Raw genomic sequence first — 72089 nt, 5'->3', positions numbered from 1 at the left:
AATAATAATAATAATAATTTATTATTTATACCCCGCCTATCTGGCTGGGTTTCCCCAGCTACTCTGGGCAGCTTCCAACAAAATATTAAAATACAGTGGTCTGCTAAACATTAAAAGCTTCCCTAAACAGGGCTGCATTCAGATGTCTTCTAAAAGTCTGGTAGTTGTTCTTCTCTTTGACATCTGGTGGGAGGGCATTCCACAGGGTGGTGCCACTACCGAGAAGGCCCTCTGCCTGGTTCCCTGTAACTTGGCTTCTCGCAGCGAGGGAACTGCCAGAAGGCCCTCGGCGCTGGACCTCAGTGTCCAGGCAGAATGATGGGGGTGGAGACGCTCCTTCAGATATACTGGGCAGAGGCCGTTTAGGGCTTTAAAGGTCAGCACCAACACTTTGAATTGTGCTCGGAAATGTACTGGGAGCCAATGTAGATCTTTCAAGACTGGTGTTATGTGGTCCCAGCAGCTGCTCCCAGTCACCAGTCTACCTGCCGCGTTCTGGATTAGTTGTAGTTTCCGGGTCACCTTCAAAGGTAGCCCCATGTAGAGTACATTGCAGTAATCCAAGCATGAGATAAATAGAGCATGTACCACTCTGGCGAGACAGTCCACAGGCAGATAGAGTCTCAGCCTGTGTACCAGATGGAGCTGGTAAACAGCTGCCCTGGACACAGAATTGACCTGCACCTCCATGGACAGCTGTGAGTCCAAAATGAATCCCAGGCTGCGCACCTGGTCCTTCAGGGGCACAGTTACCCCATTCAGGACCAGGAAGTCCTCCACACCAGCCCACCCCCTGCCCCCCAAGAACAGTGCTTCTGTCTTGACAGGATTCAACCTCTATCTGTTAGCTGCCATCCATCCTCCAACTGCCTCCAGACACTCACACAGGACCTTCACTGCCTTCACTGGTTCTGATTTGAAAGAGAGGTAGAGCTGGGTATCATCCGCATACTGATGAACACCCAGCCCAAATCCCCTGATTATCTCTCCCAGCGGCTGCATGTAGATGTTGAAAAGCATGGGGGAGAGGACAGAACCCTGAGGCACCCCACAAGTGAGAGCCCAGGGGTCTGAACACTCATCCCACACCACCACTTTCTGAACACGGCCCAGGAGGAAGGAGTGGGACCACTGTATAACAGTGCCCCCAGCTCCCAGACCCTCTAGATGGTATCTTATATCCTATCTTAAAGGCCTTCATCAGGTCTACAACAAGGGGTGTTTCTGCTCTTGGCATTTCTCCTGCAGCTGAGGCCGTGAAGAAATCATGTCGACTGTTGACCTCTAGCTCCAAAAACTCACTGTGACCAGCCATTTCTGGAAAGAGATCTTTCAACTTGCTACCACATTGTTTTCAAGTCGCAATAACACCACCCAAGCCTGGATATAGCAACTATGATACTGTAATGCATCAACTGATATTTCTGCATTTCAGACCACATTAATTTATTATTTTGACTATGGTGCCATTCTGTATAATTTGCTTGTCTCAGAAAAAGAACTAAGATTCACATTATGTCACACTTAACTTCCTTAACAGATGATAGGAACAACATCCTCAGTTAAGGTTGCGTGTGTGTGTGTGTGTTTAAAATTGGTGCAACAAAATTACCCACTCATCTCAAATCAACAGTGCTCAAACGGTCTTGCAATTTCATTGGGCAGCCTTGACCCTGTCATTTCACAAGAGGCTCTCAGCCCAACACTTCAATATAGACTTCGTGACCTTGCCAAGCTTCCCACCAACACACTTCCCCATTATATCGCTTAACCAATTTTAACAGAAGCTCTAAGAACATTATGAGCATGCTTGCGATTTCCAGGAAAGCGTATGACTCAGTACAATCTCAACTGCAGCATGGTGGGATTACTTTTGTTTTGTTTTTGTTTTTTAATATTTATTGCATTTTTTAAACACAAAACAAACCAACAAACATATACAATACCATCACCATACAACAAAACAAAAGGAAACAGAAGAGATTTAGAAAGTAAACAAAGAATGAATAGAAAAAAGTCAATTTATCCATAAATCATATTCTCATAACCTTTGGACTTCCTCACATCACCCTTTCCTGCGTTCTCAGTTATATACTTACAAGCAGCAAATTATTACCTTGTTTCAAATCTAACTTTGTAGTTCTCAAATATTATATCCCCAATTTTCAATATTTTTATCATATACTAAACTGGTTAACTTAAGCATAATATTACCTCAAATTCCATCATTTTCTTAAACATCACTTAATCATACATCTTACATCTTACAATGGTGGGACTACTTTTGCTTCCTAGGGCAAGAGCAAGAAGATCTGGCTTTCAGTTCCCCAAAAGGCTAAGCTTGACTTTTCTGCCCTCCAATTTCTTCTCTGATAGCAGAAGGATTCTTGGGTTCTAGCATTGAAGACATAGGCAATTTTTACAGATACTGTAACTTGAAACTGATCTGTACAGAAATTTGTACAGACATGTAAGCAGACATTTTCCTGGTCAGTTTGGTGGGTATAAATTGTCCTCAGGTGACCAGGCATGGAAGCATCACAGGAATTGACTGTCTCCTTTCTATGGCCACAAATGATAAAGATAGGTAGATGGGCTTATTATTACACATAAAGTTATCAGGATGGCATACATGGATGGACTTATTCTCCTATATCCTCAGAATAACCCTGTGAGATAGTTAAGGCTAAGTGAAAATTATTAGTCCTGAGTAACACAGAGGACACTATAACTCAAAGGAGGAATTCAAACCTAGCCCAAGTTGATATATACGATATCTTTATTGTCATTGTCCCATGCAGAACAATGAAATTAAAAAACTACATAAAAACTACCACAAAACTACATAAAAACTACCACAAAACTACATAAAAACTACCACAAAACTACATAAAACTACATAAAACTACATAAAACTACATAAAACTACATAAAAACTAAATAAAACTACATAAAAACTACATAAAACATTCAAAAACCCCTAAAAACTCTAAAACCCCATTTTAAAATACACTATACTATAGAAACCCCTTATGCTGCATTTAGAAGCAGAATTGCATTTGCGTAGAAACTGTTTCTCAGGCAGCTAGTCCTGGCCTTTATAGCCCTATACCTTCTTCCAGAAGGCAGAAGCTGAAAGAGATCATTTCTGGGGTGCATACCAGTGGCGTAGCGTGGGTTGTCAGCACCCGGGGCAAGGCAAGTAATTTGCGCCCCCTAACCCGTGGATTTGCGCCCCCTAACCCTAACCCCCAGATGTTGCACCCGGTGCGGCCGGCCCCCCCTGCACCCTCCACGCTACGCCACTGGTGCATACTATCCTGTGCTATCTCTGCCACTTTCTTATGGCACCTGGCAGCATAGATTTGATCTAAGGTGGGAAGAGTGCACCCAATTATTCTCTCTGCAGTCTTTACAACCCTGGCTAGCATTGTTTTTTCCCTGGCCGTGCAGCTCCCAAACATTCTAGCCACTTTCTTATAGCAAGTACGTAGTGTAGACTGGTAAACATTTTATGGGTAGTAACTTCCGTGCATTTTCTGCAAGTCTGAATTAGCAATCTTTTGCTATAGATCAAGTGATTGTATCACAACTGCCATAAATCAGAAATATAAATATCTCAGCCCTTTCTCACCAAGTGCAACCAAAGGAAGCAGCTGGGGCAGAATTGATTTATCACATTTATATCCCCTATTTCCTTCAATCACCTGCAATGTCGATGGAGTTACCCAGTTTATCCTCAGCTCTGTGAGTGGAGTAGCTTAGACTGAGAGACCATGATATGCCCATGGCCACAAAGTGCAATTCATAGCTGAATGAGAATTTGAATTTGGATCTCTAGCTGCAAGCAGCTTTCAAGTTTGTCACTTGACAGATTTGCATCAGTTATAGGATGCATCGCTCATGCAACAGCTGAGCTATAATCGACATTGCTGCTTATGTTACTGATTACATTTGCATCACCCTCTTCCTCTAAGACTCTCCAAATGAAATCCATCCAGTTTTAGCTTCACAGTAATCTCATGAGGCAGGTAGACTTAGTTATATATTATATTTTAAACACTTATACCTTCCCAGTTTTATAAATGTTCTAGGCAGCTTAGGCAGGGAAAGACTCAGTGGGTACCAGGGCTGAGTTAGGAGCTACTTGGGTTGGGAACATACACAAACTTTGGTTGGCCCATGATGAGCATAGAAGTGCAAATCATCCATAAGATAAAACAAAAAGTTCTTCTGGTAGTGCTCATTCTTGGACTGCATCCCAGAAAAACCAGGTCAAGGGAGAAGGTAGGGTCACAGCCATGTTGTCTTAGCGGGGAAGGTCCCCACAGAATGACTGTATCTTCCACTCCAGCTGTCTAAAGTTATTTACGATTACATCTGTTTGTTTAAATAACTTTCCACCTTTTGTGTTTGTGCTGTGTGAAGAAATACTTTTATCTGGAATGAATCTTCCAGCATACACCTTCATTAGATGTCCATGAATTATAGTATTAGGAGAAAAACCTTCCCCTATCCACTCTCTTAATGTTACGCATAATTTTATAAACTTCTATCATGTCACCTTTCATTCACCTTTTCTCTAAACTAACAAAAAAATCCCCAATTCTTCCATCACGCCAAGCCAAGGCTTACCGTATTTTTTGCACCATAACACTCACTTTTTTCCTCCTAGAAAGTAAGGGGAAATGTCTGTGCGTGTTATGGAGGAAATGCCTACGGGTGGCATGCCTACGGATTTTCCTCCTCTAAAAACTACATGCGTGTTATGGTCGGGTGCGTGTTATAGAGCGAAAAATACGGTATGTCTTGTTGCTCCTGGAGCGCAGTAGGAGCAATTCAGTAGCATGCACAAGCACACTGTTCACAAGGAGCCATAGTTTATGGCTTATCATGACAGGAAATATGCCCAAGGAGTTTCAACATTTAAAATAAATTAAGAGCACGGGGGAACACAGCCTCCCATGCTGAACTAATTTGAAGACATGACATGGTAGGGAGTTGAGCAACCTTTGTGGACCAAAGGCCAAAAAAAGTACACACTTCAAGAGAAATGTTCACACTCTCTTGACAATTACTGGTTTCTTTTTAAAGAGACTTTCTACAGAGATCATATCTACAGTAAAAACCATATTTTGGAGAAGAAAAAGAACACATTCTCCCATTTGAACCCCCTCATTCACTCAGATCTTTGGAGACACTCTTTCTGGTGGTACCACAATCTACACTGGTCCATCTGGTAGCAACCAGGAAAGTAGTGTTCTTCCTGGTTGTGCCAATTCTGAGGAGCCGAGTGCCAGTCCATGACACTGTGGGCTTGGAGATACAGGTGACATGACTCCATCATCAACTCTGGCTATGAATGCCTGGCTTAGGTATCTACTTTCAGCTGTATTATACTCCGTTTTTGAAGAACTACTGCTGTGGCCATGGACAAAATTGTTAAGGTCCTCTCGCTTGTAAACAGATGACATGGCTGCTGCTTCAGAATGAATCAACCTAGAAATAAAGGCACAAATTATTAGGACCTTCTGTGTACTGAAAATGATGCACTTATGCTTAGTTCAAGTAACCTGAAAATAAATAAATAAAACATTTAAAAATTTATAACTCAGGTCTTGCCTTGCTTTTCCTCCGAAGAACAAAGCAACGTTAAGCAAATCTGATTGACAAAATGTTCTTCTCTTCCTTGGGGAAAGCTATGCTTCCTCTGTAAACTGCCCATAGTGCATTAGTAATAACGCTATACCACTTCAAACAAATTACAAAGTAATCTTAGTATTCTTAACAACGTTATACTAAATAATAACTCCCCACAGGCCAATCTGCATACAAAATGTAACATTTAAAGCCAACGTACAATTAGCAGTTTATTATGGAACTCTGCGGATTGTAATTTACTGAAACAAATTTATACTTGCTGCAAGGAATTCTAATTTATGAAAAATTACCTAGTTAGAGCTGTTGTCATAACCAACCAACTCGTGCAAAATTGATGGGCACCTTATGCACAATCTGATACTAACAGTACTAAATGATAGAGGAGGGGAAAGAAAAAGCCTTTTAAAACAACACCAGGCTGGTAATCATGACAAATAATTAGTCACTTTAAGTCGGAATATTTTCCCCAGTGGTGTGATGTGATAACATAACTAAGCATGTCAGCAGCTTATAATTCAAGGATAAGAGAGGAGAACAAGAGAAAGGAGAGAAGCTCAAAACATTAACACAACAAAACTACAAGTACAAAAATGAAGAAGCATATTTAGAAATAGATGGGAGCGAGAGAGATATCACATCTGTATCAGACTCTTCCTTCAAAGAAATTCAAGGAAACACCCACAGACCTTTCTTATAGTATCCTTATAACAACCCTGACATATAACCATTGATCAAAATTGGGATGCTAATTTTTTGGTCCCAAAGCTCTCACAGGGACAGCAGATTCGCATGAGAGAACGAGATCAAAAAACAAGCGTCGGCTGACTAATGCCAGAGCACCAGACCAAATAAAAAACCAGGACATTCCAGGATCCAATCAGAAGCTATGGTGGCTTCTGTCATCTCCCACTCAAATCGGGATAGTTGAGGGGTATGTTGTCAGTAGGGTTGGGCAATAACTGGTTTTCAACATCGCAATATATCACCAGCTAAACAACGTGATATACCAATATAGCATGATGTACAAAATAAGGATGGAACTACGTAGAGGTGAACAGTAGGGCTGGGTGATATCTGGTTTTCAACTTCATGATATATCACTAGCTAAATATTGTAATATACTGAAATAGCACAATGCCTGAAATAAGGGTGGAGCTATGTAGAGGCATTGGCTGGCTTCAGGGTTTTCCCCACATTGTGATTTTTGCAAAGCACACAGACATCATGATTTGCAATATATCACCAGTTCAAAAATTGTGAAACTAATATCATGATATGGACTTGAAACTGGTTTTGCATGTTATATCACACAGCCCTAACATACATCATAATACACAATATATTGCCAAGTCAAAAACTATGAAATGAAATCATATGGACTTCAAACCAGTTTTGGACAATATACCAGCCTTAGCTTTCAGGTGGGCTAAATTCAAAACCTTGACTTATCCAAGACTTGACCATGAGAATTTTACGAACAAACACAGACTTTAACCTAGGCTTCACTGGACTAAACTCTGTACTCTGTCTACAGCACCATACTGCCTCTCAGGAGAAATGGAAGTGTACAGCAACAGATTTGCCTCTGGCATCTACAGCAAATCATATAATGATAGTAATGAAATTCTGAAAATGTACACCATTAATTTTTATTGCTGTTTATCTTCTGATACTTTTTTTTTATAACTATGTCTGTAAAAAACTTTACAGGATTTAAGGAATAGAAGAAGTGACGACAAGGAATGATATTTCCTACTCCAGCTCCTAAACTCTGTCACACAAAATGCGCAGAGAACATTTTCCTTATTGATTAAACTTATGTGCGCACACTCCTCTCTCTAGACATAAGAGCTGAGTCTACCATTAGGCAAACTACAATGGCTGCCTCAGGCAGAAGATGCTGGGGGGGCTGATAGGCAATGACAGTATTTCCTCCCCCCAAACCATTCCTTCATTCCTCTCAGTTGAAGAACAGGGCTGTGTGCCTTCAAAGCTAGCCTGCTGCCCACAGGTTCAGTCAGGGATGCTCTTCAATCACCGGCTTTTACTTACCAAGTAAAATTCAACTGTCAGGTCACCTGATGGGGTGGGTAGGATGCCATCCTGGGCAACAAAATGGCTTGTGTGGCGCTGCCAACACGTCTCAGATCTAAAGGTGTGGCTTCTAGGAAGGATTGATATTAACCTCCATTTTTTATTATTTTTAGAAATAGTCATTAGGGAGGGAACACCCAACACATCACAACACGTCCCTCTCTCTTGAGGACAGTTTGTAAAGATTGTAGACCTTGAACATCACACTCCATAATGATCCCCATGTACAGGCTTTGTAGGTTTAAAAACTGCTTAGGCCTGATGTATGTCTATCCTTATTGACTGGGTGAATTGTACTGAATGCAAGCTCAGATTCAGCTCAGTAAATTTGGAAAGTGCAAGACACCAGCCCTGGCAGCTGTGCAGAATTTGGTAATTGCCACCAGAAGGCATAATAAATTCCCACGCAAAACAGAAGCATACAGTTCACACCTTTGGCACATCTTCCAGTAGGACGGGTGGATGGTACATGTGCAAACCTGTAACCGCAGCTACTGGGCAATCCCAGGCAGGCAACTTCAGCTCTGGGAGAAAAAATGCAGCAGACTGAACTTCTAGCAACTCAAAGAGCGAGCAGAGGCTGTCAAATTGCTACACACAGGCAAACACATTAAGGGTCTCAGGGGACTGTATGGCCTTCCTAAGCAAAAGTCAGGCAGACAGAGAGTTGGCTCAGTTGACTGGGTCTGTATACATGACCACCTTGGGGGCAAGGCAAGTATTCTCTCTCACACATACACACAAACAGACTGAGAAGCAAAAGGAGAACTGTGGATAGAGCAACAGGAACACTGTCTTTTGTCATACTCAACAGCAGATTCTTGTGGAATAAACCGCCAGGTGCAGCTTCCATGCTGGGCCCTCCAAGGTTTAATAGTGCCTCAGTCAAGATAGCTTCTTCCATAACATACAGTGGTGAGTAGGGACTCAAGTGTCAAGTCAAGATTCCTGCATAGCAGGAGCATGCAATTCACCAGGGTCTAAAGGTAAAGGTAAAGGGACCCCTGACCATTAGGTCCAGTCGTGACCAACTCTGGGGTTGCGGCGCTCATCTCGCTTTATTGGCCGAGGGAGCTGGCGTACAGCTTCCGGGTCATGTGGCCAGCATGACTAAGCCACTTCTGGTGAACCAGAGCAGCACACAGAAACGTTGTTTACCTTCCCACTGGAGCGGTACCTATTTATCTACTTGCACTTTGACGTCCTTTCAAACTGCTAGGTTGGCAGGAGCAGGGACCGAACAACGGGAGCTCACCCCATCGCGGGGATTCGAACCGCCGACCTTCTGATCAGCAAATCCTAGGCTCTGTGGTTTAACCCACAGCGCCACAGCAGAGTCTTGTGGAATAAACAGCCAGGTGCAGCTTCCATGCTGGGCCCTCCAAGGTTTAATAGTCCCTCAGTCAAGATAGCTTCTCACACAACATACAGTGGTGAGTAGGGACTCAAGTGTCAAGTCAAGATTCCTGCATAGCAGGAGCATGCAATTCACCAGGGTCTACTTATCCTTAAATGCATATTAGTTTCACAAGTGCTGGAGAAACACAAGGAAAACAATGTGGAATGAATAGTATAATCTTGCTAGGGAAGGAGCCTGTTTCCTTAGACTAAATGAAGTGTTGCATCTAGGTAGCAGGAGTCTCCCTCAGTGAAAGCCCAGCCCAGCCCTGTTCACAGATCTGGAGGGTGTTGGCACTGCAATGGAGTCAAGACAGACGTATGAAATGTGTGAAGTCTAGTCTGACGCTTGGCTTATTAGGCTTTCAGACATGTGTCAGTCCCAGGCTCAGCCATATTGGCTGCTGATGTCAGTTTCCTCATCGTCCCATGGCCACAATGCCCACTCCTTTCAAAAGATTTGTCTTCCTGCCCTGCATTCTGTATCCAATGGGGAAAAGACACAATCTCCTTGTTTGCATGGCTTCTTCAAAATATATGCTCAGGGGAATCCTTATCATTTTTTCCCTCACACAGACTTTGCCCTCGGCATTGTCAGGTTACCTCAGAAAGAGGGCTGGCACTTATGATTATGAAGACTGCACCATCTTCTAGTCCAAACAAGTTGCACAGAAAAGCTGTGCAAGGAAGCTTTGAAAAAGAGCTTGCCATCATCTCTAGCATGTTCCCCTGTCTCCTACTGGCATGTTTGTATTCGCTGATTTTCATCCATTTTCTCATGTGCTATCCTTATTCACACTCTATTCCTCTCAAAATAGACCAGAACTATAAATTCTACTACATCAGATGGAAAAAAGCTGCACAATTCCTCTCATCTATTCTTGTTCCACTATCTTTACTGACCTCTTTATCTTTCTTTTAAAAAATCTGATTATAAGCATGTTACTCCGCTTGCTGGTTTTCACAAAGGGCACCTCTTCAATCTTCCCATTTTAATATGACTTGGAATGTATGTGTGCCCACAGAAAGTTGTTTTCTGAAGTTTTTACAAAGTCCAACCTATGTAACAGATAAACACCTTTTTAATGTAACTCAGCCCAATGGTCCAAGCAAACCATACCTGTCAATGCACGATTTATGAATGCTACCCATTTCCTATCAATATACAGCGTACCTCGGGTTACAGACGCTTCAGGTTACAGATGCTTCAGGTTACAGACTCCGCTAACCCAGAAATAGTACCTCGGGTTAAGAACTTTGCTTCAGGATGAGAACAGAAATCGCGTGGCGGTGGCGCAGTGGCAGCGGGAGGCCCCATTAGCTAAAGTGGTACCTCAGGTTAAGAACAGGTTTGAGGTTAAGAACGGACCTCCAGAACGAATTAAGTACTTAATTCGTTCCAGAGGTCCGTTCTGAAACTGTTAGCATTTCCCATGAAGCAAGTCCTTCCCTTTGCCTTCCCAATTGCTTGGCTTCCTCTGGGATTGCTTAACCTGTTATTAAAATGAACGAATAAATATATTCCACCTATTTCTTTGAAGACATTCAACCGAAACCTCTGTATGTCCTCATAGCTCCATCATATACAAAAGCAGGAGGCTCTCGCCTTACTAGCCATCTTGGGACAAATAGAGCTGTACATTTTACTTAAGATCAGAGGAGACAGCTGCCATGCATGCACCACCTTCAAGGTATTTCGTGTCAGACTTAGATGTATTGCAACAATATTCATTTCATTTCACAAATGCTTCTCATGTCTTTCATATTTTCCATCCAGTAAAGGACATCTCTCTTGTCTGCGGAAAGGACACTCAATAAATGTGTTTTCCTGCAGAAAAGACAAACCCGGAGAGTTTCCAAATTCATGTTTGCATGGGTGCCAGAAACTGATGTCTGCAGGTAGGTGTGGTGCTATTTATTTAAACATTTCCTGCTTGCTTATTTATTTGTACCTTATTTTTCATACCGTGTCCTTCCCACTGAATTGCCTTACAATAATACAAAAACCCTTGCACACACATCTTGCATGCTTGTTAGGGTCTTAGCCAGATCCTAATCACTAGCTGTAATCCACCCAGGGTTATGCACAATTTAATCTAATTTGCTTTAATGGGTTTTAAGCACCTCTAACTATAGGTTGGGTTGCAGCCACTGTATTGTGAAGTCCAAGGCAGAATTTATGGGAGACATTTCTGTTTATATACAGTTATCTCAAATAATGTCCAATGGGAGTAAACAAAAAAAAAAAAAGGCTGTAAATATCAAAGATAAATGTGACATGTTTAAATAATCTTTTATTTAAAGTTTGACCTGGCACAAAAGCTTATCTTTAAATTAATGGTAGCTTTCTCCACCATTTGAGAAATATACTTAAGTTCATACTACACAAACAATGCTGAAACACCTATTAATCTTCTGCTTTAAACTAACTGTCCATTTGAAACTGTGAGCTGTTCTAAAAATACATACCTACTAGGCAGATCCTGAAAAACTATTCAGTTGCATGCTTTGTGTGGAAATGAACGAGCCCCCAAGTAGCAGAGAAAATTCAGATATTTCTGAAAGTACAGCCAGCAGCATTTGCCTGGGATTTGGTGAGGAAAACTTCAAACTTGGCACACATACTTGGGACGGTGGTGCCAAGTGTGTTAGTGACAGTAACACATTTAACTAATTAGGGATTTGGAATGTGAATGATCTAAATTAAGAAATCCATAGTCCATTACAGGACACATGCAAACCATCTCTGAAGTTCTGGTTACACTTCTAATGGGTTAGCAGCCTTCCTTGCTTCTGGACACTGAAACCCTTCAAGCTCAGAAGAAGACTTTCCTCACAGAGTTCATGGGACTTACAGTTTCCTGTGCCCTCCAGGAAGGCATAGGAGACTGGAAGTACCATGTACCCTATGAAGGAAAGCTAATTTATATCTGTCAGTGCAAATTTAGAAATTTAGAAATTATAATTGCTATAATTCAAATAGAAAGACATATCTCCATGGTGGGGAAGACTGTGACCTGTGTTCCTGCCCCATCTGCTGTGTTCCTGCCCCATCTGTTAATGTTTGGGTTCAAGGGTCCTTCTTATGATGCCTCCTCTTTAGGCCAGACTTGGACTGTCCTCTGACATTCTTTCACTAGGAGACTGTAAAGTAGGATATGTGGTCACCCTGGAAGCCAAACCAAAGAACAAAGGACAGACATTTTATGATGGTCACCTTGGCTTGCTTCAGGTGCCTCATTCATCCTGTTGAGCTGACCACATGAAGCATCAACCAAAGGCATTTTGCAATGTTTATTCAGTCAGAGATCCTGTTTATGAACACGTCTGAGAGAGGTTTCTTTCTTGCTTTCTTACATTGCCAGAAAAAAGGACTTTGTGTCTGGATCTAGGCCATATGGACTGACCAAATATACCCAAAACACAGTACACACTGCAACAAACATGCTTTTCCTCCCCTGTTGACTGTAGTCTCAAGTCAAAACCAGGCTGGGGAAATGTTTCTAAAGGCACATTCATAACAAGATCATTGCAAAAAGTGAAACTCTCCTAACTAAAATATTAATCAGATTTCATGCATACATCTCATCTGAAAGAACTACGTCTCACTGGAAACAACTTTAATTACCAATTAAGAAAAAGAAAACACTAGAAGAAGCCGTGGATAGCTTACTATGGCTATTATGTTACAATATTAATTCAACTGCCCTCAAGCAGTGCCTCCGAGTATAGCTGTCTTCTGCGGAGAATTGTACAGGGACAGAATTAATAAACTAGCCATGGGTCAAGGATAAGAGGTCAGGCCTTTGAAACAAATCTTGTTAAAATTCCAATGATAAAAGAACACTTCAGTCATCCCAGGGTTTCTGACAATAATATCAAGTCTCTGTGTATTTGCATATGACACTCTTAAGATGCACATTGGAGGTGACATCTTGCTTGCTGTGTAGCCAAGGGCCGGGCTACCATCGCCCATGAAGAAGACCATGAAGTTCATTTAATGGCCCCACTCCAGCCACAGTTAAGTCACAACTAACTTTTTTTATTTTTAACAAGTTTGCATAGAGGTTCTAATGCAAGGTCTTCCACAGGTGTAGATCAGCAAGAGTCTTTTTATCCGTAGAGGTTCATAGTAGAAAGGAGGTGGAGAAATGGAACAAGGGAAGGGAGAGGAATGGGAGATAGGAGACATGAACCATTAAAAACAAAAGATGAATAAGGAAATGCATTTCTTGCATCCAAGACTCATCATAATGGCCTCTTTACCACAGGGGTAGTCAACCTTTTTATACCTACCGCCCACTAATGCATCTTTCTCGATGGTAAAACTTCCTTACTGCCCACCAGTGCTCAATGGATGGAGGATTCAGCTTGTGCCGTAGAACCCCCTACCGCCCACCTAGAATCCTAAAATGTCCACTAGCGGATGGTAGGGAACAGGTTGACAACCCTGCTTTACCAGAACAAAAAAAAGAAGATCTGTAACAGAGCTCCAAGAGTACCCAAGTTATCCTGCAGCCTAATTTGACAGAGACCACAGGCCTACCAAGACATCTTCCAGTCTCAGGTGGGACAGCAAAAGGCAGACACATACCCTGCCCAGCAAGGTGCATAAAAAAGAGTCAAGTTATTTTGGCATCGGTGGCAATACATAAATAAATCTCCGGAGAACCTGTTGCCCATTCTGGGCAGTTCAAATCAAACGATAATAAACAATTGGTCCTTTTGTGACATCCAAAATGGCTACCTGTGCTGGCTGCCTCACTCAGCCAGAGGAAGAGAAATTGGTGCCTAATACTGCCTTGAGCTCCAGAATTCAAGACACCCCAAGTAAGGAGTCAGAAACTGCTGCTACCCAGGTGTTGATCGTTATGTCTGAGCAAAATCTTCTCTAGTAAGCTTTTAGTATGAAAAAAAAAAATTTAATTCTTGAACAGTGGTGTTCACAGCTTCAGTGGGCTTATACTTTCTAAAAAAATAATATAAGAATAATCTCACCTTTCTAGGAATAGTGATGGCTACATGTTGATGTCAATGAGGGCAAAGCTAATTGAGAGCCAAAGCAAATTCCATCCAGGAAGCATTGCTCTCACTCTGAATTAGTTTTGTTTCCCAGTCTACCCAGATATTAGACACCAGTTTGATTGTAACAGTGTTTGTGTAACCCATCAATCTTGGCTATATGACAACACCCCTTAAAGCAAACAAACATAAATCGGAGTAACAACTGTGGCTCCTGGACGTTGCTCTTACTCTCAATTACCTTTGCTTTTGCTGACATCATCATGAGTGCTTTCCTCATATTTACCTTCCTTTATGTTGCTCATTTTATCTTATGGAATATGAAAAATCTATGCTTACAGTTTTTAATTGTATGTTTTACTTTAACTCTGTTCTTTTTAAGTTGTTGTTTGTTTAAGGTAGTGTACCTCCTTTCCTTTGTGTGATTATCGTGTAATCATACATAATGCTTCTCAGAAGAAGAATTTGGATAGGATCTGTGAACGAGTCTTCCCTGCATTTTACAAAGTGGAAGTCTGAACAGAATGCTGTGTCCCTAATTTGTAGAAACTGTCACCACCATAAGCTGCATCTTTCAGCCAGACAGCAGTGGGTGAATATTATTTAAAGGTTAGGGCTTTGTTTTAGTTTTTGTTTTTCAAAATCCTCAAATGCTTAAATATATTGGCAGCACTTCTTTCTGAACCACAGTTGCTCGTACGCCACATATATTATTCCTAATGATGAGTGCAGATGTTCGTCCACCTGCTGACTTTTTCAAACCAATTGATACAAGAAACACCTGACAACACAGCAGGTATTAAAAAAGAACTGACCGCTGTGTTAAAGATATTGATTCAGTAATCACACCTCTCTCAATTACATTCTTACTTGCTCCCAGGCTGCTGTAAGAGAAGCTTTCGGGAGGTGTTCTGAACCACAGTAGCAAAATAGATCGCGCTTCAAACTGTGTTACTCTTTTGTCTTATAAAAATAGCAAAACAGACTATTGAATTTAATATATCTGAATTAAATCTGGTTCTTCTTTCCTTCCTACTTCGCTTAGTAGCATTTTGAGACATTACCACCAACCCAAAGGCCAAATGGTCAATGGACAGTGTGGTGATCACACAGGGTCCCCGGACGTTTAACGGTCTATTGATCCCTGTGCCACCACTGTGCTCGCTTCCCCGCTGCCACCAACCTGTTACTCTCGGGTTAAACACTGAGTCCAGACAGTTGTTAAAAGTGAACCCAATAAACATTATAAACATTAACAAGTTTATGGTTTCTCAGATAATATTCCTGTCAGTATCTTAACTTTAGTTTCTTTACTGGCCTATACCTTCCTAATACCTTCTGACTGATTATCTCAATTGTTTGACTCCTCTTAACAAATTCTCTCACTCTCTCACATCAGACTAGCCCAACCCACAGTCTTATCCTCTCTGTCTCTTCTAACTCCAGTTTGTCTTCTCAACAACTCTAACTCCTAACCCCTCCCCTTGGGTTCCCATTGGTTAGTCATTTTACAATTAGTTAACCCTTTCCTTATGAACCCAGTATGATGTCACACACCTAGGAGGGCAATCGCCACGGACAGTTTAAAGCAATAGTCTTCTACAGCCATTTGAGACTTGGGACCCATCTTTCATCTTAGCCTGCCACATGTCACATGGAACATGGAGCAAGCTTCACCATGGAAAGAGGCTGAGCGTGAGAGAGGAGGAGCCACCATGTTTGGCTGAGCCCCCGGCTCCTCCTGAAATGTGACACGACATCATACATCGCATACGTGATGTCACACGCGTGGCGTCAGCCCTCTCAATCTTCAGCACAAGTTGGCACCTTTGTCATGAAGTATATGCTTCTGACAAAGGTCAGAAGGGACAGCATGCAAGAACTATTGGGTTGCCTTAAAAGATACCACAGATTTCGCCACTGCATAGCCCTGGTCATTATACTATTGAAGGGTATGCAAGAAAACTTTAATTAGACAGAGGACCAGAAACACCAGTTGCTTCAGGCAATCACTTCAGATAACTGAGGAAAAGGCTAAAGCTTTTTGTGCAAGTGGGGGGAGGAATGTATATAATCACATTGTTTCTGGTGTGTTAACTTATTGGTTAGTTAGCACACTTGAAACTATTTAAGTGAAGCACTGAACTGCCCAGCCCAGGAGAGGTGGGTGCCAGGGTGTCTCGCTCAAAGCCACGTGGGTGGTCTGAAGAGTTACAGCCGCAGAGAGGAACTCGCAAAGCAAGGAGGAACAAAGCATCAAGGTGAACGCATGAGAAGAGAAAGGAAAGCAGGAGCCACCCAAAGAAGCAAGGGAGAGAGGTTGACGACTGTCTGTGTATGAGCACTGAAGTGTAAAGATGTCCGAGATAGGGAAACTCAAAATATTTTGATTAGACAGCTTGAAACTTGGAAGCAGATGATCACGCTCCATATAATACAAGCGAAGAAAGAACCTGAGAAAGAACCTAACTAAAAAGAAAAATGTGATCTAAGCGACGGAGAGACAGGGAGGGAAATCCCTAACCCGAGGAAGAAAAATTCCAAAGTTGATAGTATTGGTAATAAGGACTCTCTGATGTGTAGCTAAAATGATCATTACTCAGGCATATAGAAACCCCTCCAGGAAGAAAGAACACTCGTATGATGTGTCTTCGGAATGGTAAGATCAGTCTCAATAGCCAGAGTGGGCTGATTAGCTCTGCTGGACTACAACTGAGGCCCCATCCGAACTATATATGTAAAGCAGGATCATACCACTTTAAATAGCTGTGGCTTCACCCAAAGAATCCTCATTTGTTAAGGGAGGTGATAGCTATTAGGAGAAACAACAACAACAACAACAACAACAAGCGTAGTCCTTTTGTGACTTTTCTAGGATTACTTGCAAGTGAAGCTTCTTGGACAAGTTTACCTGGCAGAGAAAAATTATTTACAGCCCATCATATTTCATCAACGTGGAATTTTAAACAGAGTTTCTTTGTATTTTTCTCGCCATGAAAGATGTACTGCAGTGAGGGGGAAATACTTTATAAAGACATCATGATTCACTGATTTTAGTAAAATCAATGGAATATTAAACAACTTGCTGGCATCCAGTCAGGATTTCACACTTCACCATTTCCCCTCTGTGCTGTGTTCGGCTGACCTTGTAGGAGCACAAATAGCTAACATCTTTTCATGTGTAAAGTCCTAAGGTGCTGCTGCTGGTGGTGGTTGTTTTAAAAAAGATTAGCATCGGGGGGGGGGGAATATATGTTCAATACATTTTGTACACCCCCCCCCCCACTATCTGAGTCAAATATGAAACTGGACTGGTAAATTATCTAAAACACAATTTTAATCTTCTTTTGCTTTTCTGTTACATATAATTTCCTCCAATATGTTATTCATTTTTTCCCAGTACAATGTAATCAGTTCTGTTGAAAGCATCCTGGATTATGCCAATTAAAACTAACGATTTCCCATTGAATTCTATCTAAGTCACAATTGGAAATCTAATGCAGTTGTTCTCAAAGTAGTCACAGTATATGAATAGTATCCATATATGGAGCATGACAGGAAGACATCTCATACACATCAGTAGACCCAACTAGTGTCTCAGTGTCTGCATCAAAATCTCCTGCAGACAATTGAAGTCCCTTAAAAAAACCACTTTGTAATGAAACAGAAGCATGTGACCATGACCATGGTTTTCTTGTGAACATCATTTTCATCATTAGAAATGTTGCACCCAGTTGTAAATTATTTATCTATATTTGCATCTGGCAAAAGTCTATAGTAACAGCGGCTTCTGTTATCAAAAGGAAATTATAATGTCAACAGGAGAGGCAGATTTGGTAGTAGTGGTTGGAATGGCCTTCTGGAATAGGGGCAGTGCCGGATTTATGTATAAGCTAAACAAGCTATAGCTTAGGACCCCACTCTCTTGGCCCCCCCCCCAAAAAAATCACTATTAATATACTTTTTCTTAATTGTATTTCAGTTCAACAATTATTTGAGCAAATACATATTTTGTTATGTGCAAATGGCTTTAGATGCCTATTAGGTCCATAAATTACCATATAGCATATATTCAACACACCAAAACAGCGACAATTTGTTGTTGACAAAGGACAGCTGAACATATAAAGGGCCCCATTACCTTCAGTAGCTTAGGGCCTCATCAAACCTCAATCCGGCCCTGAATAGGGGTAGGAGAGAAATGTGTTGCAGTCACATTTTAATGTGGACCTACATAATTCATATTCTCTGAAGCAATATGTGAACTAAAAAAACACAGCTATCATTTGAAATTCACATATTTTGAATTTGGCCATGTGGTTCTCCAACAGCCCCACACACACCCCCCAAAAATATTTTTTGCATACACAGAATCTTAGCGGAAAGTGCACACACACGCAAAATGCATATATTCTCGTGAAAATAACATGAACTGATTGCACAATTGTGTATATCGCATACAAAAAATGCATCTATTAGGAAAAACAGACACAGAAATTCAGACCAAGTTTTGTGCTCCACTCCCCCCTGCCCAGAAAAACTGCAAACTGATGCAAAAATGGAATAAACTGAATTTGTGGTTGGAAAAATGTGTAACAGAAAAATTGAAATGATTAATTCATGCCGAGTTTAGTATTACAAAACAAAGAGCAAGTCATTGCATGAAAAGAAATGGCAGAAAAAGAGATTATTAGTTGGCTAGTCGTTGCAGTTAAAATAGGAGGTAACATTATAATGGAACAAAGACTAATGCAGAACTTGGTACTAGAGACTTTGCAGCTTAGCTCTAATGGAAAAATAACTGGGAAAATTTGTATGGACAATACTAATTTTTCCAGATTGTTTCATTGTCCATTGGTTTATCTCTTATGTTAATAGCAATCTTGTAGCATTACGTGACCCACCATAAACGATTTTGAAGTGATCTCATCACTTGCAATACTTGCATTACACCTCTCTTTATCTGGTTTTCATTAAATATATATGGTGCCATATCCTTTCTGTATTTCTTCATTGACACTTAGACTTATCCCAGTTGCTCTCTGTGTAATGGTTCTGCTTTTTCATTTTTGGGGGGGGGCTAGGGTGGGGGGCACTTGTTCACATTGTGTGGAGTGCTCTACTTAGAACCAAAACTCATGGACTGCCTCAGAACTTGAATACTTCACACCAAAGTATATTCCACTCCAACAGGACAGAGGCCTCCCCACAAAGAAAGACAAGAGAACACTTTTTGTAGTGGTTGCTAGGGGTTGTCTGCCATTTGTCATGTTTGTATGTATGTTTCACCCTCGCCTCCTGGGCGGCATCAGTATAGAATCTGGTGACCATTTGTGATTCAGAAGGCCATCTCCAGACCAGGCATAATAATATTGTTAAACCCATTCCTTAAAAAAACAAAAGAAAATGTGCAAGCCATTCTCTTCTGTGTTATGAATAGAAATGATATTTTTGCACCATCCAATATTACGTGGCGTTTATTTTTTGGTTTTTTTTTTTTTTTGCTTCATGGGAAAACTCCAGCTTGTCATTTGTATGATAACAACATGAGAAGGATTTATAACCATGTGGCCTCATGGATTAAATTTAGATATGGCTAGAATTCAGGAGCAGCTCTGTATAGCTGTTTGTTTATTACAGCCTTTGTCCCCTGCTTTTCTTTAGGTAAACATATTGGTTTATAGATGTATGCTTCTTCCCCGTGCTACAATTTTTATCACAGGCACGACTTGCTTGAGCTTTCCTATGAATGCAAATTGTAAAGTGGAAGTGCCTGAGGCGCTAGACCTTCAAAGAAACATCATACCACTTTAAACAGTTACGACTTCCAATGAAGTCTCTTGGGAACTGTAGTTTGTTTAGAGCTCTGATAATTGTTAGGATACCTTTGTCCTCCTCACAGAGCTACAATTCCTAGAGTTCCCTGGGAAGAGAGTTTGGCTATTAAACCATTCTGGGAATTGTAGCCCTGTGAGGTGAATAGGGGCCTCCTAACGCTTCTCAACAAATTCCTAAGAAACTACAGTTCCCAGAATTCTCTGGGGGGGGGAGCCTAACCTGCTTAAATCACTTCACACAAACTCTCTCTGCACCCTAGAACACATCCCAAACTTCCCTGTGCCGATATATTGCAGGGGAAGACCAGTAGCACTGGGAAAACTGCCACACAAGGCGTGTCAGCCGCCATTACGGAGCTTCTCATTGTTGAATCCCTGTCAGGTGTCAGAGAAAGACCAGGGCTCACACAGTCTGAAAGCCAATATATTGCAGTAAACCAAGTCCCCAATAGCATACTTGCAAATAAATTGCTAATAAATAAACAGCTAATTAGAACAGCAATGTATTTTTACGTTCTGTTGACTAATAAATCCTAAATGATTAATTGAAAATACTTGTGAAACAAGGTGATGCCATAGAACTTCCTAATTACTAAGCTTGCCGTGCTCAGCTGCATGGTGAAGGGATTCTCATCTGCTATACAAATGTATCCTCAGCCAGACTGCCTCCCTGCTGCCTCTCTCTCCCTTGCAAGTCTCTCAACCTTCTCCCCTATGAGATCCTTCCCCTTCCAGCTTACCTGGCTGCATCAGAGAGATGGTATTGGAAGCATCTGTGGGAAGCATCTCAGGCCCCTGGAATCCTTGGAAATGCAGCTTTATCATATTGTCGTACTATTTGGACTCCCCTGGGATTTATACTTACCAACAATACCACTCATAAGGTAAAGGTAAAGGGACCCCTGCCCATTAGGTCCAGTCATGGCTGACTCTGGGGTTGCGGCGCTCATCTTGCTTTATTGGCCGAGGAAGCCGGCGTACAGCTTCCGGGTCATGTGGCCAGCATGACTAAGCCACTTCTGGCGAACCAGAGCAGTGCACGGAAATGCCGTTTACCTTCCCGCCGGGGCAGTACCTATTTATCTACTTGCACTTTGACGTGCTTTCACACTGCTAGGTTGGCAGGAGCAGGGACTGAGCAACGGGAGCTCACCCTGTTGCGGGGATTCGAACCGCTGACCTTCTGATCGGCAAGTCCTAGGCTCTGTGGTTTAACCCACAGCGCCACCCGCGTCCCTCGTAATACCACTCATGAGACAGGGTTATTTAAAAGTCAGCCACTACCAAAACAACCACAATGTTGGGAGACAATATGGGAGAGAAAAAAGTCCACACCCCCACCCCATAAAACAGTTGAGAGAACTGGAAGGAACATACCAACAAAAGCAGAAAACTGCTTGTCCGACTCATCACATAATCCACAGCAATCAACATTACAGTAAAAGTAGGCTTAATATTTAAGAACTTCTGCTCAAGTAGCTTCCAATAAATTGGCTTTGGGTGCCTGTGGTCTGCTGAACTCTAACTACTACACATGTGAAGAATCTCATTTTGGAGCCAGAACCTCTGGAGGAAATGCCAGTCAATCAGGAGTCAAACATTAGAAGCTGAGCAAATTCATATTCTGAACCAGGTAATTAGGAACTTTGGCAACAAACATTCCTGTCAGCTAATTAGATCAAAACTACTACTGCAGCAGGCTAGTGGTGGTTTGTTTTGCCGAGATGGCTATTAAACTTTAATATGGTGAACCAATTGTTTTCTATGGGAATAGCAGAAATACTTGAAATGCAGATATTTGTGCTACCTGTTTTCATGAAGCACAGACCTTTTGTCCCGGTGGCTGTCAATCCAGCATTCTTCATAGACACAGATCCGATGAATAATGCACCTATATAGGGCATCCAGGATACAGAAGAAAGCAGATGCTCAGCGAGGCTTTTCATTTCTCTGACATGCGTGACAAAACATTTGAACTCCTATGGCTTTCCTCTAGGGTTCAGTGTCTACAACTGCAGCAAATATGCTGGAACAGTACACCCTGCAACAGTTGGGTGACATGATCTTTGGCCCCTTGTAGGGTGGATTGCTTTAGAAAATCATTCTTGGGGAGGACATTCCTTTTGGCTAGGAGGAGTTTATTTCCCAGGATAACTGCAGCCATCCTGGAGAAAAATCTCTTCCTGGGTTTGAGAGAGAGAGAGAAAAATTAATTCAGGTTCAAACTATTATTGTTTATTTATTTATTTATTTATTTATTGGTATGCACAAGGTCCTGGGTTCAATCCATGGCATAAAGAATTTTTAAGCACTAAGTAGTAATTGATGCAAATACTCTGACCTGGTATAATGTCAGTTCCTGTGTTCCTTTTCCCACCTGGTCTCTCACCCTGACAGCTTACAGTAACCCAGTAACTTTCTTACCTGGTAATTCCCACATTTGATGTGATATTTCACACAACGTAAGAGCCATTTCTAGAAAACTAGTGGAATCTAGCAGAAGGTTAGCACTCATTTCCAAAGAAAAAATATTGGCCCTTACCAGCTTGCTGCTGCCCTCTCTTGCTGTGATTCCCACCTCCTCAGATTCAGAAAGGGCCTCTTTTAAAAGAAATGACCCATTGCAGGGACTCGCCCCAAACAAACACATTTTCAAACAAACGGAAAGTTGTATTTCCTTTTCTGTCCACCTCCGATTTTAGGGTTATTTACAGCTTCCAAACTTCCATTTCAGCCGCATGTGGGATCGCCAAGCTTTGCCTTGTAAAACTTTCTCTTGGTACCCATGCTAATGTTCCATGGTGCCCTGGGCCCTGGCAACCCACACTACGTCACTGGATTCTGACTAACCACAAGTGAAGCCAGCTGGAGTTCTGAAGACAAGCTACATCTTCAAGAAGTTTACAGCAAGTAAATGAGTTAAACCGGTTCCTTGCAGTGACACGGGAAGGTTTTCCAACTGTGGGAATAGGTGTTCTTCTGTTCAACTAGGTAATCAAAACCTGCTTTGTTATTCTGTCCTGAGAAGCTAATTACACAGCAACTGCCTCACTCGTGCAGCCTTACATGTCCCATGCATCTTAATTCTATGATGCTCCTTTTGATTTAAAGCACCCGATCTTCCTTTCCTTTCTTAAAACTGTAGTCTAGGAGCCAAAAAAAAAAGTAATCACTTAGCTTACAGTTCATTTAATATCAGGAAAATGACAGATAATAAAAATTAATTAAATAGCAGCAGCAGGAGCAACTCTTTAAAAAACAGGTCATATACAAAAATTACATTTAAAGCAGTCATGCCTGCAGGCTTACACAATATGATTAGACAATGGGAGGGCTGTTGTTCCTTAATCTCCTAGTTGGAATGGAGCACTAATATGGGGACGGGAGGAGTTTAGCGAGGTAGCTGATTGAATTTCTAAATGGCTTTCCACAGCACACAGCCCCAAAGCAATTTGCAAGAATAAAATGCATTAATTTATTTGTTAATTTACAGGAGTGTTTCTATATCACTGTGTCATCATGGTGGTGTGCACGGCTAAAACATAAAATATAATTTATTTATTTTTTAGAAAACAGATAATCGTCAAGGTGAATGGCTAATCAAAATTAAGCAACTGCGAAGGACCATCAGCACAAATAAAAAGTCTTCAAGGGATTCCTGGAAGTGAAGAAGAAGAAGAGAAGACTTTTGATTTGATATCCCGCTTTATCACTACCCGAAGGAGTCTCAAAGCGGCTAACAATCTCCTTTCCCTTCCTCCCCCACAACAAACACTCTGTGAGGTGAGTGGGGCTGAGAGACTTCAAAAAAGTGTGACTAGCCCAAGGTCACCCAGCAGCTGCATGTGGAGGAGCGGGGAAGCGAACCCGGTTCACCAGATTACGAGTCTACCACTCTTAACCACTATACCACGCTGACTCTCACCATACTGAAAAGTGAAGGATGCCTGATGAATACTTGCTAGACAAGTGTTCCACAGCATGGGACTGGAAACACTAAATGCCTGTCTTCTAGATGAGAGTAGTTGGGCCTTTGTAACACAGATGGAAGCTAACAGCTCTCCTCTGGATGATCTCCGTGATCAAGCTAGGACATAAGGCCTCAGGTGGGCCTTAAGGTATCCTGGCTCCTAGTTATTCAGTGCTTTGTTTATCAACACAATAACCTTGAACCTAGCCCAGTAGCGTAGGGGCAGTTGTTATAGCAGAGATGATACACTAGAAAATATATTTTTTAAAAAAGTATTAAAATACATTATCAGAATAAAAATATCCATTCATTGGTGCTGCTTAGGGGATAATTCCCTGGCACCGGGATGAAGGTTGGCAGGGCTTCCTAGGGAGAGAATTCCATAGACAGGGAGATGCTACAGAAAAAATTCCCTTTCTGCCAATCCCAGAACTTCCTTGGAGGTGACACACAGAGAAGGATCTCAGGTTATAATCTCAGAATCCAGGCAGGTTCATATGGGGAAAGGTGGTTCTTTAGGTGCAGGGGCCCCAAGTCCTTTGAATAAGACCTGGAATTGGTTCAGTCAGGCTAGTACCAATGTTAAATTTTCTTGCCTTCTTCTTCCAGTTAATTCTCAAGCTCCCACATTTTACACTTACTGTGGTTTCCGAGCTGTCTTCAAAGGCAGCTCCACATACAATACATTGCAGTAGTCTAGCATGGAAGTGGCCAGAATATGCCCAACCAAAGCTAATCCACCCCCGTCCAGATAAGGTTGCAGCTGGGCAACCAGCCAAAGTTTAGGAGGAAGGAAGCAACAGACAATTTGCAATATCTCATTCTGTCCCAATATGGTAACAGACTATTCAATAAGCTTCATATTTCTTCCTACCACAGTGAGTGAAGTGATGCTTCAAGTACATTATGTATTGTAATTTCCTTTTTAAAAAATGATGGCCTGGTGTATTCCTGTCCTAAAAAATCATTATTTATTCTCACTAAAATGTTATCACTTCATTAACTCTGTGTGTGTGTGTCCGTGTGCGTGCCTTGAAACACACAAAATATTTGACTTCGGAAATGTGGATCCTCAAAAACAGCAGTAATTAAACTGAAACACCCATTCAGTCTAGTTCCATGATTGCTATTGAATATTTGGCATGTTCCGTCCACATAAATAATTCAGCAGATTTATTAATTTTAGAGACTGCACATATATTTTCCAAAGCAGCATGGCTGTGCATTCAAGTGCACATTATATTTAGATCACAAAACAATTGTGCTCATATGTTGCCAACAGCACAACAAAAGGTTGAAGAAGAGGGAGGGCACCATGGAGCCATGCACCATTAAGATGACATGTTGGATAGAGAAAAACTTGGAACGATAGTTTTGAATTTTAGGGCTAGGAAAGCCGGTGTGGTGTAGTGGTTAGGAGCGGTAGTCTCGTAATCTGGTGAACCGGGTTCGCGTCTCCGCTCCTCCACATGCAGCTGCTGGGTGACCTTGGGCCAGTCACACTTCCTTGAAGTCTCTGAGCCCCACTCACCTCACAGAGTGTTTGTTGTGGGGGAGGAAGGGAAAGGAGATTGTTAGCCACTTTGAGACTCCTTAGGGGAGTGATAAAGTGGGATATCAAATCCAAACTCTTCTTCCTCTCTTCTTATAAAGCACCTCTGGTTTTATGCCCCCCCCCCAAAAAAAAAGTTCAATGAAAATTACTTTGAAAAAGTTGAAATATTCAAGTCAGCTTAAAGTCCCATGAAACTTTGTGGTTGTGATGGAGAGCAGAATAGTACAAGTCCCACTGCCTTTAGCACTGAGCAAACATGCATAACTTTTTATCATTTAAAGGGCAAAATCTGATCCTATATCTTGGATCATTTATCATCTAAAGGGCAAAATCCGATCCTATATTTTCCCACACCTTTGTAAAATGATGTCTTTTATACATTTCCATTATTTAGAATAGCACGAACGAGAAGACTGAAGCTGCAATTTTGTACACGCTGACCTGGGAGAAAGTGTGTACAGAATTTCACCAAAGAAACTTTTCAATGAATTACCTTGAGTAAGAAAAGTGTCAGAAATATCTTTAAAATGCATTGTTTCTTCGTTGAAGTTTTGTTGAAAGACAAAGGGCTAGATTCAACAAAAGAGTCCCAGGAATGGAAGTCAACACAAAGACTTCCACTAGCACTATGAAGTTTCCTCACCACAATTCCCATAACCCCCCCCCCCAAATGGCTTGGAATTCAGGGGACACCCCAAAACAATGAACAGTGAGAGAAGAGGGTAGAGCCAGGGTTATCTTTACCCAGGGGTGCAAGGGGTGTGGGGACCCAGGCACAGAATTCTGGGGGGCACCAGGTACCCGCCACTGAAGCCACATAAGCTCTTAACTATCTACCTGTTATGAAATAGCAAATAATTCTGATCAAGCTAGAAAAACAAAATACAGGTATTACCGAGATGTATACCTACTGTTTCACTAAAGGACTTTCAACTTTACCAAAGACATGCCGTGCCAGCGATGGCGCTTGTCGTTCATAATGGCAGAGCTAGTCAGAGGAGTCAACGACAGCGCTTGTCATTCTCAACGGCGCCTTGCACGCAAAATTAACTCTTACAAAATATTATGTTACGTATTGTATTGAGCTGCTATGTGGCAGCGGGGTCAGCTGCACCTTTGACACGACTGATCTTGCGCTGCCTGCCTGCCAGCTGCATGCAAGCCACATGACATCAGTCGTGTCAAAGCTGCCGCTGACCACGAGTGAAACATTGCAAATTGCGTTATAATTTCATCACTTACAATTCAATTTCGTTTAGAGAAATCGTTAAAAAAGTGTGGTGTCTGACATAAGCATAACAGAAGTTAATTTGGGGGCTAAACTAAATTTGGGGGTGCTGGGCGGATCTTTGTACCCCAGCAGCACATATACTAAAGATGGCCTTGGGTAGAGCATTCCAGCTGGCAAGTTGAAATGCTTCTTCAATCAAATCCAGATTACCAAATAGGCAGCGTAGGCATTGGCCTATGGGCCACACGCCTTTTAGGGGGCTATGACAACGAAATAAATACTGTTTGTTTCTTGTAATAAAATTGGTTTCTTAAAATTGTTGGTTGGTCAAATCAAAAACGTATTAGGAGATAATTTGTGAGGTCCTCCCTGCCAAGTCTGACTGCCCAGGGGCCTCCACAGGATTCAATACAGCACTGTCTTCAATTCCTCCCAATATGTCTCAAGCGTTAAATGTACACCACTAATCTGTACTCATATTACACCAAGAATGAGAAGGGATTCAATGTTGATTTGCTGGTGGAACAGCCACCATATCTAATGTCTGCTCAGCCTGGAAAGGGGAAAGATACAAATGGAGGAAAAATGGCAGATACCTCCACTAGCATCCCTTGAAGCCCCACCTGTTGTACACATCCATCAAGGACTGTGTTGGAGCAGCGCTCACCTGCCTGCACATGGAAGGAGCCAAGGAACTCGTAATGACAGTGAAGGTCCCCTCTGCATGACCCTCCACACAACATGGAAGCCAAAACTCAAACACTTCATCATCCCCGCTGGCAACAACTCCATCACTGCCACTTCCCAGGCAGTTTTGACAATACTGTGCTCGATGGGCCAATACTGGGACAATACTGACCTGACTCTGTACAGGCCAGCTTGCCCACTCCTGTGCTAGGAGACACTGTGTACACAAACAGGTGTCATAGGCACAGTTGCATAAAAAGGCCCCCATCCAGCAGCTAGAGCTCCACCAGAGATGATCATGGTTGTAGTGAGAATCATGGAGTTGGCAGAATTGTCAACTAAAGCATCCATGGCAGAAGGTCGTGAGAGGGAGCAAAAGGCAAGATTCTGGTTTGTACCCAATGTTACTCATACTGAGAATAAACCCACTGAAGTTAACAGACATAACATAGTTAGGTCCCTTCATTTCAATGGGTCTACTCTGTGTCCCCAACTTGCTGCTGGTTCAAGTGCTTTTGAACACAGCATTAACTTATTCTCGGATCTCGGCCAAGTTTAAGAATAGCAACTAGCTTGAGGTTAAAGTTCTGCAAGCTTTACCTTATTTGCTTCAACATGCCCTGATTTACAGATTCAGATTTATGTGGCTTTATTAAGTCTATTCTTATCCTTATTGTAAAATGTCAGTTAATGCAGAGTTGGTTTCCAAAAGCCTTGAGGTAAATATGTTGATTTAAATATAGCTAAATAAAGGTCAGGCCCAAAACAAACAGCTCTCGCAGTTGTTGTTTTTTTCTTGATTACATTTACACACTTCATAAATATAGTGCAATGCAAAAAAAGAGAGGGGAAAAGTGAAAAATAAGGGCTTTCGAGAATGACATAAGGGAAGCAGTAATTTAATATCTTGTTAAGTCATTTTGTATGATACCTGGTAATGCTGCATCACGACGAAGACATGGTGCAAAATATTCCCATATGATTTTAGAAGTCTTAATATGAGAATTCCATATTATATAACATCAACGAACCAGCTGAACCTCATCCACTTACGGCATGGAGCAATGAAAAGAACAAATACCTTCTGAAGAGTGGAAATCAGAACAACATGTGGGAGCTTAAACAGTGGAAATAAGTTGCGGATGTTGTGCAATGATGTAATTATTCCTGCAGCGGAGGTTTCTGCCACTGCCGTATTTCAGAGCAGACAAACCATGCTTTGTTGACACGGCAAGAAAGTTGATGAATGTGTGATATTTGAACATACCATAATGATAGTATATACTTATAATGAAAAATGTGCTCCATCCCATAGTAAATAATAAGCTGATAGCGAGCACAAGGGAGATCCCCTTGTTCCCAATCAGGAAGGTACTAAATATTAGTCAAGAAGTCATGTCATAACATTTTATGGGGCCACATCTGGTGGGCCAAAGGTTTTCCAACCCTGGTTTGGATACGGGACACCCAGACCTTCTTCTAACATCACATATATAATGTGGATAGTATACGCATACATTAAATAGGGATATATCAAGTTTCCACATCATTTATTACATTTTTAGCTGTCTTCCAAGGAGCTGAAGTCACGCACATAGCTTCCCACCCCCTGCCGCCCTTCCAGGTCATCTTATCCTCACAATAAATCTTACAGAGCTATAATTCCCAGTACCCATAACAAACTACAGTTCATGGGGTTGTTTTGGAGGGCATGCCTTGGAAGTGCTTCAAATGTATATTGTGGGGGCAGCCAGTGTCTCTGGTCCCAGCCTGACACTCGAACCACTGCTCTCTGTTGTTTCTCAGGTGTTTGGAAGTAGTAAGGAATCTGCTTCTGCACGCAGAATAACATGGCTTCCTGTGATATACATGACAGAGACACTGTTATTTCAATGTTAAATATAATGTATCATGGGGGTGTGTGTTTTGTAGGCGGAAGCTAAAGCAGACGAAACACATAACACAAAACCAATTTCCAGAAATATAATCCTTCCTTTTAACAGCTTACCCTCTTTCTTTTTTAAAAACCCAGGCAGTTGGTTTATGATACAAACAAACCACTTTCCACCTCTCATTACCATCTTCTAATTTGGGCTGAGATTTTATGTAATTGAAATTGAATCTAAGGCAGGCAGATTTTACATTTTATGAGGGCAAATCAAAGTACAAGTACCTTTTCCTTCCTCTTAATGGCTGGAAAGCTGTTGTGCTCTGAAAAGTACATCCAGAATGAGCAAACAATCCCCAACTAATTATGCTACTAATACTGAAGGAAGGCTGCTTGCTATTCTATGGACTACCTGTATTGCCATGTATTTGTGGACGTAGCCTTTGTTGTGTGGAAGAGGAAACTGAAAACACAAAGACGAAACTGAAAACACAAAGAGGAAAAACACTGGGAGGAAAAGCTACCATGCTAATCTCCTTGTGTCTCACCTGATCAGCGCTGCCCCACTGACCAATACTGAAGAGATGAAAAGAAGAAAGCACCCACCTCAGATTAAGGCAGTGTCCACATATGAAAGCAACTGGGTCCCCAAAAGGACTGTGGAGATGACAATTTGCTAAAGGAAAACTTGCTAAAGGCCATGGGAATTATAGAGCCATAGCTGGCATTCCACTGTTATAGCAAGAAATTGGAGCATAGCAGGTTCTCCTCTTGACATTTCGTTCAGCTGACTGACTTGAAACTTGGCAGTGTAGAAGATGGACATTTGAAGATGGCTTCAACAGACTTTGGAGCAAATTTTTTTTTTAACATTTTTGAATTATTTCGGAAGCTGACAGATGGTGTGCATTCTCCTTCCGTAAACTTTGCTGGGGTGGTTTTAGGGGAAAGATTCTCCGTTTGAGCTGTGTTCCTTGGGGAAATAGTTTGTTTTGTTAGGTAAAGGAGAACATCTAGCAGGTGCCATTACTCATGCGTTGTGTAACGTGCTTCTAGTTTTCATTTCAAAGCCATTTTTGTGGCCAATGATAATCATTGGGAGTTCATAACAGCATCCTTTGCAGATGTTCAGTATGATGCTGTTGTGAAAGTTGAATTCAGTCGGGTAAGAAGAGTTTGGATTTGATATCCCGCTTTATCACTACCTGAAGGAGTCTCAAAGCAGCTAACATTCTCCTTTCCCTTCCTCCCCCTTCTCTATATAGAAGGATCTGGCAACTTCTGTTTCAGTGTATCTGAAAAAGTGTGCATGCACACGAAAGCGCATACCAAGAACTAACTTAGTTGGTCTTTAAGGTGCTACTGGAAGGAATTTTTTTATTTCCCCCCACAACAAACACTCTGTGAGGTGAGTGGGGCTGAGAGACTTCAAAGAAGTGTGACTAGCCCAAGGTCACCCAGCAGCTGCATGTGGAGGAGAGGAGACACAAACCCGGTTCCCCAGATTACGAATCTACCGCTCTTAACACTACACCACACTGGCTCTCTAGGGTAAGGGCTCTCTGGGTAAGGTGGAATGGAATATTCCATGAGAGAGAGTGACAGGCAGAGAGACTTGGCTGCCGCACAAGAGAATGTGGGTCTGTGAGGAACAGAAAATAACTTGGTGAAGGAGGAGACGAGAGAGACATGGACATTCTGGCAGACCAGGCCTTAGCCTTGAAATGTGTATAATTCACACAGGCCAAAGGGTTAGAAGTTAGGTGTGAAAGGAGACAGGGAGAAATAGTCACAGGAGATGAATAAAAAATGTTTCAGGCATGGAGGGAGGGTAAATATATATGAGGTGCACAGTGGATCGATTTCTGATGGACAATATTTGAAGACATAGCACACCTGGTCACAGGTCACAGTCATCCCTGTTATGTTGAAATGTGTTGTGCTTCTGTTTGAATACAACCGTTTCCCCCTGAATTTTGTATCTATACACATGCACTAAACATCTTTTATGCAAATCAGTCTCCAATTTTAGGGCAATGCATTTTCTTTCTTTTTTGGTAACGTTTAAGTAGTATGAAATAACCTAGTTCCAACATCATTTTGTAACAAAATACAATTTAATGGGCAAATGCACTTTTTTTTGCACCCAGCTGATTTCTAACATTATCTCATTCCAGAATGTATCTTTTCTCATACAGTTCTCCTTTACTTTTAGAATAACTCAGCACAATGGAAAAGATGGTAATAGGGTGGGGGGCGGGAATATCTGATCTGATAACGTATCCACAGTCAATATCCTTTGCAGACCTTAGGATTTCTACTATTTGTGAATTTTCAGCTGCTCAGACCCTGGCTCCTCCATTTTAAAGTTGGGGCACCGGAAAGCAATAGTCAAGGAAAGGGTATTGTGTTTGATATTTAAGTTGCCATTTGGCAGACGCTTCCACTGAATTGTGTGGTTTCAAAATTGTGTTTCTTAAAGGGTTTAGATTTCCCAAAGCCCACTCCTAAGTTCACGATGGAGATCACATTCTCTTTCTGGTCTCTCTTAGTTTCACACATATTCCTAAATCCCTTCCTTCCTTGTTTCTACTTCAACAGAGCTTCGCCTCCCTCCACTTCACTGTGCACGATCCAAATCTGCTCTGCGGCAACTTCCAAAGCAGATTTGGGGGTGGGAAGCAGGATGTTCTGTTGCATTCATGGAAGCCATGCCACACACACAATGGTTTAGCTGCATACAACCCAATGTCTGTATTTCTAAATAGGTTTTATCCCAAATGCCAATTGTAATTCATTCTGTGTCCACAAAATTCAGAGAAGTGGAAAATCCAATGGTTAATTGAATTCTGATCCAATTGCACTAGTCCAAGACCTGCAGATCAAGTCAATTCACATAGGACTGTGAAGAAAACATGTCCCTCAAGCATCCCAGCCCCCTATCTTTCCCTGACCATTTGCAGCCACCAGGGTGTGTGGAATTCTTTTTAGGGTGTGGACTCAGTTAATGTTGGGTGTGAAAACAGTTAATGGTGGGGGCAGGAGTGAAGCAATAGACTAGGTCAGTAGCCTTAATTTGAACTGAATGTGTACCTTAAAAGCTGTTGAGCCATCTTCTGCAACATGCATGGTTCCTCCAGCAGGTACAGTGGTACCTCGGGTTAAGTACTTAATTCGTTCCGGAGGTCCGTTCTTAACCTGGAACTGTTCTTAACCTGAAGCACCACTTTAGCTAATGGGGCCTCCTGCTGCCGCCGTGCTGCCAGAGCACAATTTCTGTTCTTATCCTGAAGCAAAGTTCTTAACCTGAAGCACTATTTGTGGGTTAGCGGAGTCTGTAACCTGAAGTGTCTGTAACCTGAAGCGTATGTAACCTGAGGTACCACTGTATAGGTATAAACTTTAAACTTCTCTCCACGTAGCGATCAACTTTAAAAACCAATGGCATCAAAAACTGTAAACTTAAAGAAAGGGCTATCAAGCACAATCTGTTTGTTGATTTTGTCTCCCAACATTACCCATTTTAGTAAACACACACAAACAAACAACTGGCAAACCTTCTAGGAACAAATAGCAATATCGGGTATGAAAACTGCTTACAGTACACTAATGCGTTTGTGGCAGCCTGTACAAATTCATAGGCAGAGACAAAGAAAGTGGAGGATGGGTAGGAGTCAGAAGGAGCTTTGCTGGTTACCCCTCAGCAAACAGCAGTAACATTTTCCTTTTTTCACACATGAGTTCATACATTCTGTCCCTCCTTTTAGGTTGAGAGTCACACGCCTGGACTTCCTTTCCGAGTTGGTTTCTACAACAAAACATGTGCAATTAAAAGTTTTTCAGCTTGCCAATGCAGGAAGTTACTGTCTGGGCTGAATTCCTAAATCTATCTCTGCTTATTTGTCAAGGGTAAAACAAAGCATTTTAACTTTACGTGCCACCTGCAGTGTCCTACTGTACACACAGCTTTCTGCAATGCCAAGAACCATATAAAAACAAGTGGGACCTTCAGTCCTTCTGGCTGAGACCCAGAGAGAACTTCCAATTTTATATTTCAAAACCAAACCCACAATTTATCAAATGTCAAAATGTGAATGTGGTTGGGATGCTGTTGTTTTTAATTCTTGCACTGAGATGAGGCAAGACTGCCCAATTGCACATAATGTTTCTTTTTTGTTACCTTGCATCTCGTGATGGGAAGGTAGGAAAGGAGCGGTGGCTAAGGAAATGAACTTGGGAGTTTTGATAACAAAAGGTCACTTACCATTATTCATCTTCTGCCTGACCTTTGGTGCATGGTTTCCTGTTTCAGTCTCTATTCCCTTCCAACTCTTGATCTTGTCTAGAAGACTATGAGCTCACCTTTCCAAAGAGCTCGCACTGTGTAGAACCCCAGTTGTTTCTGATGAAGAGAAATGAAAAGGATGAGATGAGATGACCCTTCAAAATTTGCCTTAGGAACACACATCCCTCTTTTGTGTCCATAGAGAGGGACGGCAACATCTTGCCTTCTTAGACAGCTTTGGCACCTTCTGTGGTGGCCTGTTATGGAAACTTCAGCCATAACATGTGGGCAAAAGGATAAGCAATCTCTCCTTTTCAATATCACTTTATCTTGTTTTGGATAATGTTGTTAGTGGTTCTTCTTAAAGCATGGAAGGACAGATCCTGAAGCTGAGGCTCCAGTACTTTGGCCACCTCATGAGAAGAGAAGACTCCCTGGAAAAGACCCTGGTGTTGGGAAAGATGGAGGGCACAAGGAGAAGGGGACAACAGAGGACGAGATGGTTGGATACTGTTCTCAAAGCTACCAGCATGAGTTTGACCAAACTGCGGGAGGCAGTGGAAGACAGGAGTGCCTGGCATGCTCTGGTCCATGGAATTATGGAGTTCTCTACTTTCTGCCCATTTCTCCAATTTTCCAAGTCTTGTAATTGATTTAAAAATAGTGATTGACAGATAGTGATAGACTATCAACATTTTTAGCTCATTTTCTTATTACCTGCCCCCACTGATGATTTTGGCTGGTCTTCCTGCTTCTACTCTTCAGGCTCTCTGCTACTGCTACTTCATTGGAATGGAGTGTGGCTCAGTGGCAGAGCATATGCAAAAGATCCAGGGTTCAATCCCCAGCAACTCCATGGGAGAAACCCTTCTGAAATCTCAGATAGTTGCTTCTAGCCAGTGTAGACAATGATGAACCAGATGGACCAATGACCTGACCAGGTAGAAGTCAAATTCCTATGTTCCTATGATATTTTCTGGTCATCGTTCATATTATATGTCTCCTTTGTACCACACCCTTTACAACCTTCCTTTCTTTTCTCATCTTCATTCTAAGCTATGTGTACTTCCTGTCAAAGGTTTTTATGATCTTGCTTTCTCTCACTAGCTCTTCCTCCTCCATCCCTCTGCATGGACCATATTCTTAACTGCCTTCTAGTTCAGCCAAATATTGCTCTCTCTATTGCCTGCTTGCATCCTTCACCCTTGCAGCTCCTATTATTCCACCTGGTGTCAGATTGTATCCTCTTTTTTCACACCTCCTCAATACACTTTTAATCATCCCCACTTTTCCTGGTTGACTGCCTCGCCTTGCCTTTCCTCCCTAACAAATTTTATACTATAAGACTGCAACCTGGAGAAGTTTGTCTTTGATTTCTGTACAACATTTTTAAGTACAACCATCACTTGACCAACATTTATATAATCATAGTGACCTATTTACATAAGTTAAATGTATTTCACAATTTCAGCTATTTTTATATTGTAAAACCTGCAGGCAGGGTTTGTTCTTTTGAATTTAATTATTATACAATATCTAGTGCAGGCATCCCCAAACTCGGCCCTCCAAATGCTTTGGGACTACAGTTCCCATCATCCCTGACCACTGGTCCTGTTAGCTAGGGATGATGGGAGTTGTAGTCCCAAAACATCTGGAGGGCTGAGTTTGGGGATGCGTGATCTAGTGTATGAAAGTTTTTCTTTTATAAAAAAATAAACAATAAATATTGGGTTGGATTCAGGCTCAGTTTGTTGAATTTGTTTCTCTTTGAAATCAGTGGGACTTAGTTGTTTGATTAACATTTCACATTGATTTCAATCGAAACTAATTCAACTAACATAGTTTCAACCAATTATAGTCTTTTAAAACTAAAAATAGGAATAAGTATTAGATCACAAATGCCTTATTGTGTGCGTGTTTTTTAAAAGTTTTCAGAGTGCTTTCAAAAAACAAAATACTACTTTATTAGCACAAAGCATATTAACTTCATCAAAATGTGGCAAGCATTGTCCATAATAAGTTTCATCATTGCTATGGGCAAAGATTCTGAAAATATGAACAATCCTTAAAAATTATAGATCTGTGGGAAAGCAGATGCAGCTGATATTCCTGAGCACCAGAATGGAGAGGGCGAAGGAGAGTTATCAGCTAGTGTGGTCACATGATTCATTAGCTGTTTCTAAAACCCTACTTCAGGTTTTAATACTTGGAAAATCTGCCACCCTGAAATCAACAAGGCTGTGGTGGACAAATATGTTATCAGATCAGGGGCGTAGGAAAGGGGGTGCGGTCTGCCCCAGGTGCCATCATGGATGGGGGTGACAAATTATCAAGGAACAATTACTGCCCTACTAGGGTGGTTCATAAAAAAAAACTTTTTTTTAAAAAAAAAGCCTGCTCCAAAGGTCTTATCTTACTACACTAGGGATTATATAGCTATATATGAAATTTCATGCATATCAGTTAATATCTTCCATGAAAATAGCTGTTTACTTGGCCATTTTCCTATGTCGTGAAGGCTGAAATTTCAATTCAATGGCCACCATCCCAAATAGGATACAATGGGCGGACTTTGGTACTCTTTTGTCCTGTCCTCCCCCCAATGTCTTTCTCTCTATTTGAGCCGGCTCCCTGCCTGTTACTTTACCTGCGGGGAAACCTGTGTGGGGTTCCTCTCTCTGTAAAGTCTTCAAGCTGTTCCTGCACACACCTGACAAATCTGCCCCATTGTCAAAATTTATCTTTCCCCCCACCTCCAGTCACCGTTGCTGTGTGTCCTGGCTGAGGGGGAAAACAGAAGACAGATAGCCATCGGTCAGGGATAGTCTAGTTGAGATTCCTGCATTGCCCCAGGGGTTTGGCTAGATGTCCCTCAGGGGTCTCTTCCAACTCTACAATTCTCTGGTGCAGGCTTGTGCAGAGTTTTAGGTATAAGTTGGATGCAAGGATCCAGCCCATCTTACAGCCCATCTTATGCACCGTCGGCTCGGGAATAAGTCCCACTTCTCATGATGAGACTAGATTGCTGCTGTGCAGTCCTGTTTTTAAATAAATGTTTTCCTGTTCAGATAATACAGAGCATGGTGAAATCACAATAAATAAAACCTCCCCTTCAGTAGTTTCAAGCACTACTACAGGTTCCACATAATATCTGTACTGCATTGTTTACTGTGACAGCACCTGCACGTTGGAACTCCCCGCCTATTGCAACAAAGCACCTGCCTTTGCTAGACTCTTTTTGGGCACCTGCTAAAAGCATTCTTCTTTAGGCAAGCATACCTAGATGCTTAGGAAGTTGAAGTAATTTTAATCTTAATATTTTAGCTTTTGTATGTTTTAAAGTAGGGTTGTTAATTTTTCTTGATTTTACTGCTGTGGTTGTTGTTTTTTGTTTTGGTAAACCACTTTGCATGGTTTTTAAAATAAATGTTATTAAATAAATAAACAGTAAATATAAATAAAATAACACAAGCCAAAACACAATTCATCCTGTAGATTTAAGGATCTGTCCATAGTCGCCTACTTGTTATCAGAGGCCCAGAATCCATATTCCTTTGTAAGAAAATATGAAATAACGTAAAACCATTTTTGCAGGCAAAAAAAATAAATAAAAAATCAATGTGTGGGGAGGGGGTGACAAGAAATTTTCTGCACCACCTGACCTTCCTACACCTCTGTATCAGATAGCGACTCTTACCACTGAATGAGAGTAATAAGTGTGGGCCTGCAGTTGCTTCTGTGACACAAATGCACATCAAAAGTATTTTATGTTGTTGTTGTTTAGTCGTTTAGTCGTGTCCGACTCTTCATGACCCCATGGACCAGAGCATGCCAGGCACTCCTGTCTTCCACTGCCTCCCGCAGTTTGGTCAAACTCATGCTGGTAGCTTCGAGAACAGTATCCATCCATCTCGTCCTCTGTCGTCCCCTTCTCCTTCTGCCCTCCAACTTTCCTAACATCAGGGTCTTTTCCATGGAGTCTTCTCATGATGTGGCCAAAGTATTGGAGCCTCAGCTTCACGATCTGTCCTTCCAGTGAGCACAAAGGGCTGATTTCCTTAAGAATGGATAGGTTTGATCTTCTTGCAGTCCATGGGACTCTCAAGAGTCTCCTCCAGCACCATAATTCAAAAGCATCAATTCTTCGGCGATCAGCCTTCTTTATGGTCCAGCTCTCACTTCCATACATCACTACTGGGAAAACCATAGCTTTAACTATACAGACCTTTGTTGGCAAGGTGATGTAGCAGGACCCTATACATGTCCACTCAGACATGGGCCCCATTGAACTCAATGGGGCTTTAGAGAATGGCAAACCAAATTATTTGAATATATAGACCTAGCAATGATGACACAGAAGATCAGGCATCAGAAAAACTCCAAATTTATTAATGATTGGAATAAATTTATTTTATACATGGAAACGAATTTAGGAAACATTAAAATCACAGTAGGTGTAATATAAAACCAGCGATGTAGAGACAATGGTTGTAAAAGGACACTGCAGAAGATAATAGTGGAATACAGCTCAAACTGTGGTGGGAGGAAGTCAGACTAAAGATATAGTATGTAGTTATTTATGCTATGTGTATTCTTTGTTTGTATGTACTTTGTTGTTCCGTTATGTTTGTGGATTAGTTTTAATACCTGTTGGAAAATAATAATAAAAAGACTTATTAAAAAAAGAAAAAAAAGAACTCAATGGGGCTTACTTTTAAGTGAGTGGGTGTAGTGCATTCTTAATGTACCTAGGGTAGACTACTGAACCACTATCAGGCTAGTGTAGCATGGTTGGGGCTCCCTTTTAACATACTCTCCAACATCCTGCTGATCAAAATTGTGGTCCTTGTTTTTTTGGTCCCAAACTCTCGCAGGAGCCAGGTGACTCTCACGAGAGCTTGAGACCAAATAAATGAGCGTCTTTCGATCTGACATTTTGGCACAAGCCTGCTGACTCGTGCCAGACTGCCAGACCAAAAAAATGGGACATTCTAGGATCTAGTCAGGAGCTGGGGTGGCTTCAGAGAACAGCTTGCAAAATGGCATTTGCAAAGCGCAGAGCATCCAAACACTGCCACCTCTCCCCACCCCCATCCCACTGCAATGTAAGACCCACTTAATATGAATGGGTCTGGCATCAGAAAGATGCTGTACAGGTGGGGGTTAACGCATTCTTCCCAAAAGTACTTTTATTTTTCTTAATATATTAAGAGTCATTAAACTCACCTGCTTCTCCAGCTCAGCCCCATCTAGCTGTGCAGAATTCCATGGCTGTGACTTTATGCTACTTAATTTACAGCCTATAACTATCCCCCCCCCTACCCTTCAGAACGAGTGATTTAGAGCAATAAGCTTCAAATATGTCGCAAATTTGTAGTGGCTCAGCTGAACGACACTTCCCACCTGCTCGGCAGCACTTATAGCAAATGGTAATTAATACTAAGGCTTACCCCGTTCTTTCTTCATACTGTGAAAATCAAATAGGTCTGCAAACATCAGTTAAAGCCAATTGTTTTACACAGATCTCTTTCTTTTGATGTGTGCCAAAACACACTGTGAAAAATGTTCTCATTTTTGGGTGGATTTTCCCATCTTCTCCTTGGAGAGGGCTGCCTCCATATTTGACAATAATAGTCAATCACACAGCATTGCTGTTTTTATCCGTTTCTGTGCCCTAAATGGCCTCAGTCCAGTACAGTGGTACCCCGCAAGACGAATGCCTCGCAAGACGGAAAACCCGCAAGACGAAAGGGTTTTCTGTTTTGGAGGCGCTTCGCAAGACGAATTTCCCTATGGGCTTGCTTCGCAAGACGAAAGCCCATAGGGAAATCTCCGGGGACCTGTTTTAAATTGCTGGCGGTCGGGAGCAAAGAATTTCGCCCACAGCCGGCCTTCAGAAGAGGTCCTGGACCTCTTCTGAAGGCCGGCGGGGGGCAAAAGTCTTTGCTCCCCCCCCCCGCCTGCCTTCCCGGGACAGCGGAGACTTCTCTGCTGTCCCGGGCGATCTTAAACTGCTGGCAGGCGGGAGCGAAGCGTTCGCTGCCGACCCCCAGCATTTTAAAATCTCCCCGGGACAGCGGAGGCTTCGCTCCCGCCCGCCAGCATTTTAAAATCGCCCCGGGACAGCAGGGGCTTTAAAAATGCTGGCGGTCGGCAGCAAAGCCCTCCTGTCCCCGGAGCTTGCGGGGTGGGAGGTGGGAAGAAGGGCTTTTTTCCCACCGCCAGCCTTCAGAACAGCCTTCTGAAGGCTGGCAGTGGGAAGAAAAGCCCTTGTCCCCCCCCCCAGCCTTCAGAAGAGGTCGGGGGACAGACTGTCCCCGGACCTGGTCTGAAGGCGGTTTCCCTAGGAACGCATTAATTGATTTTCAATGCATTCCTATGGGAAACCGTGCTTCGCAAGACGAAAAACTCGCAAGAAGAAAAAACTTGCGGAACGAATTAATTTCGTCTTGCGAGGCACCACTGTATATCCTGTATATTTGAAGGGGCGTCTCCACCCCCATCATTCTGCCCGGACACTGAGGTCCAGCGCCGAGGGCCTTCTGGCAGTTCCCTCACTGCAAGAAGTGAAGTTACAGGGAACCAGACAGAGGGCGTTCTCGGTAGTGGTGCCCTCCCTGTGGAACACCCTCCCACCAGATGTCAAAGAGAACAACAACTACCAGACTTTTAGAAGACATCTAAAGGCAGCCCTGTTTCGGGAAGCTTTTAATGTTTGATGTATTACAAAATAAAAAAATTCCTTCCAGTAGCACCTTAAAGACCAACTAAGTTAGTTCTTGGTATGAGCTTTCGTGTGCATGCACACTTCTTCAGATACACTGAAGCAGAAGTTGCCAGATCCAGTGTATCTGAAGAAGTGTGCATGCACACAAAAGCTCATACCAAGAACTAACTTAGTTGGTCTTTAAGGTGCTACTGGAAGGAATTTTTTTATTTTTACTATGGCAGACCAACACGGCTACCTATCTGTAACTGATGTATTACAGTATTTGAATATTTTTTTGGAAGCCAGCCAGAGTGGCTGGGGAAGCCCAGCCAGATGGGTGGAGTATAAATAATAAATTATTATTATAAAATTATTAATGTAGGTTAGCTATATGGGAGTATAGCTACAGAAGTACACTCTGTGAGAGAGGAGACCCAGCTATCTAATACCGAGTGCCCTCTATCACTAAAATTCACCAAGTTGTCTTTTTTTAAAAAGGGAGGGTGTTGTTATAAGCAACAGTGTGTATTTTACAGTTCAGTTGCCTACCTTGCAGAGCGGTGGGCACACACATAAGCCAAGAGGTGGAATTCAGAAGCAAGATGGAAATCAGGCAATGCTTATGGGGACATTCTTGGAACCATAAAAAGAGTTTCTCTCACTATGTTTTGGTACGCAGCACGAGAGTGTGGAGAAGCAGCTTTGGGAACAGAGGAAGACTCTGCAGTGGAAGATGAGTGCAGCGATTCCTAACGCGGGAAAGCAAATTATCACTTTACAACGATATTTTGCTGCCCAGAGGACAAGATGATGCCCTTTCCCAATTCCACATATATAAGCTAACTGTGCCGGTAGGGGAATCTGACTTCCACACTAGCAGCCAAGTGGACCTGGTGCCAGGATGCTCGCTTATGGAGCGCAGGGCAGGCCATGGTGCAACTCTGTTCTTCAACTTCTGTAGCTGAAACTTGTTTCTCCTTGCTGCCTGCTCAAACAAATAGTTCAAGGCAGCAGCAGTGGAGCCACCATGCATCATGTGATCTGGTATTGCCTCTGCTGAGGTTTTTTTTTTTAATATAAACAAAAGCAAAAATAAGACCTATTTCATCACCACTATCCCACTTCAGAGGTCCTGAGACCCTTCCAAGTTGCGCAGGTGTATGTTGGATGGGATGGGAAAAGGCCCAGTTTTTATGGTCCTGAGGTGATTGACTATATGGAACTGGCAGAAATGACTGGCAGAATCCGAGACCAGGGAGAAGAGTCGGTGGAAGAAGATTGGAAGAAATTTAAAGACTATTTACAGAAATATTGTAAAATTAATGAATATTAGAATGATGTTGGATAGAAACTAAGTGGTTTTTAGCTGCAATACTATAAGGGAATATGAAAAATGGATTACTAATAGGTAAAGATTTAATGTTACAATATTTTAAGATTAAAGATTAGGATAAACAAAGAGGGGAAGGATTTGCTGAACCAACAAACTGAATTGGAATACAAAAAAGGGAGGTGTGAGGGGGTCCGGGAAACAAGCTAATGAAAAATAAGTAATGGAAAGATTGAGTTGTTTTTAATTATTTTTATTTTGTATTTCTATTTTTTCTATTTTTTATTTTGTAATATTTTGAAAATCTTAATAAATATCTTATTAAAAAAAAGTTTTTATGGTCTTGAATATCTTTCTGGGTAAAAGGCAGGATAGAAATAATAAATGCCTAACTTCTCTACTGAAAAACTTAGCCCTGTTTCTCCCGTATACTGCATGCCTTTGGGAGGGTATTGTTTGGTTGGTTGTAAGCCACTCTGAGTTGCCTTGGGTAAGATAAAGCGACTCACAAAATCAATAAATAAGAATAATCTATCTGTTTCCACACATCTAAATTGAGCTTACAGGAATGGGCACAGCAGAGATGCAGTGAGAATACCTAGTCTGCCTTACTGGACTGTTCATAAAGTAAAGGAAAAGCGACCCCTGACCATTAGGTCCAGTCGTGACCGACTCTGGGGTTGCGGTGCTCATCTCGCTTTATTGGCCGAGGGAGCCGGCGTACAGCTTCTGGGTCATGTGGCCAGCATGACTAAGCTGCTTCTGGCGAACCAGAGCAGCACACGGAAACGCCATTTACCTTCCCACCGGAGTGGTACCTATTTATCTACTTGCACTTTGGCGTGCTTTCGAACTGCTAGGTGGGCAGGAGCAGGGACTGAGCAACGGGACCTCACCCTGTCGCAGGGATTCGAACTGCCGACCTTCTGATCAGCAAATCCTAGGCTCTGTGATTTAACCCACATAGCTGTAGATTAATTGTAGTACCATTTTGCTTTTTGCTTTTTATCTTATTTTGGCATGCAACTATCCAATGGTTAAGTCCTCTGCATCCCAAACACAGTGCCTGAGTTTATTAAAAACTAGCGTAGAACAATTAAAAATAGTTGATTTCAGTACATTTTTTTCCTGCCTTTGTTGTAACTGGAAATTCAGATCGTCTTACAGCCCTAAACTATATCAGCTAAATAAAACATTGTCCTTGAATGTAGTCCAAACTGCAGAACAGCTTCAGCAAACAAACAATACTTCCACTTTCAATTGAAAGTGGGTGATTACCATAAGGCTGCCTTAAAGCTAATTCAAACACATCCCTCTGATTGACCCCACTCTATAGTAAGATATTTCGCACAGATGGTTGTCATCTGGATCCAAAGCACATTTACTTGGATGAACTCCTATTGATTGTTAGAGCTTTGTGTCACATAGTTCCCACAAACAATCATGGCCTCTGAAATTGAATTGATTGGATTTATATCCTGCCCTTCCTCCTGAAGGGACTGCATGCACTCATGGACCAAGTGTTCACATACAAGCATTCTGGGCTCGGGGGAAGCAGTGCTGCATTGAGGACTTTAGACTATCTTGCATGCACAATCTTGTTAACGAAAACCGTTGAATACAAGAAATATGCAAAATAACAAAACAGGTATTAGAAGCCACCCCAGAATTAGCCCTATTGAACATTTTCCAAGACAATAACACACACTCACATGACAAAGAACTCATAACTCTCCTACTCTCAGCAGCCAGAAGCATCATAACTAGACACTGGAGAGACACGTCAGGAGTGAAAATGGACCTCTGGTACCAAACTGTATTGAAAACAGCCCTACTAGAAAAACTAATCAGCAAACTGAAACTTCTGAGGTCCAGTGCCGAGGGCCTTCTGGCGGTTCCCTCACTGCAAGAAGCCAAGTTACAGGGAACCAGGCAGAGGGCCTTCTCGGTAGTGGCACCCACATCCTCCCACCAGATGTCAAAGAGAAAAACAACTACCAGACTTTTAGAAGACATCTGAAGGCAGCCCTGTTTAGGGAAGCTTTTAACCCCAAATGGGCAGGGTATAAATAATAAATTTATTAATTATTATTATAATTATTGTTATTATTATTATTATTAACTAGCACAGGGGCAAACAAAAAAGTATGCCTTCACTCCATTGTGGCTCCCCTTCATTACATACACAGCCCAACAAGACAACAACACCTTCCCATCCAATGTCAAGGAGATAAAGAACTACACAACTTTCAGAAAACATCTGAAGGCAGCCCTGTATCTGGAAGTTTTCAATGTTTGACGTTTTTGTATGTGCTGGAAGCCACACACAGTGGCTGGGGAAACCCAGCCAGATAGGCAGAGCATAAATAATAAAATTATTATTATCATTACAGTGGTACTTCTGGATGCGAATGGGATCCGTTCCGGAGCCCCGTTCGCATCCTGAGTAGAACACAACATGCGACTAGGTTAGCGGAGTGTGTAACCTGAAGCGTATGTAACCTGAAGCGTATGTAACCTGAGGTACCACTGTACTACTACAAGAACCCACCAATGGCATACAAATCAATATGGCTAACGTGACCGACCAACCCCTCCACTGCAAAAGCAGTTTGTTGTGTAGCTGCAAACAGAGGGAGAAGATGCAGCTTGAATCTGATGGCTGTTATTGATTGTAAATATGCTACTTTTGAGCAAATAAAGGGATAGTAGGACAGAAGAAACATGTGGGACTTGTTTACTGCCCTTTCAACACGGACACTGTGTAATTCTGCTAATTGCTTTACGATCTACAGAGGATCCCAGGGGAAGCGTGGTTGGGCGCCGAACAATAAAGCAATAAATCTACTGAACATCCACCCTCCACCTCAAACACAAAACTCACAACAGTCAACTGAAGTCAACCAACCATGTTCTGGGCCCCCCAACCTCTCTCACCACCAATGAAAACTAATAAATGAATAGAAAGAGAACCTACCCATGTGACAGTGACACAAAAACCTTGCACATATACTATGTAAAAGAATGAACGGTCTCTCTCCCTTATTCTCTTCCCCTGCCTCTCTTCTTTCCTAACTTTATACGGTCTATATCACTGGTGTGTCTGACATCGAATATAACTGAAATGTAGAAAAGATTCTATGAAAGGAAAGCAGAGACACTGTCTGTACTTTTGTAAGTCAAGAAAATCTTTAATGAAAACATTTTTTAAAAAAACTGAAGCCATTGATTTGAATCCTAAGATAGGTTAGCTTGGGAGGAAGAAAGGTTTCCCATTCCTTCTCCCACCTACCCATGTCTCCTTGAAAGCATCTCTGAAGGGTTGGTAGAACAAAATGGAATGGGCAACAGGAAGTGGAGAATTCTATTTCAGTTTGATTACAACCAGTGTAAACTGGCTGCTCTAGAATAGGTGAAACATAGCACTGCATCCATATATATTGGGTGCATATATACAATTTAGCACTGCTGTTCCCAGTAGTCATGTATGGAAGTGAGAGCTGGGCCACAAAGAAGGCTGATCGCTGCAGAATTGGTGCTTTTGAATTGTGGTGCTGGAGGAGACTCTTGAGAGTCCCATGGACTGCAAGAAGATCAAACGCATCCATTCTGAAGGAAAGCAGCCCTGAGTGCTCACTGGAAGGACAGATTGTGACGCTGTGGCTCCAATACTTTGGCCACCTCATGAGAAGAGAAGACTCCCTGGAAAGACCCTGATGTTGGGAAAGACTGAGGGCACAAGGAGAAGGGGATGACAGAGGATGAGAAGGTTGGACAGTGTTCTTGAAGTTACTAACATGAGTTTGACCAAACTGTGGAAGGCAGTGGAAGACAGGAGTGCCTGGCGTGCTCTGGTCCATGGGGTCATGAAGAGTCAGACATGACTAAGCAATTAAACAACAACAACAATTCATTTTAAAGATGGGGCATAATTATTAACTAACAGCTATGCATTTATATTTTCACCAATTTTCTTCCCCCAAGAAGCCCAGTCTTGAATATTCAGCAAAAACAGGAGAGCTGTTCAAAGAATACTTCATTTGTAACTTAAGCTAGTAAAAACAAGGAAATTTATAGTTAAGGGTGACTTCTAATATCTTGGCACAACAGGGTGTCTCCTTAACCGCTTCCTTATTGGGCTATACATTTAAGGTCAGCCTGAACTGTGAATTTCCTTATTATTAGTAGCTGTCACGTTATTAACTATCTCAATGTATCTTTTTTGGTGAGTACATTTAATTTCCTCTTTTCATACTACTCCCATGACCTCAACAGAATGAATGACTCTGCCCCATCGAGACGCAGTTGTCTCCCAGGCTATTATGGGACTGATCTATTGACACCTTACTCACTGGGGGAACGGCGCTTCCATTTCTGAGCTGTTCAGAGGCCTGATCAGTGTGGCAAACTGAGCAAGGGGGAGAAAGGAGAATTTTAACTTCTAGGAAATTATTTTTAGAAAGAGAGAGGACAACTATCTGTCTTCTGCTTAAGTGGAATAGTAGTTATACTATGTACATAAGCATATACACTATTACATTTGTTTGTTTACTATGCATCTTTTCCTGAAGTGCTTTTTATGGTACATTATTATAAAAACTATAGAAGCACAGTGCTATGTATAAGAACCCAGCAGTGGCTTTATTAAATAAATAAAAAATACATAAAACCCAGCAAAGTTCACAATCTTTATGGCATCCCTTGTAAATATATGGGGCGTGAGGGGGAGTTAATAATTTACCCACAAGGTTGGAATCTCTCTTGGGCAATTAAGTAATTAGGTTGCTCACTGGATTTAGTTCAGATTTTAATGCATAATAATTGGTAGAAAAATTGCACAGCCAATTATTTCACTTTTGCTAGATGGTGTATTTAAGTAGACAAATTCTAAAAAATGTAGATTTAGTTATTTCCTTAGGGGAACAGAACTGTGTGGTTATATTTCACTCAGTTTAGCACAAATGATAGGCCAGATTTCACAAATCAGTAGTGAATTTTAGGTGCTCTCAACTGTAGAAATAGATAAAAGTATTGAGATATTTCCTATATCACACACAATCTTATGATTAAACCAGTGTTTCCCAACCACTGTTCCGCGGCACACTAGTGTGCCGCGAGATGTTGCCGCGGGAAAAATTAAAAAATTCGAAAGATTTTTTTTTAAGTCAAATTTTCGATTGGGGCGCCGTCACTAGATGACCCCTGGGGTTCCCTCCCTCCCTCCCGCTCTGCGCCTCCCTCCTCCTCCTCCTCCGGGGAGGCCCTTCCTGGCTCTCGGCCAAGGCTTGGCGGCTGCCACTCACTCACTCGCTCGCCCACCCGTCCCTCCATCCCTGCACCCGGCCTCTCCCCCTCCGTCCCCGGCGTGGGGGCTGCCGGGATCCGTAGTCCCCTCGCCCTTGGGCTCCGCGCCCGCGCGGGGTGCACAAACTACGTTTCCCAGCGTGGCCTGGCGGGCCGGGCGTTTTGTTTGAAGCGCTCTTCTCCCGGCCATGGAATGAGCGCAGCGGCGGCAGCCGGGCGGGCAGGGGCTCTTCCGCGCAGACCCCGCGCAGCCTGCCTGCACCCCCGCGGAGATCGGGTGGCAGGATGGAGCCCGGGGATCCCCGCGGAGGCGGAGCGGCAGAAGCGGAGGCTGCCCCCCAGGTAGGGCTGCGCCGGGGTTTTTTTATTTTTGCAATGCTGCATCCGCGCCGGAGGGGACGCATCGGACCGCGGGGAGACCCCTTGGCGGGCGTGCAAGGCAATGCATGCGTGCAGGCGTTGCATGGAGTGCAGTGCAATGCAATGGCAACGCGGCGCCCTGCATGCATGCATGCAACTTCCACCGGCGCTCCGGACTTGGCAGGTGAGGGGGGTCCCCAGTGGGTGGCAGAGAGAGCCGGGGGGAGCAGCGCTGCTCCCCGAGCCGAGCCCGGGGGGAAACTTCGGCGTCGTTGCGCCGGGTGTTGGAAGCGGAGGCTGGCGGGGGCCCCTCACCTGCAAAATCTGGTCGCCTCTCAAATATTTCGTGCATTGCATTCATCGCCCGCTTTCTCCTCCAAGGAGCTCCCGGGGGCGCGTGTGGTTCTCCCTGTGTTTTCCTCGCAACAACAGCCCTGCGAGGTGGGTCAGGCGAGTGGCCCAAGGGAGCACCCAGGGATTGTCCTGGCCAGGTGGGGTGATTTGAACCCTGCTCTCTGCCCGGTCTTCGTCCTCATTTAGCCCCCACATGTGCATGACTGTGCATGACTGAGGTTTTCCCCCCTCGTCTTGGCTATGGTGTGAGTCTGTGCTGTTAATTAATGGGGTTCTGCCTTCGGAGAAGATGAGCCAGCCCTCAAGGAGGTGATTATGTAATTTGCTAGCAATTCATGTCCCTCCCGGCGTGACGCTGCGCGCTGACGTCACGGGGCTGTAATGGTGGTGTGCCTCGAGATTTTTTTCATGAAACAAGTGTGCCTTTGCCCAAAAAAGGTTGGGAAACACTGATCTAGTCCAGTGTTTTTCAACCACTGTTCCGCGGCACACTAGTGTGCTGCGAGATGTTGCCTGGTGTGCCGTGGGAAAAATTTAAAAATTCGAAAGATTTTTTTTTTAAAGTCAAATTTTCGATTGGGGCGCCGTCCCCGGAGGGAGGCGGGCGAGTCGGGCGGCGAGATGCGGAGCGGCGGCAGCGAGGAGAGGCCACCCAGAGCGGGGCTCTCGCCGTCTGCCTGCCTGCGAGCTCGGCGGGCAGCGCCTCCGTCCGCAGCGCCTGCCTCGCGGCTCTCATTCCCTGCCCCTGCCAAAGCTCACCCAGCCAAGCCGCACTCTCCTTCCTGCCTCGCTTTGCTGCCTCCTCCCCCCCCACCCCAAAGCTTGGAGGTTCCCCGGCGCCGGCCCGCAGGTTTGACCCCCTTCTCACACCTGTTCGCGCTCCTTGCACGGAAAGGGGCGGATGGGGAGGAACGGGGCTCGCCGCTGCCTCCGCTCGCCCTCCCCCCTCCTTCGTGCATCCCTCCCGGCGTGACGCTGCGCGCTGACGTCACGGGGCTGTAACGTGGTGTGCCTCGAGATTTTTTTCATGAGACAAGTGTGCCTTTGCCCAAAAAAGGTTGGGAAACACTGGATTAAACTGACCCAGTATACCACATCACCCAATCCCTGTGTCCAGAAAGTTCTGAATAAGCAACACCTTAAAAAGCCATGAATCCCTGAAGATATCCGAAAAACTGAAAGAATTCTGGGATACTGCAAGCCTTCAAGTTGTGGGTCATCCAGATAGCATCCAGACCATTTAAATCACTATTACAAACCTTTGTAACAGCCTCAGAGAATCCTAAGAATCGTAGTTTACACCCTTAAAAAAGTACAGTGGCCAGAATTCTTTGAGGAGGGAAATGTGTTTCAAATGTGCTTTGAAAGTATCATGTGTACACAGTCTATTGAAGAAGAATTTGGGTGGAAGTACCACAGAAAGTGACACAATGCAGATGTACTGTATGACATCTATATCCGAAACAACATCCATATACTAATTCTGCCCCAAACATTCATGTGAAACTAAATGCAGATAGAGCTAGCCAGCACAGCATGGCAATACAATTCTGGGCTTAAATAAATGTGCCAAAATGGGTATAAGAAAGCAATGGACACACACACACACTCACACACACACACACATATACATATACATATACACTTTTCAGATATATAGATTTCACCGATTTTACAATCATTTTGACATTTTAAAACTTGATTTCCTTCCCCCTCTTTCTGTGGTTCCTTAAATTTATTTTTAATATCTTCTGCATATTCAAACTAACTTAACTTACTCATTTATTTATCTTCCATATATATATATATATATATATATATATATATATATATATATGCAGGTTTTGGTGTCTTCGGGTGTCTTCCCGTGTAAGAGTCGGGGTGTCTGTGCGACGTTTCGACGAGGTCTCACTCGTCATCTTCAGGCTGGTGCTTTCGGCTTCTTGTTACAGAGTTCCAGTAACAAGAAGCCGAAAGCACCAGCCTGAAGATGACGAGTGAGACCTCGTCGAAACGTCGCACAGACACCCCGACTCTTACACGGGAAGACACCCGAAGACACCAAAACCTGCATATATATATATATATATATATATATATATATATATATATATATATATATGCTCTTATATATATATACTCTTATGTAGCTGCAAGTTATACAATAATCCTGCCAGTGTTTTTATCTGTTTACAATTTATCTGTCAATATTCAATAAGCCATTTCCATTCTTTTATAAAAAGTTTGTTATCTTGATTTCTTACTCTTCCAGTAAGTTTTGCCATTTATGCATATTCCATAAGTTTTTGTATCCATTCTTCCTTTGCTGGAACTTCTTCTTCTTTCCATTTTTGGGCAAGTAACATTCTTGCCGCTGTAGTCACATACATGAATACATTTCTATGCAATTTAGGTAGTTCGGTCTCTAGAATTCCCAAGAGAATTGTGCAGTGGACATTTTTGTGCAGTTTTTCAAAAATCCACAGCACTTTGTACAAGTAGGACAAAATGGACTGATGAATGAACACATGGAAAAATCTTCCGATCTGCATACCCCTGGTTGGTTCCCTAGGAAGCAAGGATGCAGTTTCCTCGGCCTTCAAGTAAATGGCCTCGGTCCAGGATACCTGAAGGAGCGTGTCTACCTCCATCATTCTGCCCGGACGCTAAGGTCCAGCGCCGAGGGCCTTCTGGCGATTCCCTCATTGCGAGAAGCAAAGCTACAGGAAACCAGGCAAAGGGCCTTCTCGGTAGCGGCGCCCACCCTGTGGAACGCCCTCCCATCAGATGTCAAAGTGATAAACAACTACCTGACATTCAGATGACATCTTAAGGCAGCCCTGTTCAGGGAAGTTTTTAATGTGTGACATTTTAGTGTATTTTTGGTCTCTGTGGAAGCCACCCAGAGTGGCTGGGGAAACCCAGCCAGATGGGCGGGGTACATATAAATTATTATTATTATTATTATTATTATTATTATTATTATTATTATCCTTCTTGCTCCAAAGGGGAAGCAGTTCAGGGGAGAGATAGGTGCATATTTACAAGTGTCCCAGCTCCATAATAAAGATACTGCCTTTGAACAACAGCAATGAAAAGTTTGGAGCATGTGAGCTTATGCATAGCTGAGCAATGCATATGAAAACCAAAACACAACACTGGAATTTTTTTTCCTTGTTAAAAAAAAAAAAGACTGCAGAAAAATACTCTGCCACATCTTATCATGTGGCAGGGCAACCGTGGGTGAGATAAGGAAAAGAATCCTTTGGGGTTAGATCATGCTCATAGCCCATCAGTTCATCCATATCCCTGACACAGACCGTGAATGCTCTTGAGAAAAGTTGCTGATTGCTGTACTGAACACACAAAATATTTCTTTCCTGTCCCTCCTGATGTTAAGATTTCATTAGTTCACCCCTAAGGGATGCACACACTAAGTGCTTTCCTCCTATCATTTATTTTCCTTGCAAGAATTGCAGCAGTTACCACAGGAATGTTCCACAGTTCTGAACAGGGAGAAAGATGATCCACGCAGTCTTTTTTACCCTCACCCCACCTCACCGCCCCAAACAAAAAAAAGAGGAGGCAATGAGCCAGACCGGTTGTCATGAAACAGCTCGTTTTCAGTGCTGCGGTTGTAGAAGAAGGCAGCAAAGCTGGCAGCAATGACGACCCCCAGAGAATCCCCCCCCCCTTTACTACAAAGAGGCAGCTTTGAATAATAATAAAAGATATGTCTGGAAATGCATTTCTGGTCAGCACAGGCCCTTGTGGGGTATTTTTTGTTGTTTGCTACGCAAGTGAAGACAGTATGAGTGAAGATTTGTAAGCTCCGGCCTAAACATTACACCAAGGCTATAAAGTTTTCAATATTTCTATAACGATGTTTGAAATGTAGCTTTCCACTTGGGAAATGTTATTCCCTCACCCTGCCTCACCGTAATATTACTTACTGAAGTCACGTCGTCTTGGTTTCACCATTCACGTTGGAGAAAGCTGCCGCAGTCAGTTCCTCGGATGATCTCATCAGGCAGGGACCATTAACGTTCTCTCAGAGGTTGAAGTCTGACATGTAGATAGCTTGTTTCCCTGATAAAAAAAAAGAGAGGAGGAGACGATTCATGGAAAAGTGGGCATCATCCATGTGTTAAGGGAATCCCAAAGGCATGCCCACTACTATTCTCGCATTCTTGAACACAGACAGGCATCAGTAGCACAGTGGTGCTTTGGCAGGATGAAATATACCGTTACATTGTGGACTTCGGTGTTTGAGCGAGGAGTAGTTTGGAGTTACAATAGTAAGATGACTATCTCCATGCCTATGTGAACAGGTTAATAAAGACCTTCACGTGATATCTTAATTTGAGGTCAAAGGACTTCTAATTAAACACATGCAGTTCTTTCTTTTCTGAGGGGATGCTGGGGTACACATATCTCCAAACATTTTGTGAATCTTCATACTTCTGTCCATCTACTGTATTTATTTTCCCCGATTTGAACTATAAAATGGTTATTTTCTTGAGTCAAAATGAGAGTACCCCTAAACATTTTTTTTAGAAAAAAGGCACTGAACACATGAAAGGGAAATTGTTAGAGTGAGAGCTTGGAAAACAAAGAACATGAAATTTGGAGAATAAATAAACTGATTTATATTATCATTCCATAGCATTTTCTTTGTGTGTGTTCCTGTCCGTGTCTCTCTCTCTATTAGAGGATTCCTGCTGCCACCCAGTCTTCATCTGAACACCAGTTTCTGGAGACAAACAGGGGCAGCTCATTGTCTTCACAACCCTGAGAGAGTTTAGAGGCATGTGGTTGGGTTCTATTAGAAACAGAATATTGCACTAGACGGGTCTTCATCTGATCTGAGGGCCATAGCTCAGCGGAAGAGCATTTGCCTTGCTTTTCCTTTCAAGTTAGGTCACCCAATTAAAGGTAGCCCTGTTGGTAGATCTGCAGAAAGTCCCAGGTCTCCTCCACTGATAGAGGATAGGGTAGCTCCCAATGTTCCTATGATTCGGACAAGTAATCCTTGTAGCTCATGGGCACAACACATGTCTTGAAGCATTAAGCAAATGGTTCCAAATTCAAGCTTGGCACCTCTTGTCATTCATTTATTTACAGTATTTACAGTATATACCCGCCAATAACAAAAAGTGCTCTGGGTAGCTTACGAGTAAAAATGTAAATGATATAAAAAGAAACATAAAACCAAGGCAAAAAAGGATATTGGTTTGGGTCCTAACTTTCCTTCCACTGAAGCCACGACATTCATGGTCATGGACTGTTCTTTTCCTCACCCCAGAACGTAATGGTGTCATAAACATTCGACACCTTTCATCCTTACTTATTTATGCATTTTCTATAGCACTGCGTATTCTCCATCAATTAATTATCAAAGGGAACATTTTAAAAAGTTGAAATTATCTTGGGTGATTGCAAGGTTGTTGTCATGCCCGGCTTGCTTTTGAGGTTGCCAAAAAGCATTTGCAAGCGTCTTTTCTTACCTTCTGCAAATCATCTCACCAGAGATCAGCCCAAAGGAAGGCCTCATGAAATAACTCCACTCGCGGGGCTTTTTTAGATCAGGAAGTACAGGAAGCCAGAAAGGCCGCAGGGCTCCAGGAAAAATGTTTAGTAGAAAGAAAGGAAGAAAGCACACACCACTTTCAGCCACTTCACAACAATATGCTGAGCTCAAAACTTCACACTGACTGAAATTCTCAAGTGCTCTGAGAACGAGGCACAAAAATGGAGGAGCACCATTAGTTGTTCTCCATTTTACAGCCTCCACTAGAAATTGGGCATTTAGTGTTGTTGATCCCTTCCTCTGTGGAACTCTTTTCCAGCAGAGATTTGGCACAGAACCTCACTTTTGACTTTCAGGCATCTCTGAAGACCTTTTCATGCCAACAGGCCTATTGTTTGTCGGTTTGACGCGAGACAGCCATTTTTATGTTCTGTTGTTGCATTTGTATACACTGAAGTACACCACCCAGATATATTTTATACAAGTGGGCAGTTTATAAATACTTTTGCAAATAAAATAAAGAAAAGGGACTAAGTTCTATGCAGGAACTAGAGGTTAGAATCAGAGGTTAGAAGCTAACCAAAGCCTAACTGTTGTTGTTGTTATTGTTTAGTCGTTTAGTCGTGTCCGACTCTTCATGACCCCATGGACCAGAGCACGCCAGGCACTTCTGTCTTCCACTGCCTCCCGCAGTTTGGTCAGACTCATGTTTGTGGCTTCGAGAACACTATCTAACCATCTCGTCCTCTGTCGTCCCCTTCTCCCTGTGCCCTCCGTCTTTCCCAACATCAGGGTCTTTTCCAGGGAGTCTTCTCTTCTCATGAGGTGGCCAAAGTATTGGAGCCTCAGCTTCATGATCTGTCCTTCCAGTGAGCACTCAGGGCTGATTTCCTTAAGAATTGAGATGTTTGATCTTCTTGCAGTCCATGGGACTCTCCTCCAGCACCATAATTCAAAAGCATCAATTCTTCGGCGATCAGCCTTCTTTATGGTCCAGGTCATAGTAGAGAGTTTTGACCAAACGTGATCCACCTGGAGGAGGAACCGGCAAGCCACTCCAGTATCCCTGCCAAGAAAACTCCATGGACAAAGGACAACAGGCATATAAAAGCCTAGCTAGAATCCATTAAAGCCTGTATTCAGAGGTATGATGGAGATGGGACCTGGAGCTCTCTAAATGTTTTGGGGATCACTTCCGTCCCAGCCAGCATGGCCAATGGTCAGAAACTCTGGAAGTTATAGACATATATATATCTTGGGGGCACCATGTTGACTGTCTCTGGGGTGGGATGTGGTGCAGGAAGGCTGTGCATGGTGACAGTTCTTCACTTATAGACTGAAGAATGACCCGGCTGTACTGCTTTGAAAGCAACAATGCTTCCACTGGACATTAAACAAGGAATGACTAGTCATATTGTGTTCTCTGTATTTACCTGACTAGCAGATTCAGTGGGTTTACAAGATGATTTGCAGCACCACTGCAGAGATGAAAGTCTAGCCCCCCAAAACGTATGTTTATTTTGTCTTTTAACACATTTTTAATTTGTTAGTGCAGATTGGTCTTTATTCCCAGGGGAAAGCTATTTCAGTGCTGTTGCCAAGAGACTTCAGAAACGAGCAGCCTGATCAAAATAACTTGCTGCAATGAGCTAGCTTAGTGTTTCAAAGAGGGCAATTTAAATTATTTTTACTTAATAATAGGTCTGCTCGTGCCCCTGCAATCTGCAAAGAGATTTCTTGTTGTAGAGCTGTTTTTGGCTGCTTCACAAAATGGAGGCAATGGCCAGCAGGGAACACCAAATTAGGACTATGTCAAGACATCTCTCCCCCCCCCCCCCATTGCCCATTGGGGACAAATATCCACTTATTGTCACCAAACTGTATTCCCTGTGCACTCCTTCAGATTTAATTCCTTGAAGTGGAGAGATTTCACAGTAACAGATTCCTTCAAAGGCAAAGGGGGCACTGTGCAATAATAATGGCCAGCATCACAACCTGGCTTCTAACACTGCCATAGCATTGCCCCCACATTGTCATGAACTATCTGTGGTTCCCAAAGGGTGTGGCATGCCACATTGGCAAGCATAGGAAGATTCAGGGACAATCCATATTATATTCAGGGAGTGATTCACATTCTTATGTAGCTGCATTGTTTTATCTGGATGTCCCGTGATCATATTACAAAGTAGTTGTGTTCTATGTTATAAATCAAGCACTGCTGGGAGTTGTTCCTTTTTGTTTTCCAGTGTACAGTGGTACCTTGGTTTACAAACTTAATCTGTTCCAGAAGTCCATTCTTAAACCAAAACCGTTCTTAAACTGAGGTGCGCTTTCCCTAATGAGGCCTGCCCTACCACCGTTCAGATTCCATTCTTAGATTGAGGTAAAGTTCTCAAACTGGGACACTACTTCCGGTTTTGCGGAGTTTGTAAACCGATTGGTTCTTAAACAGGACTGTTCTTAAACCGAGGTACCACTGTATTTCTTATCAATAAAAAAAATCGGTGCGGCGCAAGCAAATTTTTATCCTGATTGTGTGGCCCAGAGGAAAAGCTTTGAGAACCATTGACCTAGAGAAAGGCTGCACTCCTAGTAATTGCATGTTGGTGCCTGCTTCATGCAATTCTTGAAGAAAGTGGGGTAATATCATCAGCAGACCTTCAAAGCATTTCAGATTCATTCTCTCCTTAATCTGTGAACTAGGTCCAGTTCTTATCTTGCATATGCGGTGGTGGGTTGAAGCTGAGCAGTAAAACCTTTCTTGAGGTCACCTGCTGAGTTATGAACATAGGAAGCCGCCTTATAGCAACTTCATCTAGCTGCGTATTGTCAACACGGATTGGCAGCATCTCTTCAGATTTTCTGGCATTAGTCTCTTTCTGCCTGAACTGGAAACACCAGGGATTGAACCTGAGAGCTTTTGCATGCACTGTATGTGGTCTGCCACTGAGCTACAGCTTTGAGTTCATGACAGTGCCAAGGTTAGCATACGGGATTTCCTTGTTCGTAAGTTACACCCTGGTCTTGTGTTTGTCTGCTTAGAAGTACATACTGCTGCGCTCAGTGGAATCTTCTGCCTTATTATTATTATTATTATTATTATTATTATTATTTGTACCCCACCCATCTAACTGGGTTGCCTCAGCCACTCTGGGCAGCTTCCAGCACATACAAAAACATAATAAAAGATCAAACTTTAAAAACCTCCCTCTACAGGGGTACCTTCAGATGCCTTCTAAAAGTTGTGTTGTTCTTAGCTCCTTGACATCTGAAAGGAAGGCATTCCACAGGGAGGGTGCCACTACTGAGAAGGCCCTGTTCTTGGTTCCCTGGAACTTCGCTTCTTGCAGTGAGGGAACCACCAGAAAGCCCTTGGAGCTGGACCTCAGTGTCCGGGCTAAACAACAAGGGTGGAGACGCTCCTGCAGGTATTCAGAGCCAAGGCTATTTAGGGCTTTAAAGGTCAGTGCCAACATTTTGAATTGTGTTCAGAAATGTACTGGGAGCCATTGTAGGTCTTTCAAGTGGCCCTAGCACTGCAGTTTTAACCATTTTGGCTACTATACTGATTTAGGCCTCCTGTGTCTCTGGGCATCATTGCATACATCAGTATAATTGCTTATGAGCTGTACAGACCCCCACGAGATCACCAGGCAAGTTTCCTGTTGAATTTCAGGAGGTTTGTAGAGTCTTCCAGTGGTGGTTCTGGTTCTCTTTCTCTGCTTTTATTAATTGCAGATTTTTAGCACTATGGTCATTTCATATTGATTTTTAATAGGAATTTCTACATTGAATGGGCTTTAAAAAAAAATTAGTACTGATTTTATCATTGTGAGCTGACTTGAGAGCCGACTTGACCACGGGACACAAGCGGAACTAATAATTGTTATTAGAGAGGCTACTGCCAAAAATATGGAGGTGGTTGCTGCAGCCACGCAGAGTTGCCCTAGCAACCTTTCCGTGCGGTATGGTTATTCGATTCTACATATGGTAAGAGGCTGATGTAAAATATATGGGAGCCAGCTTTACCTTACGCTCACCACCTGACGGCCCCCAGAAAAGCTCAGCCAGGAGTGATTTCATGCGTTGTCCGCATATGTGCCAAGATGGTAACCTTCCATGACTTTTGGAGCTGTGATAAATGCAGTGCAGATGCTCTATAAAAATACCATAGGCTTGCAAGCACATCTACAGAATGCTGCACAGTCGTTTTAAACAGCTTTAACTTGCACCCACATTTGTGGATTGAGGAAATGAGCAGGAAGGTAATAGCCCTTTGTTTACCATGTGGAAGTGGGATTGTCTTCTCCTTTCTCCTCATTCGCTTTGGAGAACCATTCTCTATCCAGATGTTCTTGCAGTCAAACTCTCGTCATCCCTGACTACTATCCATGTTGACCGGGGGCAATGGAAACTGGAGTCCAACTGCATCTGGAGTGACACAGTTTTCCCATCCCTATTCTAAAGGAACACAATAAAAAGCTCAAGGCTAGGTCTATCACATTTGTTGTTGTTGTTTAGTTGTTTAGTCGTGTCCGACTCTTCGTGACCCCATGGACCAGAGCATGCCAGGCACTCCTGTCTTCCACTGCCTCCCGCATTGTCTTTGTCCATGGACTTTTCTTGGCAGGGATACTGGAGTGGCTTGCCAGTTCCTGCTCCAGGTGGATCACGTTTGGTCAAAACTCTCCACTATCCATCTTGGGTGCCCTGTTCAGCATAGTTCATAGCTTCTCTGAGTTATTCAAGCCCCTTCGCCACGGCAAGGCAGTGATCCATGAAAGGACTACCACATACTACTGGCCAAAGTTCTCCCATTCCAATCCTCCAAGCCAGACACAAACACACACGACTCTCCTAAACCTCTTTAAATTGCTCGGGTGGAAGAAGATTGGAAAAAGTTTAAAGAATAGCTACAGAAATACTGTAAAATTTATGAATGTTAAATGGACGTTGGATGGAAAATAAGTGGTGTTGGTAAAAAGATTAACAAGAATATGTAAATATAGACTGATAATGAGGGGAAATGTATTTTTAATATAGGTTAAGATGCTGAGTAAGGTTAAGTGATAGAGGGTAAGGATTTGCTGAACTGAATATCTGAACTGGACTACAAAAAGGGAGGTGTGAGGAGGTCAAGAAACTAGTGAATGAAGTATAGGATATGAAAATACTAAAAAAAAAATCTGTTTTGCTTTTTGGTGTTCTTTATTCTTTTTCTTCTATTCTGTAAACTGTTTTTTTATTGTGTACTTTTATGTGTTGCTTTGTATTTTCTTATTCTTGTAGGTGTTTTTTTTTGTATTTTATGTTTAAATTTTGAAGCTATCAATTGTTCAATAAACTTTTAAAAAAAAATATAAATTGCTCCGGTCTGGTCTCCCTTGATATGCTTAGCTCCTAAATATACCTACTGCAGTGCTGTGGTTGCAGTGCTGGATGAGGACCTGAGAGACCAGGGTTGAAATCCCCACTCAGCCATGACGCTCACTGGGTGACTTTGGGCCAATCACAGTGAGGATGGTTGTGAGGATAAAACAGAGAGGACACACATGTTGTCGACATGCAGAGGGCCCCAGGTGTACCGTCTTCTTCCATCGGCCCGTGCTCTGACGTAAATCAGCGACCCGGACTTCCAAAGCCAGGGCATGCTATTAGCAGAGTGTACTGCACACACAGAATAGGTGTGAGGCTTGTGAAGTCAGATTTATTAAACATGAATCAGAACAAAGAAACATGTCATCTCTCTCATGTCGTCTCAGGGAGAACAGCAAAAGCAAAAGCTATACACAAACGGAAGTTCCCAGCATACTGTGCTGGAATGTAAACAGACATGTGACATGCAACAATTCCACATGCCTGTTCCTTAAGGTAGAATGGAAATGTCAACATGCTTTATGGTTTCTTAAATACATTCTTTACTCCATTTCTCTGGGCGTACTTCCTGAGGAATCGCCACCCCACTCCCAAGCCTGGGTTTGCCTACTATTTGATACTATTGAGAGAGAATACAGTTTTGATATTGGTCAAGACCTTTTGGATTGCTTTGGGAGAGTTTTCCCTGGCAGGCTGTCAGCAGCCCCTTGGGAAAGCATCCTTTAGCTGCAGGCACATCAAATTCTCACACGTTTGCCCAGAGCAATACTCTTTAATATTGCCCATCAACCAAGGGGAAACCCCTGAACTCCTCTAGGCATCCACAATAATGTTATTACACTGCCATAAGTTTCTCCAGGCAGAGCGTGGCACATGAAAAGAGGCCCCTGGGAATTCTGCAATAAAACAGGTTAAAAATGACACATTTTAATCGGCATGAACTACCTTTGCTACCATATTTTTCTGCTGTAAACTGTGGCAGCTCTTGGTAACATTCCAATTTCGCCTGGAGACAAACATTTTAAAAAAGAGGGGAAGAGTTTTTTCTTTAAGGACTTTGAGTTATGAAACTGCTCTACTTTGAGAAAATGTATCCACACACACACACACACACAAAAGTAGGCATACTAACACTTCATCCTCTAAATACTGAAGTGTAAGCAACGGCAAAATCTAATACAATTTACATTCCATAATGAAAAGGTGTTTAACAAAGTGTATACACACTTTGCATTTATATTTCTGTAGTTTGGCAGGTACAGAGGAAGAAATAATTTACTTGCAATTGCGAGCGCTAGATTAAGGATTCAGTTCTCACATAAAAACGTGAAATACATCTCCCGATTGTAAGCCTTGTGCACTAAAAATGCAAAGTCTTCAGCCAATAAAAATGCTTCAAAGTCACCTTGCAGGGCATAGGGGGGGAAATGGCATTAAATGCTTCTTGGGCAGAGTCTTAATATAACCATTTTGACCAAAACAACATTAGTGCTTCATTTATAAACTCTGGAATACTACTGATAATGGTGCATTATAGTTTGGGTTCTTGTTGGTTTTTTTCTTTTTTAAACAAAGTCACATAACCACATCTATTTATACAGTAAACTAATTTTTCAGCAATACATAAGCCCAATGCCAGGTGAAATAAGTTGAGCACAATTTGCCTCCTGTCATGGGGATATAAATAACAACAAGCCAGCAGTATAATTCCTGTGCTTTCTACCTTTCTCAATGTCAAGCTGGGGTTAAAAAAAAAAAGTTTAAATGTAAGCGAAATGATGATGTGCAGAATTTTGCTGACACATCAGAGACCTGTTCTAGGAAATGAGAGTTTTAAAGAAGAACCTTGAACAGTTGAGATTTACGGATCAGAACATGAACAATCAAAATTCTCAGCTTTAAAATGCAGCTTAAAAGGATACATTGTTTTGAGTAATATTATCGATTTCAAAGCCTTTTTCACACATTACGTATGAAGAAAACCAAGGTGGCCACCACAATCAGAGGCCAGCAAGTAATTTCAAGGCTGATTTTCACATTCACACTTCATATTGTATTATTTAAAAATTGCAGATGAATTGCCTCCAACAAGCTTTAGTTTTTCTTGTTGGGTTATATAATGTGTATGGGTTGCTCGTGTGTAAGTTGCCGCCTCTCCAGGCTTTGTTGCCTTGCTAAACCTTTCAGCCTGGGCAGCCCTTCACTTTGTGGCTGCCTCAGTCGCTAGCAGAATCCGTCAGTGGGCGTTTCTTAAATCTTTTCCAACATAAAAGTTGTTTGACACCCAGTCTCCTCCTACTCTCTCTGCGCGGAAGTCTTCTGCGCAGGGTGGGCGTGGGTAGCGGAGGACCCGTGCTCTCCCCGCTGGTCTCCAGTGAAGAGTCCTGGAGCCCTCTCGCCGATTCCCCCATCAGCCCCTCTATATCCCTGGTGTTGCGCTGATTTGCTTCCCCATCTGCGGAGCTGCCTCTCTCCCTGCTGGGCCCTTCTCCAGCATCATTTGAGAGCCTTCCCTCCGCCTCTAGCTCCGATGTCAGTTCCCTGACAGGTCAGGATCAATTTACGGTTGTTAAACATTCTTAATTATGTGGCATTTCAGTTTGGATTTCAGCATATAGATTTCCCCCCCTCTTTTTTGCTGAACATGCCAATGACATGAACGGGGTAATCTTATACAAACTTGCCAACAGCCACATGTGAAAGGGGTGGAGCAACAATGACAACCACCCTCCCAGTGGCAGGTGGCACTGTGCTAACTGGGATAATAATGGGATAATGGGGGCAGCAGTTAGGTCAGTTCTGCTGCTGTTTCCTACTCATTGAGCCCCACTGAGTTCACTTAGACTTGCTCCCATGTGCATGTTACAGCATTTCAGCCTAAACCCTGACACTGAGGTGCATAATTTTATTTTATTTTTCATTTCATGTTTTAAAATATTTATGTGCAATTTACCATTAAAATCCCTAGCATGGTTTACACCGTTGAAAATACAGAATCAAAAATTTATCCATGGGAAACAGAGGCCAGCTGGAACCAATGTTGTCCTAAACCATGGGTAGGCAAACTAAGGCTGGGGGGCTGGATCCGGCCCAATCGCCTTCTAAATCCGACCCGTGGACAGTCCAGGAATCACTGTGCTTTTACGGGATGATGATGATGATGATAATAATAATAATAATAATAATAATAATAATAATAATTTATTTTTACCCCGCCCATCTGGCTGGGTTTCCCTAGCCACTCTGGGCGGCTTCCATAGAAACCAAAAATACACTAAAATATCACAGATTAAAAACTTCCCTGAACAGGGCTGCCTTAAGATGTCTTCTGAATGTCAGGTAGTTATTTATCACTTTGACATCTGATGGGAGGGTGTTCCACAGGGCGGGCGCCACTACCGAGAAGGCCCTCTGCCTGGTTCCCTGTAGCTTTGCGTCTCGCAATGAGGGAACCGCCAGAAGGCCCTCGGCGCTGGACCTCAGCGTCCAGGCAGAACAATGGGGGGTGGAGACGCTCCTTCAGGTACACTGGGCCGAGGCCATTTAGGGCTTTAAAGGTCAACACCAGCACTTTGAATTGTGCTCGGAAACGTACTGGGAGCCAATGTAGGTCTTTCAAGACTGGTGTTATGTGGTCTCAGTGGCCGCCCCCAGTCACCAGTCTAGCTGCCGCATTCTGGAATAGTTGTAGTTTCCGAGTCACCTTCAAAGGTAGCCCCATGTAGAGCACATTGCAGTAGTCCAAGTGGGAAATAACTAGAGCATGCACCACTCTGGCAAGACAGTCTGCGGGCAGGTAGGGTCTCAGCCTGCGTACCAGGTGGAGTTGGTAGACAGCTGCCCTGGATACAGAACTGACCTGCACCTCCATGGACAGCTGTGAGTCCAAAATGACTCCCAGGCTGTGCACCTGGTCCTTCAGGGGCACAGTTACCCTATTCAGGACCAGGGAGTCCTCCACACCAGCCCGCCCCCTGTCCCCCCAAAACAGTACTTCTGTCTTGTCAGGATTCAACTTCAATCCATTCTTCAATCTGTCTTGTCAGGATTCAACTTCAATCCAACTTCAATCCATCCTCCAACCGCCTCCAGGCACTCACACAGGACCTTCACTGCCTTCACTGGTTCTGATTTGAAAGAGAGGTAGAGCTGGGTATCATCTGCATATTGATGGACACCCAGTCCAAACCCCCTGATGATCTCTCCCAGCAGCTTCATATAGATGTTAAAAAGCATGGGGGAGAGGACGGAACCCTGAGGCACCCCACAAGTGAGGGCCCAGGGGCAGTGGCGTAGCGTGGGTTGTCAGCACCCGGGGCAAGGCAAGTAATTTGCGCCCCCTAACCCATGGATTTGCGCCCCCTAACCCATGGATTTGCGCCCCCTAACCCTAAACCCGCAGATGTTGCGCCCGGTGCGGCCAGCCCCCCCCCTGCACCCCCCACGCTACGCCACTGCCCAGGGGTCTGAACACTCATCCCCCACCACCACTTTCTGAACACGGCCCAGGAGGAAGGAGCGGAACCACTGTATAACAGTGCCCCCAGCTCTGACACATGAGTAGAATGTGTCCTTTTATTTAGAATGCATCTCTGGGTTATTTGTGGGGCATAGGAATTCGTTCTTTTTTTTTTTCTTTCCAAAATATGGTCCGGCCCCCCACAAGGTCTAAGGGACAGAGAACTGGCCCCCTGCTGAAAAAGTTTGCTGACCCCTGTCCTAAACAACTGGGGAATGTGTAAATATATGTAATGAAGGCACCAGGTGAACCTCTCTGGGGAGAGGATTCCACAAATGGGGAGCCACTGCAGAAAAGACCCCGTTCTCGTGTTGCCACCCTCTGGACCTCTTATAGCGGAGGCACACAAAGAAGGGCCTCAGATGCTAATTGCAGGGTCTGGACTGGTTCATATGGGGAGAGGCGGTCAAAGCCAACACTTTGAGATGGGCCCGGAAACTAACTGGCAGCCAGTGCCGTCAAACCAGGATCGGTGTAATATGCTCAAATTGTCTTGCTGCTGAATGCTGCACCAGTTGAAGTTGCAGTAATCTAACCTAGAGGTTGCCAGAGCATAGATAACAGAAATTAGGTTATCGCTGCCTAGATAGGGGTGTGGCTGGGCCACCAGCCAAAGCTGATGTAAGGCACTGCAAAACACTGAGGCCACCTGAGGCTCAGAGGAAAACAAAGGATCTTGAAGTCCCCACAAGCTCTATACCGGCTCCTTCAGAGGGAATGTAACCCCATCAAAAGCAGGCAGCCTTCCATCCATCTGGTCCAGGGAACCACTCACTCACAGTGCCTCCATCTTATGAGGGTTCAGTTTGCTGGCTCTCATCCAGTTCATTACTGAGGCAAGATAACAGGCCAGCACATCCACTGCCTCCAGATGTGAAGGAGAAGCAGAGCTACAATTGATGCTTCACCAATTGAAGGAGGGGAGGGGAGGGGGAGGGGGAGGGAGGGTATTCCAAAAGTGTGGTTCGTGCCACCACACAGAAGCCTTGCGATAGTCAAATGACACTCTGCAGGTTAAGACACATGAAGGGGTGGGATGGTTCCTTTTCTTTTCTTTATCATTTAATATATACTGTGGTCCATGTGATACCCACATAAAGGGGGCTGTTGTTGATGCAAGCTGGTTACATAAAGAACAGGAATATAAGCAACTCCACCGAAGGCCAGAAAAGGGAGGGCAATTTTGTTGATTCATTCCACTTAAAAGGTAATTTTTGGCTCCACTGTGAAAATATGTAATGAATCTCTTCCATTGCTGCCCTTCAGGCAGTCACTCAGTGTCCTCACCATTGTTTAGTCAAAAGCAAGGGTGGAACGTGTTAAGAGGGGCAATGAGCTCATTTCCTGGGTGAGATTTTGTCAGAATGAGTTTTGGTTGTTTTCTCCATTGGTTCTCCACATAAGGATTCTTGCCCTTTCAGAATACTGTTATGAAACCCATTCAACATTACTTCATATTACAAAGCAGTGGTAAATAAATGAGTCTGGTGTCAGCTTTTAGAAGGCTTCCTCCATACATCCTTGTAATTACGGTATGTGGGATACGGAAGTACCATTGACACCAAATATTTGGGTTAAGATGTTCAGTCTGGTAAATCCCCACTTATTAAGCAATGGAAATTGATATATTTTATAGCATCAAAGGAAATCATGGGGGGGGCGGGACCCAGCAGTTTCCTGATCCTCCCACATCGTCAAAAATTCTAGCCAATTTTTATTTTATTTTTTTGTAAATGATCACACAAGGTTACAAATGTTGCAATCAGATTTTGGGGTTGGAGTGGAGGTGGGGAGTTGGCTGCCCATGAGTGCATTGTGAATTAAAGCCAAGCAGTGTGCAGCACAGAGACCAGCATATGCTGTCATTTACAATGCAATCATCAATCATGCTAATTTTGTGCAAACCCTCTCCCCCCAAAAAATGATATTCCAATTTTTACAGCGAAGTATCCAAATCAATGGGACGTGGGTGGCACTGTGGGCTAAACCACACAGCCTAGGACTTGCCGATTAGAAGGTCGGTGATTTGAATCCCCGTGACGGGGTGAGCTCCCGTTGCTCGGTCCCTGCTCCTGCCAACCTAGCAGTTCAAAAGCACATCAAAGTGCAAGTAGATAACTAGGTCCCGCTCCGGCGGGAAGGTAAACGGCATTTCCGTGCGCTGCTCTGGTTCGCCAGAAGCGGCTTAGTCATGCTGGCCACATGACCCGGAAGCTGTATGGCGGCTCCCTCAGCCAATAAGGCGAGATGAGCGCCGCAACCCCAGAGTCGGCCACGACTGGACCTAATGGTCAGGGGTTCCTTTACCTTTACCTATCCAAAACAATGCCTGCAGGAAAAATTGAGTTTGTTAGCTGGAAGATACATATTCTTAAAATATGTTATAATGTGTCAATGTGTAATAAAATATGGAATAATATGTCCCTTGCAAGCTGGAAGGGTATTTTTTCTTTTTCATAATGGATTGGGGGTGAGGGAAGGGCCCCTATGGGACCCTGTGGAACAGGGGTTTGGAACATTTTGCAGCTATAGGACCCCCTGTGCCACATTCCAGGGCCCACAAGCCATTGCAAAGCAGAGTCAGGCTGGATCTACATACAGGAGGACGAGGAAAGAGGAAAGGATGCAGCAGATATTTTTCTAGGCACAGGTGATCACCCTTACATTTATTTCCTTTTGATGTGGCCAGTGCAGAGCCTAACCTTGGTCATCGTATCACACCCCACATTGCCGTCTTGTTTTGATACATTAGGGCAGAGGCTGCTCTGATTTCCATTAAAACCAGCTTATCGCTGACGTCAGTCACAGAAATTTGGGACAACAGAAAAAGAGCTACCTAAGGCTAGCCAAGAGAAACTCTCTTTTAATGTCCTTCCAGGAGAAACTTGTGTGTTACATTCCTACAGAAAAAGGAAAAGATAAAGACCTGAAATAATAATGAAATGGCCCATTAACTGCTGCATCAGCAGTTCAGAGCCTCCCCAGCCTTTGCTATCAACAGATGGAAAGTTATGCTAACAAACGCTAAAGGGTTGCATTTAACTACGGCTATGGTCCACAACTGCTGCAAGCCATGGTGAGTTCTTGGCCTGGTAGAAAATCAGGAAATAAATGTTAACAAAAAGCTCGAGGGGAAAATCTACTTGTTGCCCTAGCATGCCTGGAAGGGCTTTTTATCCAGGTGTGTCTGCTGATGGAAGAAGAGGGGGAACATTGCTCCCTGCAAGACCCACCCCTCTAGTGACACCTTCCATGCTTGACTGAAGTGTCCTGAAACTCTCTGGAAATTATTTCAGTGGAGTGTGGGGAACTGGGGCTTTAAGGGGCAGGAGAATCAGCAGGAGGGAATCACCTCTCATCCTCTTCCATTTGCAGGTGTGTCTGCTGGATTAAAAGGCCTTCTGCAAGTGCAAAAGAGAGAGAGAAATAGATTGTAAAAATAAATGAAATTCGCCCAGATGGCCCCACATTACTCTGGCTTTAACAAATGTGCCCCACACCTGGCTAAAGTCCAAACTGGGATGCCTAATACCAACCCTAGGTGTGTGTGTGAGAGAGAGGTGGATAGCACCAGTGCTCACACAAAAAGTGTCTAGAGTGGGTTTCCTCCTGCATCATTTATGCACACAAATCACCATATGTAAATTTTATGGGAATCTGCCTTTTCTGGGTTTCCTTTTTCTGGTGTATAATATTATTATTATTATTATTATTTGTTATTTGTACCCTGCACATCTGGCTGGGTTTCCCCAGCCTCTCTGGGCGGCTTCCATAGAAACCAAAAAACACTAAAATATCATACATTAAAAACTTCCCTGAACAGGGCTGCCTTAAGATGTCTTCTGAATGTCAGGTAGTTGTTTATCGTTTTGACATCTGATGGGAGGGCGTTCCACAGGGCGGGCGCCACTACCGAGAAGGCCCTCTGCCTGGTTCCCTGTAGCTTTGCTTCTCGCAATGAGGGAACCGCCAGAAGGCCCTCGGCGCTGGACCTCAGCGTCCGGGCAGAACGATGGGGGTGGAGACGCTCCTTCAGGTATACTGGGCCGAGGCCGTTTAGGGCTTTAAAGGTCAACACCAGCACTTTGAATTGTGCTTGGAAACGTACTGGGAGCCAATGTAGGTCTTTCAAGACCGGTGTTATGTGGTCTCGGCGGCTGCCCCCAGTCACCAGTCTAGCTGCCGCATTCTGGATTAGCTGTAGTTTCCGAGTCACCTTCAAAGGTAGCCCCACGTAGAGCGCATTGCAGTAGTCCAAGCGGGAGATAACTAGAGCATGCACCACTCTGGCGAGACAGTCCACGGGCAGGTAGGGTCTCAGCCTGTGTACCAGGTGGAGTTGGTAGACAGCTGCCCTGGATACAGAATTAACCTGCGCCTCCATGGACAGCTGCGAGTCCAAAATGACTCCCAGGCTGCGCACCTGGTCCTTCAGGGGCACAATTACCCCATTCAGGACCAGGAAGTCCTCCACACCAGCCTGCCCCCTGTCCCCCAAGAACAGTACTTCTGTCTTGTCAGGATTCAACCTCAATCCATTAGCCGGCATGTATGACATATTTCCTCATTTTGGGCAATGTATGTGGCTTTGAGCAAGCTCCAGTTGCCTTTGGGAGGAAAGACAAATCCACTTTAGACACGTAAGTTGTGGGACTGCATCAAAGAGTTCCCTTTTAAAAAGGCCTTTCCGGTCCATTTTGTAAACACACAGAGACTCACACACTTTGCCTCATATGAGCCAACCCCAGGCCCTCCTTCATGCTCAGTGCACTTTTTGTGTAATGTGGGGCCATCTGGGCATGTAACACACATGAGTCCCATACTGGATTATATTGTGATGCTGTCTTAATTTTTATCAACTGATTTTTAAAAACTACATTGGGTCCTTGGAACTAAAACTACACACACACACACACACACACACACACACACACGCTGTACATACAGGCATCTGTCATAATGACTATCCCAGCTGGTTCCTCCAAGCTCTCACCATCCTGGAGATGATGAAGAGACAGTCATCACAAGTGCTTGATGTGGGGCAAGTTGTTATGACATTTGGAACCTGACATAGTGGAATCTGGATCTGAAAGTGTAGCAAGATCTGCAGCAGTTGTCAAGAATGGAAGTGACCTTTCTTAGCACCTCTGGAGAACTTGGAGGAGATGAGTAGAAAGATGCTGAGGATCTGGAGGAAGATGCACCAACTGATCACAACCTGAAATGACAAAATGTGCATTCTCCTAATGTCGGTATAATTATGTGGATTATTATGAAAATAAGTTAATTGTCCAAGTCCACAGTTCAAGGCGGTGCTGAAAACGAGGAACTCTGAACCATTTACTATATTACTTAAGACCAATGCTCACTTTGGGATTTCATTAGGTACAATTAAAAAGCAGACACGTGGAAAATCAACCTCAAGTGCACTTAACACTCTTAGCTGTGTATATCTAAATACTGTAATGTACAAAATGGCCCCTGGTCTACCATTTGAAAGTCATTTCATAGCTGCAAGTGAGCAGTCCTAATTTCAAGGCACTCTCCAAGCAATAATAATTTTATTAGCTTTTCCCAGTCTACATATTTTCATACCTGAATAGAAGACTCATAAAAAGTAAGAAACTTAATTCAGTGATGACCTTTTAGTTCACTTTCCATCAGAATTGCACATCTTCTTCCTTAGCAAGTTCATTTCTTTGCCATCGATTCCCAGAAGAGACTTTACCATATATAGAGAACATGTTAGGAAAATCATAATGGGCTATAGCATGTCTGAATATCATGGCATTTTATCATTTGGTGGAGAAACGCTGTTTCCTTTGGGCTAGTTTTTTCACACCTTTCTTTAAAAAAAAGTTTTTCAGGTCGGCTGTGACTTCTCTAAGTGAGTAAATGAAGGGGAGATTTAAAAGAGGAGAAAACAGCAAGAGTTCTAGCTATGGGAACTGTAAACCATTGGGATGTGGGATGGGGAGATTTGATATGTTTGCATTTTAAGGTGAACCTACCTAATTTGTGTAAGGGACGCGGGTGGCGCTGTGGGTTAAACCACAGAGCCTAGGGCTTGCCAATCAGAAAATCGGCGGTTCTAATCCCCGTGACGGGGTGAGCTACTGTTGTTCAGTCCCTGCTCCTGCCAACCTAGCAGTTCAAAAGCACGTAAAACGGCAAGTAGATAAATAGGTACCACTCTGGCGGGAAGGTAAACGGTGTTTCCGTGCTCTGCTCTGGTTCGCCAGAAGCGGCTTAGTCATGCTGGCCACATGACCCGGAAGCTGTACGCCGGCTCCCTCGGCCAATAAGGCGAGATGAGCACCACAACCCCAAAGTCGGCCACGCCTGGACCTAATGGTCAGGGGTCCCTTTACCTTTACCTACCTAATTTGTGCTTCCTGAAATGATACACAAACCAAAATGAAGCTGTCCTTTGAAATATGCACTTCTCCAAATTTTGCAATGCAGGAAAAAAATCAAAATATGTGCATAAAAATCTGCATATTAGGGGAAAGTATATGTAAAACGCATTATCTTCAGGAAAATGACATTTTTTAAAAATAGCCCCATACTGGGGGAAGTGGCTTACAAAAACGTATGTGGGGATTTTGAGAATACAAAGCGCTCACTCATTGCACAAAACAAGGTTTTGAAATAAGGCTCTTCACACCCATACAGACCTAGTGCCTTTGGGTCTTGCTTCTTTCATGTTTGAACATCTTGTCTGGATGGAGGAATTAGGACCTTATGCCAAGACTGATGTCAGTAAGAGCCTGCACCTCATATGCGGTCAGTGACTTCACAATAGGAAGTGAGGCTGCTTAAACCTCCCATACAATTAGGAAACTGTTACTCCTTTAAAGGTACCACAACTATCTGGCTGTGATACTGTACAGTTGTACCTCGTGTTAAGTACTTAATTCATTCCAGAGGTCCATTCTTAACCTGAAGCTGTTCTTAACCTGAAGCACCACTTTAGCTAATGGGGCCTCCCACTGCTGCTGCGCTGCCAGAGCATGATTTCTGTTCTCATCCTGAAGCAAAGTTCTTAACCCGAGGTACTATTTCTGGGTTAGTGGAGTCTGTAACCTGAAGCGTATGTAACCCGAGGTACCACTGTATAAAGAAAAGGAGGCTAACCTTAACTTGCTGCAGAAAGACAGAGTTTTATTCTAGATTCAATGCATGTAATTACTTAAGCAAATAAAGAGACTTAGCAATCTACTTCCTCAAGCTTATGAAAAGTTACTGTTTCCAGCTGTCTTCATGACAGCTGTTGTGGGAGGGTGTTTATGACTCTGAAAATGGGATTTCCCACATCCAAAAGGATAGTGCAGTAAGCACAGAAGTAATAACGCTCCCAGCTAGATGTGCTAGCCTGCTCCATGTTGCTCTGCGGTCAATTTAAAATGATGCAAACGTATAAAGGAATGTCATTATGCCAAGGGAGAGCCAGTGTGGTGTAGTGGTTAAGAGCAGTGGACTCGTAATCTGGTGAACCGGGTTCGCTTCCTCCACATGCAGCTGCTGGGTGACCTTGGGCTAGTCACACTTCTCTGAAGTCTCTCAGCCCCACTCACCTCACAGAGTGTTTGTTGTGGAGGAGGAAGGGAAAGGAGAATGTTAGCCGCTTTGAGACTCCTTAGGGTAGTGATAAAGCTGGATATCAAATCCAAACTCCTCCTTCTCCTCAAGGTGTTCATTCAATACACAGTTAAAGATGGTCACCTAAACCAGGTACAGGGCAGAGGTGGGGGGGAATATGACTCCTGCGCCTTTAAAGGGTATCTGTGGAACTTCAGACATTTTGGCGCTCCAACTCCCATCAGCCCCAGCCAGTGTAATCAATGAATCATAGTTGGAAGGGACCCAGAGGATCAACTAGGACAAGCACAGGCAACCTTCAGCCCTCCAGATGTTTTGGACTACAATTCCCATTAGCCCTGACAACTGGTCCTGTTAGCTAGGGATCATGGGAGTTGTAGGCCAAAACATATGGAGGGCCAGAGGTTGCCTGTGCCTGAACTAGGACAACCCTTTGCAATGCAGGAATATGCAGCTGTCCCATGCAGGGATCGAACCCGCAACGTTGGCATTATCAGAACAGTCCTCTAACCAACTGAGCTATGTCCAAGACGGTTCCCCATTGTGGGAAATGCTTTTAACAGTGAAAACAGCACACATTTTCTCCAGTTCTGTCTCCCCACTAGTATTGGAGCTGGGCAGGGATCACATTGCTTAATGGGAATCGAGACGATAAGGCAGGAGACAAGTCCTGGCTTCTATTCTATATCAACCCCCACCCCCCCCCATTGGTTTTCATTGAAATAGCAAAATCTAAGCCAGCCTGATTTGTAGATGAATGAGGCAGATGAAGGAACTGGTATTTTGCAAAGCATGTTGTATCTTTGCAGAATTGACCAGTGAGTGTCCTATAATGAGATCAAAAGAGTCCACTTTTACCGCAGATACTATTACACGTGTTTGCTGCTACATCTCTTCCCCATCGGGGGAGTATTGCCAAATTGCCTTTGTGCTCGCACAGATGAGGAACACATGTTAAACTAGTTTCAGACAAACCTCTCGTGGGAGAAAAGAATAACTACTTAATTGGAAAGTTAAAAAAAGAAAGAAAGAAAGAACCTTAGCAAGTGCATTCCTTCCACACTGCAAGCCTTATTGCTCCAGTGAACAATTATACTTTCGGTATATTGCCACGGCGGCGCCCCTCCACACTTTCCTCCTAGGACAGCAATTTAGGTGCTAGGGGTTTTTTGGGGGGGAGGTTAGATGTGTTATGCCAATAAGCATTAATTTTAAAGGGAGTTTTTGTTGCCTGGGGTTAGGACAGCAGGAATGTAAGTTATATTCTTGGTGACAGCTACACATTTACTTGACATGTCTCAAACCAATTTCTGGAAGCAAAGCAACCAGTCTGGCTCTGTTATAAGACGTTGCATGGATTATGAGCTTTATTTCTGT

At 43.2% G+C, this 72089-nt stretch overlaps 1 long non-coding RNA gene across 1 annotated transcript; it reads right to left on the bottom strand.

Moving 5' to 3' along the window:
* Positions 1-30913: 30913 nt before the first annotated feature.
* Positions 30914-53222, bottom strand: LOC309530212. Its single transcript, XR_014218685.1, has 4 exons — positions 53193-53222; positions 51639-51774; positions 33608-33745; positions 30914-33151 (listed from the first exon to the last, which is right to left on the bottom strand). It is a non-coding gene; the product is annotated as an uncharacterized lncRNA (long non-coding RNA).
* Between the last annotated feature and the right edge of the window lie 18867 nt (positions 53223-72089).

The sequence above is a fragment of the Podarcis vaucheri genome, assembly GCF_965113315.1.
Source record: "Podarcis vaucheri genome assembly, chromosome: 4".
Taxonomy (NCBI): Eukaryota; Metazoa; Chordata; class Lepidosauria; order Squamata; family Lacertidae; genus Podarcis; species Podarcis vaucheri.
Note: the sequence above shows the minus strand (reverse complement) of the source record. Positions and strands in the feature narration are given on the sequence as shown.